Source organism: Hippocampus guttulatus, chromosome 2, assembly GCF_054856545.1.
Source record: "Hippocampus guttulatus isolate MCC_2025c chromosome 2, RoL_Hgut_1.0, whole genome shotgun sequence".
Lineage (NCBI taxonomy): Eukaryota > Metazoa > Chordata > Actinopteri > Syngnathiformes > Syngnathidae > Hippocampus > Hippocampus guttulatus.
Window position 1 is genome coordinate 10,926,298 of NC_141262.1, and position 54,755 is coordinate 10,981,052.

Below are 54,755 nucleotides of genomic sequence, written 5' to 3' on the forward strand. Positions count from 1 at the left end.
ACTCAACCGGTTAGCATGCAGCGCTTCACCAGTTGTACTAGTAGCACTCTTGCCTCACTATATGTACAATTACAGTTTATGTATTATACCGTTTGTACAGTTGTGTTAAACACTTGGGGAGCTACCATGACAAAGTAATTCATGGTGTAGCAACAAACATGCTTCCCCCCACCACCCCAAATTAGCATCATTTTTTTCGGTCCAGAAAGTTTTTACCAAAAGCCATTGACATATCTACAATCTGTCTATACTTGCATGGGGTGGTGGATTCGGGATAGTATTGTCAGTACCATTTGAAGTCAGTCACACTACAATTCTTGTTTATCTGCATCTGACCTGCAGACTAATGCAACAAGGATGCAAGTCCAGTGCCGTGAAAAAATATTTGCCCCCTATCTGTGTTCTTTGCATATTTATCACACAAAGATTTCAGTTCATCATACCAATTTGAATACCACACAGAGATGACAAGAACAGAGAAACAATAATTCACAGCACTGTATCTTACACTTGTACCTATATAGTGACACAGTGCAATCTGAATGGTTGACAAAATTAAACACAGCAACCAGGCATAAGCAAATGTTGTCTAAGAAATGATCTTTATTTATCAAAACATCAGAATAACCAGTTACATACTTTATTGAAAAAGAAAAAGCAACTTGTCAGAGCCAAGGCAGGTATGAATGTTATGTAATAATTTTACATGGATAGGCAACATAACAAATATACTGTCTGTGGAGAACTGGGTGAAATTTGGGAGGGGGAAGAGTGGTCTCTATTAAACAACGCTGTAAAACAAATTGCATATGGATCTCACCCACCCACTGCAAAAAGAGTGGATGAATCAGACAGACAGAATAGGAGGGAATACACAACAGAAAACTGGATGACAAAGAAAATATGCATCGCATCCACCTAAATTAAAATGCAACTCAGACTGTACAGACTTGAGTCTCTTCTAAGCAAATACACTTTGCATATTTATTTATTTGTTTGGAGGTAAACCACCAAACATGTGCGAGTGACTCCAGGTCAAATACAAAAATTCAGTCAATGAATTATGAAATTGAATCTTGAATCGCAGAGTTTAGAATAAATGATTAAGTCTTAGTGGTTTAACGACGCAAATGCTAGTTTCACGTACCACAATTATTCAGCCAAATTTGGGATTAAAAACAGACAGGTACTTGGATTTTCTTCCATTTCAGGAGAAACAAAAACTGCTGGTAATGCACAACAAACTCAAGAAAAAATGTGAAAAGGAAAACAAGATATCTAAACTGACTCAAGAACAAATGAACAAATGTATTGTCCTGGGTCAGGCCTGACAAAAACACGCTTGGGGAAACAAAACAAAAAAAAAAGGTCCATCAGCATTTTCCCCCTTCCAAATGCACAATCAGATACGCACACCATTTGGTGTATTCTGAATAAACACACACCTGCTCTCGTCTACACACATTCCCATCGCAACGAGAGAAAGTCATTCTAGACAAAACGACTCCGGTTCAAACAACAGCGGCGACTCATCAGGTTCGACGGCCACGCCCCGATCTCCAAGCGATCCCCGTGAAGGAACCATTTAAATAAACCAGCCAAAATGTACGCAGTTAGTTATCTAATTTTCTCTTTATATGTACAGTATATAACCTACACTGAAGTCTACACACAAGCCCCTTGTGTTAGGATGCAGGCATTGGCAGCAAAATAACTGACGACAACATTGATAATAGCAAACATACAAAAGCAGGACAACACAGGAATCAAATGATTGTCAACAAAGATGATTGCCTTTAGAAATTCATAACTTAACACAAACGAGAATTCTGTTGCTACGGTAAATTGATAATCATAAAAAGAGGGGTGTAGGGGGCAGGTTTGTATGTATTGAAGCTGCAACATGTTTGCCTGCAACACAAAACATGTTCTTTGGATGCCAAACAGTCGTCTCGCGATCCCATTGGTCCGGCAGGAGAAGGGGGAGGAGACAACAGAAAATAACCTCCCACCCTCCCTTCTCAGTAGCAGTGGTCAGGCAGGGATGGCCCAGTCTGGGTGATGCACACGATCAGTTTTTCTGCATGAACAACAACAATTAGAACTTAAATTAAATTGTAAAACGGTTTGAGGGAACTTTTATGGTTCTTAGCCTAAAAACTGAAATAGCTAGACCTTTTCCATCATTCACTGAAAAACTCCCCTATTCTCTGAACATAGTCATGACATGATTACATAGAATGTACGATGTAAACAGTTTTTGTTTCAGTTCAATGGACATTGTGCTGCACTCTGTGGTGTGTGCACCTTGGCCACCTGGGATACAATACAGATATACTGCACATGGATCTGGTCTCAGCTTCCCAGTAAAGCCTCAAATTTCAAAGCCTCAATTTTGAAGAATTTCTCACTGTCTGCCCAACTGTTGCTAGTTATGTAACGAGTTGAGTTCATTATCAGCCTAGCATGTTGGTATCTAAAGGTCTCACTGCACTGGCAACTGGAATACATTTGAGCGTTTTTACCGCCTTTGCAATCAAAATCAGCAAAGGCCCGTTTTGTCGGATGCCACTCAAAGCATATCCTGAGCATTTATCTAGTGTAATTTTATTTGTCCCTATCGCGTGTGGTTGGCACTCACATTTTAAAAAATTAAAAATAAATTCAGTTCGTCTGTATCCCTCTTCTCTGACAGATTTTTCTCTGTCCGCATAATTGCTGAAAGGGACCTGTGAGATTGTCTGTGTTGGTACGAAGTTACCTTACTGACTATTAGTTTTAGTCATTTAATTACTGTACTAAAAAAAACCCCACAATGTCAAAAGCTTTTTCAATTGATAATCAAATTGCATTCAACACAAAAAAAATTGCTGATCAAGTTAATGTAGAAGGAAAGACAACACAGAGGAATGCACTCGTGTCTGTCTCTGATTCAATGTTGGAGTTCAGACAATAAAAACAAGTATTTTGTGCTCTAGTGTTCATGCATATTAGCGATTCATTGTTTTTGTGATTTTTTTCCTCCCCAAAACTATCCCCCGTTGTTCACTGAGAGGTTCTGTCAAATACATCTAAAAGTACTGCTTGTGCCAAGAAGCTATATCAGAGGGGAGGAGCTTATACAAAAGTTATGCTTTCTTGTGTCATCTATAGGCCATTAAACACCTTTTGGGGATGTCACTTTCTCAACCGTTATCCCCCACAAGCAATTACAAAACAGACCCCCCTATTGCGACAGCACCACACAAATCAACAGGTAGTGTGTTAAATCGGAATGATTGGCCCAGGTCACAAGTGTAAACAGAATACCATGGTGTGGGGCCATTGGATAGACCTCAAGCAGGCTTCTGTTATGCCAATAAATAGTTAGCTGTGAGGGGTTTGACGTCAGAAGAAGACAAAGAAACACTGATCGGAGGTGCATGCAGGATGAGAAGTCAGTAAGACATACCATGCTGTTACATGCAGAGGGAGGTAGGGGGGAGGGCTAACCATCATAGGAGTCCAACAGAGGCAGGGAGCCCTTTCTTCCCCCATATACCCCTCTCTGAGAGACAACCAGTGAGAAAGAGAGAGGAGGAGAGAAGAGAGATCAGAGAGAGAAGGGGTGGAGCTAGTGTTAGAAATTGTTAATTGTGAGGTTTAAAAAGTGAAAAGTCAGGCAAAGCCAAGGTTTCATGTTGTTGACTGAGCAGTCCAACAAGCAGATGGCTGGTGTTTCAAAAAAAGTACCGGTAAAGTGTCGGTGGTGTCGTCGAGGGTGTGTCTCCTCTCCCTCTGGTCCAGTGTCGAGTAAGCCTCTGAGAAACACGACAAGCGTGACATTTTACTTCATATGAATCGAACATGCATCTTGGAATGAAAAGAAGAAGAAGAACACCGACCGGAGCCGAGGTCATTTAGTGGGATCATGTTTCGCTTTTCCCCTGGGGGCGTAGAAAACAACGTGAGCTCAATTGATGATTCTCTGAGCAGTTACACACAGCGCTCAAGACAAATAAACACCTCTGTCCAGCAGTGGTGTGGTAGTGTCCCCATATGTGCCATTGGATCGAGTGCTCGGGCCGTTGGCGAGGGCGGGGTTTAGGTTGACCTGGAAGTCACTTTTCTTCCAGCCATCTTTCTCAAGAGGCCGACGCAGATCCTTGTGGGCCCACACGAGCTGCAGCACCTGGCCTGCCCCTCGAACCTCACGGTCAGACCGCTTGCTGTATACAGAGAGAGAGAGAGAGAGAGAGAGCATTAAATATGTATTTAAAAAAAAGTCACATCTAGGCTAAGAAATAGTCCATTTAAGAACAGGCCAGATTCCACCTGTGAAAGCTATTTTTCTTGGGTTGATGCCCCCTCTAACATGCATGGGGCTGTCATGAGATCAATACAGACCTGATAGACTTAAACAAGAAGCAGCCACATTCGCCAACTAAGCTCCAGTAACACAACTGCTTCCACAGAATTAATCCAGATAAAGATGGTGGCAGTCAAGGAAGACGGCACGCTGTGACCGAAATCAACATTGCATCTCAGCTTCTGCAAATCTCTTTTCTGTCTCTGCCAATATGAACCGCATCATGACTTTAAGACCAAGGCACAGGCCAGAAACTTTCACACGATTTTTGGCTTATCGTTAAAACCTTAGCAATTATATCTTGATGTGGTTCATACTGTTGTCACCAACATCCCCAGCCGGGAGTGGCTTGTGATAAAAACAAGTTTTATACCCCCGTCATGAATCTGAAAGGTGTCCGTGCTTCTTGCTTACCCATCTTTGTTAATGAGAACAAGCCTCTCTATGCCTTGCGAGGCTCGAAGGGTCTTAGCTGCCTCCAAACTGTTGCCGAGCACCTCTGTGAGTGTGCTCAGCACAGACACCACCGTCTCCTCCGACAGGGCGCGCCCCGACTGGTTCTGGCCACCAGGTAGGTTGGCCACAAGGTGGGGCACTGCATGTAAACCTGCAGAGGAAACACAAATCAGCTTCTTAAACACAAGCATGGCAAATTGGAACAGATATTGAAGACATCGATTTCTGGAACATCCAGCGATCGTACCAAGAAGTTCGCAGTTCCTGTTGTCGATGGCGAGGTTCCTCAAAGCTCCAGACATGGCCCGCACAACACGGTCGTTGCCGTGAGCCAGCAGCTCAGCCATCATGGGAAGACCCTTCTCCAGACGCACAGTGGCCCGGATGTAACGGCCGTACTGATGTGGAAACCAAAAAAAAAAAAAAAAAAGTTAAGACTGTATTTACTTCAGCGATTAAACCGAAGATGGAAATTCACAAGGAACAAGTAAATTTGTTTTTCGGAATACTTACAGTCCACCGCCCTGCACACAGGTTCTGGATGGCCCCGGCAGCGGCTTCCAGCACCGAAGGGTTCTTGCTCTCTCTGAGCAACGACGTGTAAATTCGAACCACCTCAGGCTGAAACAACAGCTCGTAACCTGACACACACGTGCACACACATTTTTTCCAGTTAACTTCATGTGTGTCATGTTGCTAAAACACATTTACTGACTGTCTTGACAGTCAGTAAATACTGATTTCTATACAGTCGGACAATCATTATTAACCAGAGGTATGCATACGACAAGGTTTTAAAAGCGGGGCTTGTGCTTAGATAGCGCTTTTCTAACAAGACTCCGTTGTACCAACAAACACACACCTTTGGCAGGTATTGTTCTCTTTGGAATGTCAACTTGATCTGCACTTCCATCATCTCCATCTTTCTTTCCTGTAGTCACACAAAAAAAAAAAAAACAAAAGGGGAAGACATGACTGATTAAAACATTTGTTTCTCACCTAACAACAACAAAAAAGCTGTGCATTTATGTTCCCAGTGGCGTGAAAGCGATCATGCAAATCATGCAACCAGCGAGGAAAGCCCAGTGAGTATGCTGTGGGGTTTGTGAAGAACTCATTTTCAGGCCGTGCATGTGCGTGAGTGTGTGGGGGGGGGGGGGGGGGGGTTGTATCGGATATGTGGCTACGGGCCAGTGGAGGCAAGTTTACCATAATTCAAATCAATGGTGGGAAATGTCAGCCCTGGCCGAAAAATGTTTAATAGCTGTATTAATGTGTTGACATTATCTGCCGGTGCTACTTGAGTACATTATTTACATGCAATTTGGGAATCTGTGCATGTTTTTTCTAATGCGTAGTGTGTAAACACAGCCAGATCAAATACGTGACCCGTACAAATGTAAATACACAAAAATAAATTGGACATGGGGATTAATGGAATGGTGCATCTGAACCTGAAGTGTCACGCCAGCCTTCTATCGCCAACGAACCACATTCTGTTAGTTACGCTCATATCATCATAGCACCAAGGGAAATCTTACCTTTGGAAAACCACTCATCTATCAGGACAGGGATAAAGCAAGGAGGGAGCAGAGACAGAGGGAGGGATGGAGAGGAAGGGGAGAAAGAAGAAAGCAGAGTGAAAAACTGCAACAGTGTAACCGCCACCAACAAGCCGAAGACGGCTCTAAACCCGGGCCATCAGGTGATTTGATACCGACCTTTCCCCTTTCGGGAGCCAAAGCAGCCCCCCTTGTTCGAGCCAGGTGCAGGGCCATGGTTGATGGGCGTGGTTTCTGCATAGCGTTCACAGCTGGGCACCTCGCGATGGACCTGATAGGACAGATTCCTTAGGAGGCACATGCAGTTCTCTACTAACTGCAGGACGGACAGAAATATATGAAGAGAAAGGTTTAGTTTTACGAGGCAATTAAACGGAACCACCGTATTTCTGAACTTCCTAATGACCTTATTGTCCACATCTTTGCGGTTGATCTGTGACTGCACGACATACATCAGCGAATCCACCAATCCTGTGCACTCCCTTAGCTTCCGTCGTGCCTCGCTGCGCTCCGAACTCACATTTCTGTTGCACATAGGAGATATTTGAACATGTGATTAGGGTTTGTCTAAATATGTCCCTCGGCTGCGTTCCTCCTCCGGCGCTCTCATACCGCAGGCAGCCAGCGGTGTTGGTCAAGGCGGTCTCCCACTCCAGATGTCGTGGTTTGCAGCTTTCCTCTCCGCCGTTGCACCCTCGCTCCCAACCCGAGTGGGGCACTATCACCTCGTCTGCCAGAGCGTGCAGGGCGTGGTCCACGATCTCCATCTTCACAGAGTCGTGGGATGAGAGGTTCCACAGTGTGCCTGGCATGACAGAAACATTCCATTACTGTCCATGCAACTGGGTAGCACTCTCCCAAACAGATCATTTCAACAAAATTGTTATCCAATATCAACTACTACTGTAATGGGGCTGTATTTTGAAATAAATTTCACCAAACTGATTTACGTTTTTCGGTGAAACCAAACCCTTCTGGGAGCCTGCAAAGCACGCAAGTGTCACGATGCTCGTTTTCGAAGGATCAGCGACTACAATTCTGGGGGATCTAGCGGGAGCATTGCATATTGCCTTTGAGTTTGCAATGAAGTGGCACCCGTACTTCTCTTTCAATGAAATCTGTGAGTCATTTACGTGGAGAGCAGGCTACTGTATGAAAATTCTAAACAGGGAAAATATGCATTATTTTTTGTCAGTAAAGCCTATATATCCTACAGTCGTCTCTGTTTTGGGGTTACAAAAATGCAAAAACGTTTCACTTTATAAAGATGATTATAAATCCATTTTATGTACCATTTGCCCTCGTTTGGATTACAAATGAGCTGGAGAATATCACAGTTTACTTTGGTCAAGTGTTGGGTACACCTTGGACTGGTTGCCAACCCACTGCAGGTTACAACTGGACAAGGCACTGCACATATGGACAATTGAGACTTCAGTTCACGGAGAAGCCGTAGAAATCCACCCAAGTAAGGGGAGAAGAAACTACACAGAAAGCCTGGAGCCTGGTTTCTAACCCCCAACCTCAGAGCTGTGAGATGTTAACTAATCTTCTGACTTTATTGTTCTCATCATCATCATTATTGTGATTATTATTTGATGACAGCCACGCCATAACTGTAAATATTTGCCAACAGCTGGCCCAATAAACAGATGTACAGTATTTAATTTTACTACTCCTTATGTTTGGCATGTTTATTCGTCACTATCAATTGAGTTTATTTACATATGTTAACTGGGAAAAAAAAAAAACAAAGGTTAAGAACCTGTGATGGTGTCAGTTAGGTCCTGATCGTGAGTCTTCCTCAGTAATCGGATCAGCGCTGGCACGCCATCACAGTTCTTGATTGCGATCTTATTGTCTGGGTCACGTCCATATGAAATATTCTTCAGCGCTCCACAGGCCGAGTGGTGCACATCTTTGCTGGGGTGGTCCAGCATTGACACTAAGGCCGGGATACCCTTCAGACGTCGCACCTCCGACTTAACCTGAAAAAAGACAAATAAATTGAGCAAAACAACACGGGAGAATTTAGGGTAAAATGGTTTGAACTTATGGCAGATTCCATTTTACCTTGTCATTTTTGAATGTGAGATGCTGGAGGAAGGCCGCTGCATTGGTTTTGACAGGATCCAGGCGGTAGTTCAGCATGGCAATCACCTCTGGCAGCTCTGGTTGTCTCCATGAGGAGGGAGGGCCTTTCCTCAGTGTGCTGTCTAAAGAAGCCATGCTTCCTCGCTCCAGACTCATGGGAACACCCCAGGCATATGAATCAACTCCTCCCATATCACCATCCAGAGTATCTTCACAACTCCTGTATGGTGCACAATGAGTTAAATGCTGTACTGTACTGTCTGCAAATTTGGCTTGTACACTCTGCGCTGCTTCACCTGAGTCTTCGTCTATCCATACCACCAGGGCCAGGGCCTAGCCGTGGCATGGTGCCGTAACCTGCGGGGTGCATGGGCGGAGGCCCCATGCCGTACTCGTCATAGCCCACACTCCGCTGGTCATCTTCCAAACCATAGTGTCCGTGGCCGTATCGCATGTCTATTGCTGAGCCCATGGCCCTCATTCCCCTGCCCACCTGGGGCTGTGCTGCATAGGGGTCCATCTGCTGGCGGCTTGGGGCCCGATAACCAGAATCCAAAGTTCTGTAGCCATCAACCGGCCTGCGGAAAGAGGGGAGCAAAAAATGTCTGTGGTAAGCACGTAAAAACGGTGGTACCCTGACTAGCAAGTGGCCCAACTTACAAGTTTTGGAATATGACAAATCGTTTAGGCATATTTGTATTTTTTTTGCTTTGTGTTGCAAAACAAAATTTGATGTAGAAATGAGCTTTCATATGTGGCTGTTCCAGTGGCGAAACACAAAAAAGTAGAGCCACAATCATCCATGCACTCTGTCCATTTCTTTCTTTTATTTGAACTGGTGGGAACATTAAATCTATGCTAAATGTCAAGATTACCCTTAATTATTGGGGGGAGGGGGGGGCATGTATTGTGATGTCTTCAAGTGTGTGTGTGTGTGTGTGTGAGTGGGGGGGGGGGGGAATTATGGCTTTTGCCCACATTTCGCAAGTGCCAAATTGAATCTTGCTTCGTCTGAATCTTGCATTACTGTGCGTCACTGTGACCCAATTGTGACACACATTGGCAGAAAAGCAGAACAATGGCACCACCACACAAAATATAATTTGAATGAACTCAACTTGTTATTAAGGGTGGACACGGGGGTCTGGTACCTGTAGCGGTCATCCATGTGCGAGCCTCTGCTCAAACTTGTGTATGCCTCTGAGGGCGGTCCTCCCCTGTAGTCATCATAAACTCCCACGGGTCCGTAGTGGTAGTTTCTGGGCACCGTGGCAGTTGGGTAGTCTCCTCCGACCTGTCTGTACAGACGGTCCAGTGTGGCACTGTAGCCGCTCATACCAGACACAGACATGCCGCCATTGATTGACATGGAGTCATTCGGCAGGACTGTGCGCGAGATGGGTTTCTTCATCTGTGACAGGGATTGGAGAGAATTTGCTTTCAAGATTCTTTCAGACTCGTGAAAGCTTTTACTTATCCACATGGGGCAATGTATGATGCCAAACGACTACATTTATCCGCATTGCATTAATTCTATTCATTTGGCACATATTACCCACCCCGTTGTCGAGCCGTCGTGTGGTTCCTTCTTCCGAAAAGACAGAGTGCGCCTCATGAGCGTCGTCCTCTGGTGTGTAGCTCTCATCGAGAGCGCCGTGCACTGGGTCCACCATTCTGTACTGTAAGAAAAGCAACCATTAATTAGAACCACTAAATACTCACTCAATATGTACACACACACATTCAAAAACTAACAACAGGTACCTGTGAGCCGTTTATGTAGGAGTCTGTTAATTTCAGTCGTTCGATGTCCACATCCCCGAAACACCCGTTCTGGAATGTAACAGAAATAATTTCAAATTGTGCACAACTAACAATTCTGCTGAGGCAGCAACAAGTGTGAGGTTGAGACATTTTTCTCCAGTCAAGTCTCTTAAGAAACCCACAACAACAATAAGGTCCTTCAGCCATGCCTGTGTCTGTATGGTCTTTGAAACACTGCAAGAAATACACGAGGACATTTTGGAGTGAAGCCATTCATCCTTACACCCTACTTCCTCCTCCAATCCGTTACATAATTGATGCCTGTCATCCTGTATATACCACAGAGTGGACTAGCCTTGAGTAACACTCGGCTTCATGCGACACAATAGCCTCAATTACGGTATCAGCAGTTGCGTCAAGATGAATTACTTGGGGATGAATACCGCTGGTATTCTGTGGCAATTCCTACACTTTGGAATATTTCAAAACATCGTCTGTGCAAATAGTAGTACTTTAAGTAATGGCATTGTTTTTCTTTTCTTTAAAAATGGGAAGTGGAGTTTCATGAGAAGGGCCAATTTCCTCTAAATCCAGCCCTTCCCATAATATCATCTGCTGTGACCTGAATTTAAAGCAATGTTCAGAGAACAGGCATGAGAGACAGTTGTCCCGGTCTCATTGGAAATTAAATCCACTCAACATAAAGCTAAACCGCTTGGCACTGGCTTGCTCTTTATCTTTGAGGCCTCCAACTAATCAAAAGTGTCCAAGGATTCACACAGTCAAAACAATCTTATAAATGCCAGTGAGTCCAAATGAAGAATAATATTTACAGATGGAATTTGAACTTTTCATCTCTGCTGCCGCAGATGCCTGAACTGTCTCTCTGAACACAGCACAACGTGACCTTAAAGTACAATGACACAAGATCACCATAACAAAGTTCAGGGCTTGTTGATAATACTAGTCAACAGCAAATTTGAAATCGGAGATGGGTTTGTGTGCCCCTAAATATATATTTTGACAGCAATTTAAAATGCGGCTTCACTTGTTTTCTAGCATAGCAGCTTTTTGAGACATTTTCTTTTTTTGTTGTTGTTTTCAAGTTTGACATATAAAAGCCTCCGCAATACAGATTTTACCATGTGTTGTAATTTACAGCTATGATTCCACAAGAAATTCCACCTGCTGCTGAACCTGACCCTTTATTCATAATTACTTAATATATATTATTTTATTAGTATTAGTAATATGATGAAAACCTGATGTGCTAGAGAAAAAAAGTGCAGATTTAGAATTACCCCAAAAAAATATATATATATTTTGAGAAAACTTCACTTGCATCTCTGACTTAAAATAAATCAATAAATAAAAATGTTGACCAGGGTAATCTTTCAGCATAGGAGCATCTGTACAACAGCAGTTAGGAGTTAGGCATGTAATCGGGACTGACCATCAGAAAAAAAACCAACCCTCAAAATAGCATTTTTCTTGGATTAGTCTTAAAGACTGTAGTGTTTGACTTACTATATACCTCATGACAAATCGTACTTTGCTACCTTGATTAGCAACAGAGTTCAGAAATGACTACCAAATCGTAAAACACTTAAAATCCAAATCCATTTATTTTCCCGAAAGGACCCACATCAATGGATGGCCAACATAGATCTCACATGTAATGAAAGATTCCTACGCACAACACAGAAAGGCAGACTTAAAAGGTGAAGAATTTCAGGTCTGTGTGCATGCGACAGATGACAGATGGCCGCATTCCATAACATGCTGGAACAGGAAGAAGTACCGGTAAATGACTGAGATTCCGTATAAGGGGTTGACAAAAGAGTTGCTTGTGGTGAGTGATGGTAAAGGCATAATGCAAGAGTGCGACAATGATGATGATGATGATGATGATGATGACGATAACCTCAGACATGTTAACATTAGATGCGCCATTTTTTGGGGGGGATGAATGGGTCTTGGACATTGCGTTGTAAATGCAGACCGATGTGATGAGACAATCACACAAAGTATCGCACCGGTGGAAAGATCAGAGAAGGTTTACTGGATGACTGAGATCAGTAGGAAAAACGGATGCATTAATTATGATGATCAACAGGCGATGATACAGATATTTAATTGAGGATTTTAGCGTGGTAACATGAAGGCAAAAGGCTGCGGACTAGAATTTTTGGTGTAGTCATTTTTACCTGTGTGTGAGGGAGCGGGCGACCCAGCGCCGAAGGGCTGGTGGCAGAGAGGCCCACTCTCCTCCTCTCCTCTTCCAACGCCCTGGTCAGCTGTTCAAACTGCACCTCCTGCTCCCTGACCGACTCCAGCAGAGCTGCTGCGCTCTCACACTGCTCCATACACACTACACCACCCCGAGGGGAGAGAGGGGGCATTACACGTTATACATAAAATCTGAGGGATCTGGGTACTAACTATGACCTAAAAGGGCGATTTTTCTGAGCGTAGGGACATACAGTACTATTTATAAAAAATATATAAAAAAATTAAATCACACAAGAAATGGATAAACAAAAACCATAATAGAAGTTAGAGCTGATTTGTCTTTATGATCATCACCCCCCCCCCCCCTCCCTCTTCCACACAATACGTGGAATGGGGTGATGGTTTCTGACAACACCATACAATACTGTCTGGGGAAAACATGTTAGTGTTTTGACTGCAAATATTCTTGCATCGTTGAAAAACAAATGCACTTCTGATATTTATTTCCACTTATCAGTGATTTAGTAGACGAAAATACTAAATTACAACTCAAAAATCGATTTCCACATAATCAGCTTTAAATTGTTTATCAACGAAACCAAGCTAAGGGAGGCGTTTTTACATGAGAAAAAAATGAAATGTCAGGAAAAGTGGATACATAAGGAAATTCTTTCTGCCACTATTTGCTGGCATAGATAGATGAACAATGACATGAGGGCTGCATTCATCAAATATTTCTAGAATCACTTATTCCACCTATTATCCCATTTATGAATTGGATAAAAAATGATTTTGCATTATTAAAGAAAATGTGCACACAAGGTATTGTTTCACATTTGGGGTCGCCATCCTCATGTCAAACACATTCATATCTGTATATTTTTATATATATTTTATATTTTGAGTGTGTGTGGCTTGAAACGGTGGGGGCGGGCCCGTAATGAGTGACGTGCAAGTCAACAAATGAGAGTTTATAGTTCATGCTAGCAGTTGGCCTGTAATTGGCTAACCGTTAGCTTCGCTGCATGTTGAGTGACTGAGCCTCAGTTATGGCCGCAGCAGCACAACTATGAATGTGAGCAAGCCATTGCTGTGAGGTCCCGATTTCTGTAGATATCATTAGTATCATCACCATCATCATCATCATCATCACGATTTGTAAAGACCACCTTTTTCAGGATTTATAGCTGCTTGCAGGGCCAGCATTTGTTACCTTTTGTTCAGGAAAGCAGTTGCAAGTACGCCAGTTGCTGCACCAATCCTGACCTCTTGCAGGGTTTTTACAGTGCACTCTAACTTACGGTGGTATGCATATCGTATAAATAATCTAAAATTATTTGACATGGATAGTTTGTGTTGCCGATTGTAGACATACTGTTGTGGTATGTTACTTCTGCTTTTGAGTACAGACTGCACTTTTTTAAAATAACCCCAAACTTTGTCTCTTACAGAGTCTTTCCTCCTGTCTTGCCACCATTGCACCGATTCATTTGTACATGGCCTGGTCCCTGAAGCTAATTTAATTCTGTTAAGGGTTTGAGGTTTTTCATGAATCTAACTGAAGTTAATCGATTCCTCGTTTCAGCACTAATTGAGACACTTGGAATAAATAAATAATTGTCAGACCAACCCACTGAAATTCGTTTCCCACAGCTTCCTTCATGCTTTCTCTGGGACACTAGAATGACTAAACGTACACCTTCACGGTGATGCTTTTTGTAGAAAGGCCTGTTTGCAATGTTTTATACACGAGTGACCTGAGAGGGTCAGCAAACATAGAAATACAGTACACACCTTCACCTGTGGGCATGATTTGACAGATCACACCAAGGCCAGAGGTGAAGCTCTAGGTGTTCATTGGTAGAAGCCGAGTCAAGGCTCAAGCCCAGAAACAGAGGGCTGCTCGCAGAGACAGAAAACAAAGAGGGAAGTGTTTCAGTGAAGGACGGCTCCGTCAAAAAATGGCAACATAGTGAGAATGCCAGACTATGTGTCAGCGTGGATGTGTTTGCTCGCAAGCAGAGCGACCTCGTGTTAAACGCCCATCCACCAAGCTCCGCTGTTATCTCGGTTGAGCCCTAACAGAGACGAACACTTTGTTATACGAGCCCAACAGGTGGCACCTCAGACTCTCTTATCAGGTAGCGGATACACCCTCAGGTGCCTGGTCAACTGGCCCCTGCAAGGTGAATAAACAACCACTGCTTAGCAAACACCTGCGTGACCGGTTGTTCAAGGTATAAAGAGTAGGAGGGGGGGTGTCGGTTCACTCTTTTCAATAGGTCTGTGTGTTGCCAAAGTGCAGACACAGATGGGGACTGTAAATGCAAAGCCATGTGGAAATCAAACGGAGAATTCCATTTCAGGCAGCAGGCGTCAATGCACAGGAAAAATGGAGTGTTCAAATATGATATGACAACTTATTCAGAAGAGATGATGAATGAAGTTACCGTTACTGACGCATTACAACAACGTTTTATCTTTGAAGATGAAGCAAGCCGATTGTCGGTTCCTGTATGTCTGTCCGACGAATGACTCAGCACATCAACACACGTACAGCCATGCATGGGGGCTGTGCTCGGTGCATGGAAAGCGAGGAAGGCAGGACGGTCTGATGAGAAAACAAGGAGTGGCTGGGAAGTATTTCACAACTCTGTGAGGAAATTTGTCAGAACCAAAACCGCTATTTGCGTCTTAAGGTATAGTCACTTGAAAGTCCCACAGTTATGACCTCCTACCTGTTGTGGGAGGGAGTGAGGGGGGGGAGGGGACTATCCATTGCCACACATGGCCATATATGGTCAAAACCAGGCCTGGGTTGTTTTATACCCTGCAGACAGACAGCGCTGCAAACAAATCAAACGAGAAGCAAGAAAGGATGTGGAAAAAGACATGAGACTGAGCAAGAGCAAACAAGAGGTGGAGGGGCAAGATAAGTAAAGTTGAAGTGAATTAAAGATAAAAGCTAATCTTGCATTCCTAACATTGTCTTCTGTCAATTCAGCACAGCGGCCCACCCACTCGTCAACAGGCAAATGACCTTGGTGTGACCAGTGTTCATCGCACTCCACTAACTGCTAGTTTACTGGCACCGTCCAAACACACACACACGCAGGCTCCTTGCATATCTCAACTCGAGACAGGGTGAATAATCATCATCATTAGCATGTTACACACTATCTCCTTCAGTAATGAGCATAGCCGTCACTCATCCAAGATGAATTATAAACTGTGATATTTCTTGACAAGCGCAGTCCGAGTTGTTATTTTGTGTCAAAAGAGGGAACTTGCAGCTGTCCGTTTTGGGGGTGGGAGCCCTGGCAGAACAATGACAACATTGTGAGAGCAAGGACGGCAAGAGCGATGACCCAGAGCTGCATCCATCCTCATCTGTAACGGAGTCTTGTCCTCCACTCGCCTCTCCCGTTCGCAGCTGTTTTTTTTTTTTTGGCCTTGGCTAGTGTGACTGAATAACAAAAACAATTGCCTCTGTCCCATAGCCACCCCCCTGCCTTTCCCCTTCAACCTACTTCCTGACAAACAGGATGTTATGGATCTGACATCAGAGGTGAGTGCAAGAGATGCGAGAGCTACTGTGGTGAGCCACGGATCACTCTTCCGTTTCTGGGGATGTCCAATCACTTTTTTTTTTATTGCACTTTCAACTCTGCCACCATGTCAAACGGTGATCGGAATAGCTCAAGTGACTGATTCTATCATCATCCACCATCAGCTTAGTTCCATACTCTTTGACATGTTTAGATGTACAAGGAGTGTGTCACCTGACCGGCCAGACATTTCCCTCCGATTCTGGAAATGGCAACAGACTGGCAAGTCGAAAATCCACTGTAAATTGACCGACTGGATGAGATGCCCAAACATTTAGTGGACTGCAGGCCTTACACTTCAATGCTGAGAGGAGTGAAGGTGACTCACTGACTAATCGGTTAAATCCCTAATGAATACACAAAACGTGAAGAATACTGGGAAAAAAAATGCTGGATGAAGCTGCATGAAGTCTCATATTGTAGTAAGCATCCAGATCTATGCCTGGGTTGCATTAAGTTCGATTTATTTATTTATTACTCTGTTTAAAAACGTTTCCCCTGTCATCGCAGCAAACCGTCACAAAAATACAGAAAAAAACCTAAACATTTGTGTAAATAACCATTTTGAGTCTCACTTTTTATGTCAACTATTTATAGAGCACTTTAAAACACACACACACACACACACACCAGTCCAAAGCAAATTAGTAAACTGAAGTCTTTGTGGAGATTTGCTGACATCTCCCATGACATTAGCAGCCCCACCCCAAGATATACGCTACATTTCGTAAAGGGTGTGGAAGAAAAAAAAACAACACGTCCTTCAACATAAAAATGGGTGAATGAAAAAGAAGTGGTGAAAACATCAAGGGGAGGGTTTCTTGAAAAAGTTGAGCACACGCACATGCATCTCGAAGATCTCATGACATCACGAGTCAGTTTCACCTGATTCTGAACCATCAGTCAGCATGACTCACTTGGCCCTCCCAGACATCTGCAACCATTCGGCCACAGGCAACAATTTTGCATTCGTCGACTTCATGAAACCCCGCAGCAAACGCATTGTCAAAACGAAAATACGCCTCCTCTCATTAGCCTGCTGATGATTTTTGTCAGTGTAATGTCACTGGCACGAGCTGGAGACGAGCGTGGCTCGTAATGAGATTGAAGCTTTAGCCCACTAATCCACTTAGGTCCTCACAAACATCCATATTCACAGACATGCACAGACATGAGGCCCCTTCGGATTAACCTGCACACCTCAAGAGGCCACACAACAACAGGCATCAACAATCACAACAAGTTCATTGAAGTTTAAGCTAATCAAATCATAAAAATAGCAATTAAAAGGTCCCTGCTGGTCATTTCATTACATTGTTGGCTCCATAACACACGGATCTCCATTTTTAATACAAACTATAACTTAAATTGAGCATCTTGATTTAGCAGCTGATCAGCAGTTAACTTCTGCCGCTTCCAACAGCAATCCAGACCCTTCTCTGGATCATCCTGGGACATTTACTACCCGTCTTTCTCTGCCGTCAACCCGATGAGTTGCCTTGACTGTCCTGCCTGTTGGACATCTACTCGAAACCTCCCTCATGCTGCAATTCACTGTCAAATCTGTCGGCTAATTGCCAGAGACTAAGATGGCACTCATAACACACATTTGAATTACAAACGAGTGTCTCTTAAGCATCCTTGGGTCGTTTAAATGGTGCTACTGAAGCTACCCTACTTTCAAACAGCCAGTTCACAAACATTACCTACAGCTACAAAGAACATTAGTTTATATTGTGTTTGAGATACCAGTGGTCCAGGCAACAAGTCTTGTGCTCTCGCTGTTTGTTATTTATGTCTGTCATTTCTTTGTGAGCAAAGACAAGTTCCTCTTCGCCGTGTCCTCACACAAGGCATAGCTGGAAGCCATTTTGAGTGTTTAAAGGTTAAGGCTGAGGATAACACTTTTGAGACCTTTTCCGCGATTTATAGCTTGTTTCATCTGGTCAGCATACAATTTGTACCACGTGTCAGTTAGCAGCAGGGCAGAAAGTGCTGACATAAAAGACAAACTAACTGTAAAATGATAATAGAAAAAAGGCAAAACAATTAGGACAATTCCAGACACGAAGAGCCTTCTGGAGAACAAGTAGGGCAACAACTGCACATAAATCGAAGCAATAACGCTAATTATTATTAATGTGTATCCTAACAAATGCTTGCTTACAAAAATAGCTGATTGTGTTGCGCAATGAAATCAAATTTGCGCAGGACCCATCAACAGGTTAACAAACTAACAGACCTCTATGCTAAGCAGCAAGAGGACAATCAGCCAAAATCAGTCAATGCGTTACCTATAAAATGGACCCTCTGTGATTTTCTTTCCACTCGTAAAGACGCCTAATTGTTATTCTTTTCAGCGTAACAAACTATTTGCTTAACAACCCACCTATTCTCCATTGTCATCTTATTTTTATGCTATTTCTGTAACATGTGTATGTACTGTAAATGCTTGTATATGAGAAGTTAGCATAGGCAACCAGGGTTGACGCCGCATAAAGCAGGGTGGTAAATTTTGATGATGCAGAGGTCCACATCGCAACTGGCAGTGGTGGATGTTCTGGTCCTGATCGTGGCCGACAGCGACTAAAGAGGAGTTGAAGAGCTCATTCTGGTTTTTGTTTTTAGAAAATTCCACAAAACAGTGGCCAGTTGCTTTATTTCTATGTTTAGCCATATAAAAAGGGTATTATATTATTATGAATATATTCCCATAATTTATTAGAGAATGGACAATTCCAAAATCAATTAAAAACACCACCGGTCATCCTTCACAAAAACAACAATTCGTATCTGTATCTTTTTCATTTTATTAAGCTACCATTTTGCAGCTACAGACTTACGTCAGCAATACTCCTCATTGCGCGATGACGTAAGTACATTAAGTGGAGTCAGTCATTTCAAACACTGTCCTTTCATATTGAAAAGGCGCACATTTCCTCCCTCCTTGACCAGATGATGTTATCCAATGAAGGCAAATGAAAAGTGGCAAAAAGGTTAGGAGACCGGAATTTTCGAAGGTGCCCTCGGTATCGGCGGATACTCAAATTTAAGTGACTCAGACTCATACTCGGGTGCAAAAAAAAAAGATCTGAACACCCCTACCCATATTTTCAACATAGTTTTTGATTTATTATTTCGTCAATAACTAAAACTAAGTAAGATGACTAATAGGAGACTTACAATCGACAGTTAGCCCTCCCCATCCATGCACGTGTCGCGACCATAAGCAAGACCCACCCAACAGGTTGACAAACTAACAGCCCGAAGTTGTAAAAGGTCCACCACCACCGAAATAACAACACGTACCAGTTTGCCAATTCTGGGATTAAGGGAAAAGATGGGAAAATTCTGGGCATCCAGAACCTTGCTTTTACCTACGTTGTCGGGGACATCCGATATCTTGTTCACAACGCCGAGATGTGCAAGCGAAACAAACACAGGAGATAAGATTTCTAGGCGTGCACGCACACACACAACTGTGAAAGGGAAGAGGACCCAGTTCATCTGTTAAACCAATGGTCATGTGAGCTAACATTCCTCATTTCAAAGAGTATCCGGAATCATCGCCGTCCAACCGTTTAGCAGTTGCCCACCGAGAGACGATGCTTCCCGTTACACATAGCGGCGTAGAAAATAAACAGACTGGGAACAGTTGAACAATTATCAAAGAAAATGGCTCGGCGAATAAAAGGAGCGCCTGAGATACACGATGTTGTTCCATGCAAACGCTACCGCGATGAGAAATGACATGGTTAGACATCAAATCAGGCCCACTCGGCTCGTAGTGACCGTGTGACCTGGTTCGGCTGTCGAGCTACGTTAGCATCACAATAACACACCGCCGAGACTCCAGCTAGTGTTAGGCTAGCAGCCGCTTGTCTTTTAACGGTCGCCTCTCTCGCTTGCCGTTGTGTTTACACGCGCGATCGTCGCTTAATATAAGGTGGCGTGCGACCTTTATTCGGTTTCAGTGTGTAGCGTGTCCGAAAACAAAAGGAAAAGAAAAGAAAGACTTAGGAAGCTTGCGCGAGTCCTGTCGGTGGTCTCCAGATGGACGTGACCACTCCTTTTAGAAACGCTGCAGTGCCCCCACTATTTTCGCGACAAAAACGCCATATCATATAATTTCAATAGCCTTATTACGTGCGCTTACCTTATCTTCACAACGCCCTTGGGACCCCTCCGGACTATTCCGTTTCGCGTGTGTTTTGTCTCCTCTCCTTCCCTGGTTTCTGGGTCAAGCTTGTTAACAGCCAGGCTACATCAAAGAGTTTTCTATCAAAGAGGGGGCGGGGGCAATGAAGTGCTTTTACCGTAATACTGAAAAACACAGCGCATGAAAAAAAAATTGTCGTTGCGGGCTGCTGGTTAATAAAGGCAAGCCGTTAAGCGTCGAGGCCATACCCATCCATCCATTATCTGAACTGCTGGAGCCTATCCCAGCTGTCGTCGGGTCGGAGGCTGGTTATACCCTGAACTGGTCGCCAGCCAATCGCAGGGGACACATAGACAAAACAACTAGTGGTGTGTCCTCTGTGTTGAGTCTAGCTCAAATTTCGATTCTGTACCCGAGTAAAGATGTCAGTGCACAGCTGACTCCATTATTGAGGTGAAAACGTATCTGGGAGAACCGAATACTCACCGGCATGATGACCCCCTGCAATATTGAGGCGAGAAACAAGACCTTTACATCAACATGTTTAAACTTGCACTGAAGTATTAGTGCGTCCCTGATTCATCTGTTTCATGTTTTCAAAGGAGGGGCAGATTCTCCTTCCAAAAGAAAAAAAAACAGTTGAAAAAACTCTATTTTTCAATGAAAATACAATACAATACAATACAATACATGCTGATTTATATAGCGCTTTCACAACAGCGGCAGCTGTAACAAAGCGCTTAACAAAGCAGTTAACATAAAGTAAAATAATAAACACAACGCAACATAAAACACGGACAGTCGTGCAGTCCTAACCACTTTTCCGTCACACGCTTTGTTGTTTGAAGCAGTTTGAGATGAAAGAGGAGAGAATCAAAGTGTCCTTTAACCAGTGGATCAGAGACGTCATGCTCAAAATGTGCACACGGCGGCTACAAGCTAAGTTTCAAAGTCAACAAGAAGCTGTAGCATCCATTGACGAAAAAAGAGATTGATTAGGATAAAACATTTTGTGTTTTTTTTTAAATCCACAAAATTACAGACTCAATTACTACATTTTCCTTCACCCTTTCCACGTCAATTTCATGTCATATGTCCACTTGGTAGTAGTGTCAGAGGGGATTGAACCACATTTGAAGCCTCGACACATGAGTCAAATCAATTAATAATAATACATTTCATTTCTAAGCACATTTCAAAACACTCAAGGACACCTTACAATCAAAACAAGAACAATAAAACCACAGATAAAATTATAAATAATAAAAGGAGAGAGGAATTTAAACTGAGTATGCGTTTTGAGATGTGATTTGAATGTGGGAAGAGAATCAATATGTCGCATGGAAATATATTGCATGGAAAGCCTCAATGCTTCAAGGAGCTTCATCTCACCATCACTACAAACAACCATTCACACTCACAATCACGCCTAAGGACAATTTAAAGTGTCCACTTAACCTGCCATGCATCTTTTTAGAATGTGTGAGAAAACCGGAGTACCTGGAGTAAACCCACGCAGGGGAGAACAAGAGAATTCCACACGCTGGAATCAAACCCACGACCTCTGATCCATGAGGCATACGTGCTGACCAGTTGACCACCTTTGCTAAACTATTACGCTATTTGGCTTTACTAGTAAGGCAATTCAGCACACAAGTTGGACTAAATGTATTTGTTCTACTAATCGGTTGCTGCACTTTGAGCAGTTGTTCGATAATCTGCTTGTGCTGAATTATGAAAGAAAAAAATTGCTAGTTTTCATTGTACCAGGACCTGCAAATAAAAATGCTCTAACAGCTTGCCATAAAGCCCTTTGCGTTTATTCGATATCCTTACTATCAATCTTAAGGTCTATGTACATTTGTCCTGTTGAGTAATATCATTTTGAAACACTAGTAGGACCACCACAGTACATGGTACTATAGTGAGGCAAAACTGTGTTGATAAAACTACAAAAAAGGGTCCCAACTATGTGCCATTTGGGCATTTATGATAGCCATCTTAAACTCACTGTACTAGTACTCTTGGTTCGCAATATTAAGACATATTTATAGAACAAGTACATGTTACCAATGAGGCAAACCGGTGCACTTGTTGACTTGTATGCATAATATTGACAATACTGTATTCTAATCTCGCGGTTTAGGAGTTCTGGCTGTGCACAGATCTTAACTAGTGCATAGTTTTGCCTCACTGAGGAACGCGTAGATTTGTCATTGCAGTGTGTCAAAGTTACCTGTGTGTAGAAATGTTTCACGGTAATGGAAGGCAGTAATGAAAAAAACGGAGGAACAAGTCTACCAGTGTGGTGAATTGTCTTAGTCAGCACAAATACTCGTATAACCACAAAGCAAGGATGTGGGGAAACTCAAAATGTCTTGCCGTAGAAGCAACACGTACATTCCAGCAGTTTTTTGTTATTCGGGTCACGAATGAGTAATTTGGGATTTAAAAGCTATTACATCAGAAAAAAGACGGGCCACCTCCCGTCTCTCCTCCTACTTCTCGTCCACATGAACTCACACTGATGTCATTTCAATGATTGCCCAAGAACAATAGCCCGGGAGGAAGCGCGCTGCTTGTGGAAATACACGCACGACATTCCACAGCCACACGAAAAAAAACAAAAAACAAAAAACAAAAACCTTCCACTTCAGTATGATCAAAAGAAATAATCTGCTGCTGCTAATTAATTCAAAGGAAATGTAATTTGAGTTACATGGGTTGTATCGGGAATTAAACTGGGGTTTTGGGGGGGGGGGGGGGGTTTCAAGATAATCGAAGGACAACCTCCCCCCTTCACCCAACCTCCTACAAAAACAAAAAACCTCACGGGGCGGAAAGAGGAACAAAAAGCAAAACAATTCCCTGTTTCAGAAAGTACTATATGACACTGCATCAGTGTGGACAAACGTTTCGGGTCAAGGGAAACATTTGACTTTCAAAACGGACTGATGCGCCAGGTACTAGCTAGACCCCTCAAAACAATTAAAATACTTGTAGTCTATGTTAAATAAGTAAATATATTGTATTTTATGTATTAAAATACACTATTTTGAGAAACCAAAACATTTTTAAATTAATCAAATTATAATTAAACAATTTGGCCCCAAAAATGTTGGACATGTAGAATTGTCTATTTCATGAATAGTTTTAAGTTTCCCAAAAATAAAAACACTAAGTAATTAAGGAATCTGAGGGATAAAAATCAGTTCTATAACTGTAGTGTCACAAATATTAGAGGATTCAATGGAAAAGCTTAGGGGACCACAACTGGAAAAAAATGGAGCAGCCTGTATGATGTTCCCTGGCCAGATGTTGCCAATCGCTGCTGTATATTGTTGTGCAAACATGAGCAACGGTATCTGTATAAGGCTGCAATCTAATGAAAGTAGTAATGTCCATTATCCAAAGTAAAAATCAAAAACAAAAACAAGTGTTGTTGAAAAAGAAACATGTTTATTGATGTTTAGCCAACAAAGCTATTAAGTTATTATCCAGTAGGAACTACAGGAAAGAACAGTACAAAAGTACAAAAAGTAAGGACAAGTTCAGCAACAACAACAATAGAGGTAGGTTAAAACACATAAATTACCCCATAAGCAAACCGCCAAATGCTACTTGTCACCTGTCTGTAGCTAGATGTGTAGTGCGAACAGGTCAAATATAAATTAGACTTTCTTGCTTAAAATTATAAGTCGACATGATTGATACATTTTAAAACCGCAAAACCTGACTGATCAGCTATTGCAGGAGCTGCAAAGTGGAAGGGAGTAAATGTTTCATCCAAATGTGGAATTTTGTCTGAATTTGATGGAACAATTATGTAAAGTACTTTGTACAACTAAGCAACAAAGCACCACAATCTAACACATTGCAGAGGTAACAATGAAGTTAGGGTGTTTCTGAATATCGTGTGCTGTTGTGCACAATGTTGTAGGGGATGTGTCGTGCAAACAGGTCAAATATAAATGAAACTTTCTTGCTTCTGTACAAGATTCACCCATCATTGGGGTAAGGTAAGTACAGTAGCATCATAAAGTACAGATAAAGTAAATGTAATCATAAGTGATATTATTGGCTGGCTTTAGGTCATTTTCAGCATTAATCATATATTTCTGTCGTACAACAGGATGATGGCTTATTTGCTACTGCTGGCGTTATTATCGTGTAATGTTTGGCCTCTTTTCTAATCCCCATCTAACCAAAAGAGAAGCATATCAAACAAAGGTTAAACTACAAGTTATGTTCGCGAAACACGCAAGGAAGATCACAGTGTCATATCAAAGTACCTTCCCACAAAAAAGTATTTGCCCCCTTTGAAAATGATTGCTTTGCCAGCAAGGAGCTTTTTGACCACCTCGTTTTTTTCAGCCCCAGAGATAGGAGAGTCCACCTCAGAGTCTCCAGGTTCTGTTTCCTCAATGGAAAGTGTGTTGGTGGAATTGAGAAGGTCTTCGAAGTGTTATCCCCACCAACCCAAGTTGAGGGCAGCGGCGCCCCATCTCCACTATACACAGTGTTAATAGTGCACTGTTCCCCCCTCCTTAGGCACCGGATGTTGGGACCAGAATTTCCTCAAAACCGACCGGAAGTTGTTTTCCTGGCATCTCCAAACTCTTCCCACGCCCGGGTTTTTGCTTAAGCGACCGCTGAAGCTGTATTCCGCTTGGCCGGCCGGTACCTGTCAGCTGCCTCCGGAGTCCCGCACGCCAAAAAGGCAAGTATTCTCAAAATGAGAACATTTCTAACACATGATTGGTAAGCCAAACCAAAACAAACAGTCATTAGGTTTAGGCACAAACTTTTTCATATACAGCCAGAGGGGTTTGTATTTTTCTTCCTCAATTATGAATAAAATCATTTAGAAACTAAATGTTTGATTTACTTGGGTTGTCTTTGAGGGAATCAGGAAGAGGGCAAACACTCTTTCATGGCACTGTAAATGATCCTTTTCCACGAATCGCGGTCAGAGTGGTCCGTTAGTGTTGTGCGTCATCATGTGCCTCCGTAGGTTGCTGGGGTTGTTAAAGCTGGCCGTGCACTGGGAGCAGGAGTACGGCTTCTCCCCGGAGTGCGTCCTCAGGTGAATTTTCAGGCTGCCGTTCTGCGTGAAGCGCTTCCCGCAAAGTGAGCAAGCGTACGGCTTCTCTCCAGTATGTATGCGCATGTGGATGCCCAGCGTGGTCTTGTTGGCAAATGACTTGCCGCACATTGCGCAGGATATGTGCAGCTCCCCTGTATGAGTGGCCTTGTGTGCCATCAAGTCCTCGCGACTGGGGAAGGGCATGCCACAAAAGTTGCAATCTAAAGATTTGTTAACTGTGTGAGATGGAAAGACGGCATTCAACTGCTGGGGGAACTGGTCAATGTGACTGGGATGTCCTGCGGTACTGTCGGCTGTTCTTAATATGGTTGTCTGAGATGAGGGAAGTCTGTCCAGCTGGCTAGTTTTCAGCGGGGCTCGATCACGGGCACTGGGAAAGACATTTAGGAAACCGTCTTGGGTGATTGTGAGGTCCTGAGAGTTAAAAACCTGCTGATCGGTTGGAGCAAAGAGCGTTTCAATCTCGTCTTGGAGAGGCCCTTGTCCTCGTCCGTGAACGCTGGTGATTCTCAGTTCCTCGTTACTTCCTGTCAGAGAAGAAGATCCCACAGGCTCTAGGTTCTGTGGCCCCGTGGCAACCTCACTCTGTACAGAGGGATTTAGGAAGGTGTCGTGACCTGAAAATACAAAATATGATGTCACTGAACAAGTGCAAACCTCCACCATCGGCAAAAAGGAGAGCCATTCGTTGGCTACTGTACAGTGTCCCCGCTGTCGAGGGGAGAAATGTTAACCCCTTAGCAGACAAGAGAGGATAATCGCTTCGAAAAAAAGGTAGTAAGCTCTGACTGACAAGAGAAGATCAACAGAAACATGCCAGGCAGCATATTGTACATGTTTTTACAATACAATACATACAATACATGCTGATTTATATAGCGCTTTCACAACAGCGGCAGCTGTAACAAAGCACTTAACAAAACAGTTAACATAAAGTAAAATAATAAACACAACACAACATAAAACACGGACAGTCATGCAGTCCTAACCACTTTTCCGTCACACGCTTTGTTGTTTGAAGCAGTTTGAGATGAAAGAGGAGAGAGTTAAAGTGTCCTTTAACCAGTGGATCAGAGACGTCATGCTCAAAATGTGCACACGTCGGCTACAAGCTAAGTTTCAAAGTCAACAAGAAGCTGTAGCATCCATTGACGAAAAAAGAGATTGGTTCACTTCTCCTGTCCCATGGAAATCCATTTCAATTCCAAGCGGCGACTCTCGGTTCCAAATACGCATCGGCGCTCTGCGCCAACGCCCGTCTCCCCTCATCCTCAACTTCAGCAGCCATCCATCCAGCCGCACCAACGCCGACTGTCCAACAGCGTCGACATAGCCACTGAACAAAACGGGGTTGTGAAAAATGCTGCCCATTACAGGCGCAAAAAACACAAGCGCCCCAGGTCTGTCCAGCACCGACAGTCAATGGCGCCGACATTCCTCCCAATCAAAATCTGTGCTGGTACAGGTGTGCTGCCGAGAAGGCGCAACCACCAAGCACAGATACATCTCCTTTGACGAATGTCGTGGCCAAAAAACGCTGAAAACAGTCCATATCAGGTCCACACGATGAAACAATAAACAACATGTGACAAAACAAAAGACAAAAACAACAAAAAAGAACAAAAAAGCAAGGCTCTTGAAGAGCACGTGCCGAAGGCTGCCTACTCGGGCGCCATCTTGGAAAAAAAAATAGCATCAATCAATACATTTTAGACACTTGTGTATGTCTGAGTGCCTCAGCAATGCATGTGTAGCAGGTTAGTGTATATGCTGTGTCCATGCAGAACTTGTGTTTACATTTATTTGGTTTGTCTTTGTCCAGAGACATCAGTAGATGTAAAGAGGACCCGCCAATGCAGCCAGACCTAAAACAGTTTCCCAGGACCCTGATGGGGGACAGGAGAAGGAGCTTCAAGGCAGGCTGGTACCATATACAACCCTGGCTTGAATATTCTCAACAGATGGACTCTGCCTATTGTTACGCTTGCAGACATTTTAGCCCTCCTCATACAGTTTTTTTTCCTCATCACTGAAATGTCATGACTACAATGCTTTGAAAGTTTGATGAAATAAAAAGTCAAATAAGATTTAGAATCTGTCTTTTTAGCCCTGGGTTGAATGTGCCCCTCCATCAAAACCCCTGGCCCCAGCCCGGCCTCCTCAGTGAAATTGATCTAGAACCGCCACTGCTGCTTGCGGCAAGATACTGCTTTTTTTTTTCACTCTAACCGCAATGTATTTTCATTGAAAACCACGTTTATGTTCTGCTACTAATGCACAAATGCAGCCCATCTTGCACAGCTGAGAGGACGCTCCCATTTGGTTCCAAAGCATTCCATGCTCACTTGCCAAGTGGACTGACTGAGTGGGACTTCTTTGAACCGTCACTACTGATTAGTACACGTGAATAGTGGCTGAAATTGCATTTACCCACGGATGTGCATGATTTTGCCCGACTTGAAATGCATTGCAGCTAGGCAATATGACATGTGGCAAACTATATCCTTATATGCGATGTCTTTTTTTCAAAATACAGTATACACAGTGGAACTGCAAAGGACAAAAATCTGTTTCGTGAAACAACTAAAAAAAAAATCCTCATTTCGCATTCCACTCTGTAGTAATGCCAAATAAAATTCAAGATACCCGACCTAACAGAGGAACATTGTGTTTGCTGAGCAATACTGTCACCTAGTGGTGGAGGTATTGCTGGAAGAGTTGTGTCGTGTATATGTGTAACAATGGTATACATCATGTGTGTGGTTGATATTTATTTAATAAATTGTTTTGTTCACATTGCACTGAGCGCACTGACCCTTTCCTTAAAACGTGCACCAACACGAAATATATAATAGTAACACACACTCAACACCGAAAAAAAGCGTATCTTTTTTCCTTCCCCTACTGCTCTCGTTGTCGAACCAGGAGCAGTCCGCGGTCTATTAGTTGACCAAGCTCAACTGGTTTGGCACTCCTGGAATAATACATGTGCATGGTCACATTGGCTGCACTGGAAATTTGGTGTTCAGTTTTGCCATGACTTGTACGCCAAGCCCTGGGAGCATATTATTTATTTCTATGATTTATACATTGCTCCAAACCTTGATATAATTGAAAATGAATGCTCTTTTTCTCTTTTTGTGTTTTATATTGAGTTTGTTAGTGAAAAACTCTTTTTAAACAATGTGCTCAGTAGGGCTGGGTTCATCACAATGTTTGTATTTCATATTAGTCTATTGATTATTGTTTTTTTTTTTTACCTGAATAAAATAAGAAAAAAAACAATTGCCGGCAAATTGATTAAAAATAAAATTAAAAACATTGACAGTGATTAAAGACAAACATTAAATAAAATCAAGAGGTAAAATACAGTTGAAAATAACTATTGTGCACCTAATTTCCTCTCATGTGCTTGTAATTGTGAAGTCTAACGTCATACTGTAGCCTTTGCCTACAACAGGCAGAGTAAGAGGGTTTGGTTCCTTCTTTTGAACCGACAATATATTGAGTGCAATTTCTATTGATAATGACCAGGCCTCGATAGCGATACAGGTAGACATTGATACTGAATCGTTGCCCAGTCATAACATTGAATAACATCTCTAAAACAAACGCAAAATGTTCGCCATGAGGCAATTAAGATATTAGATCAGTGTTTCTTAACCTTTTGAGAGGTATCGAACCTAACCTGTTAATATACACATTCACCGAACCCTTCATGAGTAAAAAAAAAACAACATAATTTTTTAAAATAAATTCAAGATATTTAAAAAAACTGCATTTATTAAAAACAGAAAAAAGTAAATAAAATTTCAAGAGATAAGTATACTTTTTTTTTCTTTTTCGACTACTATCATGACAGTCACACGTTGACTACTGAGCGAACTAAATTTCTCGCAGTACTGATTGGACAAGCAATGTCATGTGATCATCTGCAGCCAGTGATAGCCAAGCGGGCGTCATAACTAATTAACACGTTGAGTTGCATGTGTCTTACCCTCCATGGCAGAGGCTCCGTCAAACCCCTGAGACCGACTCACCAAACCCTTGGGGTTCGATCGAAGCCAGGTTAAGAACCACTGTATTAGAATAAGAGTCAACTGTAAGAGCAAGCATCCTATGAAAAGTGAGCTGTAATAGCAGCAACCCGTAGAGACACCTGCATTTCTGCTTTCTGATTAATGTGTGCCCATTACACCTATAGAGCAAAAATTGAAACGAGAGTTGACGTGAACATTCGGACTTGAACAGGAGGTACCACATCTTCCTCTCTTCTGGTAAAAGTGCTGGAAATTCATAGACAAGCTAACCTAAGATATGTACTTCATTAAGTGCTGTGCCCCAATCATATGATCCCACCTCCCCACATTTGACTCACTTTCACTTGGCTCACATCCTCCAGTATCCTCTTCATCTTTGATCAGGATGACATCAGGGATCTCTTCAACTGCATGCTAACATGAAAGCAAGTACATGTTAAAAAACAACACATCACATTTGTTGCTGCAGGACCGGTCAAGAAAATCGACCTCTTTTGTATCAGGAGGGGATGTCTTGACTGACAGGTGCAAAGAGATGGGAGAGGTTTCTTGTGTTGCTGGAGGCTTCAAGACAACTAGAAATGCAAAACAAAATTGTGCATGAGAAAATGAAGTGATCAAATTTGAATACTGTATAGACCAGGGGTGTCAAACTCATTTCACATTGTGGGCCGCTTACGGCCTCAGGAGATGTCAAGTGGGCCGGACCATTAAAATTATACCACACTCTGCTAAAAATAACCAAAATATCATGTCTTTCCTTTGTTTTTGGTATAGTGAAGCACAAGAACATTCATAAAATGTTGAAATTTAATGAACATATATTTTACAAAACATTTCATGAAACACCTTAGATTTCCTTAAACAATTGTACAATTTACTTTGATCATTCACATATATGCTTTGCAACTGATCCCACTGATTGTATAAAGGCAAAAAATTAACTGCATTGGTATTGAAAAATATAGTAATGCATTTTAAGATCAAACGACATTTATCAAGAAAGGCATTTTTTTAACCATTTACACATTCATTCATCTTCCGAACCGCTTCATCCTCACTAGGGTCGCGGGGGTGCTGGAGCCTATCCCAGCTGTCTTCGGGCAGTAGGCGGGGGACACCCCGAATTGGTAGCCAGCCAATCGCAGGGCACACAGAGACGAACAACCATGCACACCCTCACTCACACCTCGGGACAATTTTAGAGCGATCAATCAGCCTGCCATGCATGTTTTTGGAATGTGGGAGGAAACCGGAGTACCCGGAGAAAACCCACGCAGGCCCGGGGAGAACATGCAAACTCCACACAGGGAGGCCGGAGCTGGAATTGAACCCGGTACCTCTGCACTGTGAAGTCGACGTGCTAACCACTGGACTACCGGGCCGCCCTCCATTTACACATGTGCATCTAAAATCTAAATTTAATCCATCCATTTTCTGATCCGCTTTATCCTCACAAGGGTCACAGTGGGTAGTGGAGCCCATCCCAGCCGACTTCGGGCAGTAGGCGGGGGACACCCTGAACCGGTTGCCAGCCAATTGCAGCGACAAAGAAACGAACAACCATCCGCGCTCACACTCACACCCAGGGACAATTTAGAGTGTTCAATCAGCCTGCCATGCATGTTTTTGGAATGTGGGAGGAAACTGGAGTACCCAGAAAAACCCCACGCAGGCACGGGGAGAACATGCAAACTCCATACAGGGAGGCCGGAGCTGGGATTGAACCTTGTACTTCTGAACTGTGAAGTTGACGCGCTCAACACTGGACCACCGGGCTGCCCTAAATTGAGTTCCTGCCTACATTTTACAGACTAAGGAGAAAACAGTGTGCGGATAATCCATGAATTGCATCTTATTCAAAATAATCATTTTGTGTCTTTTATGCATTTTTATTTATTTGATTTATCCTGCGGGCCAGATCGAACCTCATCGGTGGCCGGTTCCGGCCCGCGGGCCATATGTTTGACACACCTTGTATAGACTGTGTTGAAAGCAGACATTTTCCAGTTTCCAGTTAATGCTTTAGTAGTGATTTTGCAGGGGTCATTCCCAAGACCCTTTTTTTTTTAAACCAGGATATACAGTATGCGTTTGGAAAATTTGGTGAGTTTTGGGGTATGTTTATGTCCCCTTTGCAAGAATAATAAACTGCTATTCAAAGAAGGTCTTTGCACCACCTGGTGCTTGGACCCCAATGATAATATCATGATCACAGCATATGCATAAACTATATCATCTATTGTGTCTAACTACTTGTTCATTAGAATTGTATATTAAATATACCGGTATTACTTGTGAGTTTAGTGAAACAATTCATGTGTCTTCTGTGTTTCCGGTGATTGTGTGTACTCAAGTCAGTGAGTCAAATCATCCAAGTAAGCCAACTTCAGTCAGTGACCAAATTATATGAGTTTGCGTTGTTTTCGGTGAGTCCGCTAACTTAAGCCAGTGAAGCACATCATCTGAGTCTGCTAACGCACCCAGTGTGCCGTTAGTCAGGCAAAGGACTCACAGGACTGGGGAAATCAATAATAACCTGGTTGATTCTGAAACTGAACAGTTACGGCCGTTCCATTGCAAACACCTACAGGCACTATGAAACCAGTCCAATAAAAAATATACATCAAAACAAATCTATCGATTATTACATCGATTGATCAACTAATCTGATAAAATTTTATCTCGCATTTAAGTGGATTACAAAACATCCCCCCCAATACAGTTTATTTAGTGATAAAAAAAACATATCTGTTGTTAACAATGTAGTTATATTAACAACATGTGCAATATCTTCATTCTCGACTCCTAATTTGCTGTCTTCAATGCATGGCACCTATTATAAAGATGACATACAGCAATAAAAGTCATTGACTTATTTACTGTATTGTACAACTTCGCATTTGAAGATTAAATTACTTTACTAAAAGGTCAATTTAATGTTAATTGTAGTTTTCAAATAATAATGACTTTTGTTATGCTGACGTTTAGAACTACTTAACTAATAATTTGGAAATAATGACCACTCATTGTTGTATGTGGTATGTTTCTGTGAAGCAAACGTTTTAATGATGAAGTTACGAAAAAGTTTGAAACTCAAATGCTCCAAAATCCCCCCCCCTCCCATTTCCCATTGACTGCATTAAGACATTGGCCAAGCTGTGTTAAACAGTCACAACTTTCTGAATATTTGTCACAGGGAAATAATACCGACATTACTGGACTTGTCTGTAAAAGAACGGTCCAGTAATACCGGTTTTACGCAAATCGATTAATCTTTGTCATTCAACGCAAATAGCCACATTGTATGACTACAGTACAACTTTTTATGTGGCTTGGTTACCTGGTGTTTTGCTCCGGACTTTAGTCACATTAGCACGGAAGATGGAGAAACGGCTGGCCGGCCGATTGCTCCTGGTCTGCAGGCGGAGGGAGAAGATCTCGCTCTTCATCGCTTTCATCCTCATCCTCAGGCTCTCGTTGTCCCTCAAACTCTGGCTCAGGTGCAGCCGTAGGGACGCTGAGCTCTCCGAGAATAGCTGTCTTATTTCCAGCACCGCCGCTTTCACCAGCACGTCCATGATGGATAAAAGCTGTGACTCGAGATTCAAATTGTCCGTTGTCATATTTGTTGACATTAGTCAGGGCGCTGCCGGTAGAAAATCCGTCGGAGATGTGAAACGTTACGCTACAGCGGATAGATTAGCTTTGGCCTGCCAAGAGCGATACCACAATGGCACTTCCGTCATGTGACGCTGGTAATTACCGTAATGCTACGACCACGGCCGCCACCCCTTCTTCCTCGTCTCCTTCTTCTTGACCTACAACTAGATTGCTTCGCTTCAAGTCTTTCTTTTCTTAATTACAAGGTGGAACAAACGTCCAGTATTTGAAATAACATGTTTAAGGAAGGAAAGAAACCCTCACAATGGCCTTGAAACACAACCTGGCTGTCTAAAATTGTTACCCTGTTTTAAAACCGTGATTTGAAACCCAGCTACAAACCCTAACTCAGGATGATACACAATGAAAGCAGAAGCCAGGCAGAAAACCTTGTTTTGAAACGCTAACCATATTTTGCAACCTTACTTTGAAACCCTAAAACTCTTTTGAGAATTGTACACACACGCACACGCACGCATACGCACATTAATAGCTTTTGTGTTGTAGGGTCCTGTCAAAGGTGCTATATAAATCAAAGTAATTTGTACTCGTCCCCTGTTTACTTATATGTGCTGCATTAAACTCTCGAGTCATATTCTATCTTTCCCACCCATGTATCAACCACACTACAAACTGTTCAAATCTTCAATATATCATTCATCACACAACTGTGACTTTAATCATCTCTCATTGTCCATCACAGTGTTATTCATCCATTCTGGAACTCTTAAATGGGCCTTTAAATCATGAAATCAATTAAAACTATTAATTGTTTCATTTATTTTCTTAGAATACACAATCATTAGAATTTAAAGGCAGATGTCTTCTTCATTTGCACAGGAACAAAACATCAGCTTATACAAAAATAACCATGAGATAGCTTATATAAGTGAGAGTGTCAACCGACAACGAACTAAGACGTTTTTCAATACCCTTGAGCAAAAAATATTTGAGGGGGTCATTTCTTTCCTAGGACTCTGTCTTCACAAACACTCCTCCATCTCCCTCCGTCTCACAGCTCTTTGGTGCTTTTTCTTCCTTTCTACTTGTTTCTGAGCTTTCTCTGCCTTCCCCCTCCTGGCCACTCATCAATGTCCCATTCTCAGCATGATCGGCTTCATTCTTGTCCACTGACATCTGTTTGGAAGCATCCTCTCCCTTCTCATCCTTCTCTTCATCTACTTTGACTATCTCCTCCTTCTCTTTCTCCTCTTTCTCTTTTTCCTCTTTGTCCTTCTTCTCTTTCTCCAGTTTGGAGAGGCTGTGACACAGGGATTGGACGTAGGTGAACACACACATAGGGTCCGGGTTGTTGCCCATCATGAGCATGTCAGACACTTCCAGCAGTGGCCAGCAGTCGGCCAGTGACCTGGGGGAGAAAGTGCATGAGCCACACACCGAGAGAGAAAGAACAACGGCATGAGAGAATTCAATCATGGATGGATAATGAGGGCAGATGGACATAGAAATAGATAGATAGATAGATAGATAGATAGATAGATAGATAGATAGATAGATAGATAGATAGATAGATAGATAGATAGATAGATAGATAGATAGATAGATAGATAGATAGATAGATAGATAGATAGATACATACTCTGCAGTCTGGAAGGCCAGAGTGAAATTCTTTTCCCTTTCAGTGGGTTTCAAAGCATTATAGTCGAAAGCGTCAGGGAAGTAGCGGTGGATCAACGCACAGAAAGCCATCCCATCACACCAAGATGAGGAGAAATTCTCTATGTTTACGCCCTGAAAGACAAAGGGAAGGCTTTATGTCTTCAGTTGAATTAATAATAAAAGATGCTCAATGGGGCGGCACAGTGGGCACCTGGCTAGCAAGTTTGCCTCACAGTGCAGCATACCCGCGACCCTCGTGACGATATACAGATTAGAAAAGGGATGGATGATGGATGGATAATGCTGAATCATCGTTGGACAGTATACCTGATAGTGTTGAGTTTTGCTGCGGCACCACTGCAAAATTCTCTGTTTGATGGAAGACCCTGTAGCTGAAGCTGTGGATGACTTCTGAATTTTGAAGTTGCGTGGTATTGGTGTCCTAGACAAGCCATAAACAGATGTGTGCTGAAGCATATCAAACATAGTAAAGTATCTCTTGTTGGTGGATGGATGGATCGATAGACAGATGGATTGATGATGGATGGATGGATGGAAATTTTGATGTGTGTATTTCTTATGTTTGGTGACTTACTCAGGTGCGCCCTGTTGGAACTTAGCGATGATGTCACTCTTTTTGGATGCTCGGCCAGAGCGAGCTGAGGGTCTCGGACGAGACAGTACTTGAGGTGTGGCTTTTGGGTTCCTTTTGGCCTTCCCTTGTTTTTCAGCCTCTTTCAGTCTTTCTTTGTCTTTTGCTTGATCTTCTTTGACTTGTTTTTTCTCCTCTTCCACCTTTTCTGGCTTTTGAACAACACTCTTGTCTTCAGTTACATTTTCTTCAACTTTCTCTTTGCTCTTGACCTTCTTCTCACCAAAATCTCTATTTTTGACCTCCTTCCGATCATCCCCATTCTCTTTCTCCCCAGTGTCCTTCCTGTCTTCTTGTTCAGTGCCTTCAGTGACACCTTCAACCGACTTTGAAGCAGCTGTCCGGAGTGGGTGTGTGTCTGCAGCCTCCTCACCCTCCACTTGTGGTGTGGGGTCCTCCTTCACCTCTGCTTTGAGCCCCTGACCTTCCACCGCGGACTCTTCTGGAGTCCTGCCTTTTGGGCCGGTGTTCTGCACAAGCTCTGGTTCATCTGTCTGCATGGCAATCAACACACAACTCACTCAGGGACTTAATCCACAGAATCATTGCACATTCAACTGATGAGGTTGTGAGCGGTCATGGCCTGCAAGGCTGTCTCTGTTGGCCTAAACACTTTCAAAGGCACTAAATTGCATTTGCAAGCTCAATCCAAACTCTGTACAGTGCTGTAATTTATTTAAAAAAATACATTAAAAACATAAATAACACATAGATGCTCCCCATAGATTTGATGATGAAACACAGAAGACAATCATCACAAACAAGCTGCGGTAACATTTGCAATTTTTCCTAGAGGACAAAGAATATATGCATGCGGGTAGTTTTCTTTTGTCTCTCTGCATGTGTGCCAGTGTTTATTTTCAAATATAATGAGTGTAAAAGTTTTGAAGTACTGTGCCATTGATGCTAGTCTGGAGTGTTGCATTGTGTGTCAGCATTTAGCCAGCAAACTTCGACGAGGCAAAGTAATGTGGTGTGGTTATATACACGACTTGTAATTCTCTTTGTTTTCTGCTCATTTTTAGAGTAAACTTCAACTGGAAATGGCAATAAACAATTTGAAGCAAGCACCTGACCACTTTTTTTTAATGAAGAATTGTTCACTATGTATCAGCTTGCTGCTACTCTGAGATTTGCCACTGCCATCTAGCATATGGATCTCAAATCTTTGGACTTAAGTGAAAAACAAGCAAAATCGGCCATCATTTGGGACACACACATTTGTTCCATCTATTATATTGTTTTGTATGACATTACTGTATTCCTTTTTTTTTTGTAAAATCAGATTTCAACCTAGATGAATGGTGAAATCAAACTAATCTGCCCAGGGCCTTCACAGTCACTAGTGCTGTCAATTCTGCAGCATTAAACTACATTAGCAGATCAACAGATTAGTATTAATTCTGAACTACTCCAGATGATGTACATGGCAAAACTGTGTCCCCTCATTTTGTGTATATGGTTTCTATGACAGCGAGGTGATAGTGATGATATTAAGAGGTGGATTAAGTCATATAAATCATTGATATCATATAGCTGTGTTGTAAAATATGTGCCTTGGGTCATTAAAGGTTAGGAAACCCGCCAGTGGTGGATCATCATTTGTTGCCTTGCTAATGTGAGGAGGAGGAGGTTGGAGGAGGAGAGATATTTATGTTGACACTCCAAGATTATAGTTTGAAGTAAGAGCAGCTAATATTAGTCAGCGCCCTCCTCTGGAGATCTGACAGTCCTCAGCAAGTAGTCATGCAACGCGAGATGGGAAACACCACTTTGGGATTTGTGGAGCTTCTCGATTTAGACATTTTACATCGTAACCGTCAGCATCTACTCTCAAGGGGCGTGTTAACAACAGATATCTGATTTATCTTCTTTATTTTTGTCACGCTAAAAAAAAAAAAGGTACATTTGGGGGATGGATTATTTTTATTTGCGTTTGAGACTGAAAATAAATAAATAATGTCCATGCAAGCTTTTTTTGTTGGACAGCAGTGATATTATAATCATATGTGGATTGTCTTTCTTTAACGGTGGCAAACGTTGAAAATCATCAATTGCTATTTCTTCTTTTGTTGCTTTCATGATAGATTATTGCTAATATTTGAACTGGATTGCCCATACTGGCATTTCTTTTTCTCTAAGATCTGATACGATGCAATATGAGGATGTTAATTATACTGTTTGCAGTTTTTTAAAAATATCTGACCTTGACAATTTTTACTGTACAGACATATTCCACAGCTCAACTTCTTTTTTTCTTTTTTTTTCTTTTTTAACCTTTCAAATAACACTTTCCATTTTGTTGGGTTCATATTATTTCATAAGTTTAATTCCACGATATGAGTGGTCGGTCATAGATTACTGCCTAAAATTGCATTTACACTTTCGAATGCAGCTATTGCTGTTCTATTCTGATCCCTCGCCGGGTAAAGAGCAGAGATTCACAGACTTTTTACACGAAGTGCCACTTAATAAATTATCTGTCTGCCTGAGTACCACAATCAACATACAAAAATAGTTGCACAGTAGGCCTAAGTGTTTGACACCCCTAAAATGTATTTTTAATATTATTGTAAACAACATAACATTTTGCGCATTTAAACATTAACACTGAGCTTAAATTTGGGATTTTTTGGGACAAACAGTTCTTAAATATTACATGCAAATATGATTTGAAAAGTAAATACAAATAAATTCACGTATCACTAGTGGGAGTACCACACTGACAATCATCAGTATTAAGTAATAGTAGTATTAGTTTATGTCAATACAAAAAATCCAGAACAAGAACAAACATCAAGCAAAGGTGTGTATCAGTAATAGGTGTCAACCTGTGGAATAAGCTTGAAACGGACCTGAAAATGAGCAAATCGTTGGAGGAGTTCAAAAACAAATTCAAAAGATTAGTACAAAAAAACTACATGAATCAGAATTAAAAAGATAAATTTGATATATTTATAAAATATAGTAAGACAACCGTTTGTTCTTGTTTTGGATTTGATCAACTTATCAATTGTATTCAAGAAATGATAATTATAATGAATATCAGAAAATTGAAATACAAAAGGAGAAAGAATAACTATATATATACAAACCAAAAGGTGTATAAATAGAATAGTATAGTATACATAAGGGTAAAAGCATTTGATGATATGTAGATTTTTCTTTTCTTCTTTGTTTTGAAAAATGATCAAATCAAATTGATACAAAATAAGGGGTAGGACTAGATAAGTTACTTACTTCTTCCTACTCCCTTGAGCATACAACTGTGATGATGTGTGTTTTCTTCTTTTATCTACTTTCTAATTTTCCTTACATAATTTTTGTTTGACTTTTGTCAACCTGTTATTGTGTATACTATATATGCTCAATAAACAATAAAACAATAAACAATGTAGTGATGTCATGTTAGTGAAACATACTGTGGTTGGAGCATTGTAATGTAGCATCCTAGATCATCGTTTCTTGATACATGATGAATCTTTACACACTTTGAGACCATAGCAAAAAGTGATTGGCATAATTACCGTACATCATCCAGTAGCAAATGTTTGTGTTAGCGTCATGCAGTCCTGTCGGTAAGGACGAAGACGACTAGGCATTTTCAAAGAACATTTGTCATTTACTGATGATACAGAAACACATCAACCTGCTTCTTGTCGCTTGAGTTAGTCTGACTTGTCCCCTCTGAAGACTCAGGTGTCTCCTGGTTCACTGCGTCTCCATCCATTCCAGCAGAAGTTAAATTAGTTGAGATTTCTCAACAAGCCTGTTCAATGCAGCTCTGCGCTCTCTGTTGTCGCTCTGCTCCATTCACCCGACACCCTCTTCCTTCGCTTTCCCGAGGATGCCTTTGCTTCTTTATCTGACCTTTCTAACAACACATGTCCCAAAAATAGCATCTCAGTGACATAGGCGAAGTCCAACGTGGCCGGACAGCTGCATCTGTTGTGGAAACCGTGGCAGTACACACATGCACAAAACACACAGACATGCACATAATCCACTATTTCCCTTTTGACTATAGGGAAGCAAGTATGAATTTGGTAGCCAAAAATAAATATCCAACCTGAAATATCTAGCCCCCCCCCCCCCCTCCCCGGATTTCAGCCTCTACATGTTGCCATATCAATCTAATCTGTCCAGGTCCTTCAAAATCAGTAGTGCTGGCCAATGAAACTTAAACTAGTCTAATGTATGTTAGCAATAAGGCTGTTTCTTTAACCGGATGTCAAATTTGTCCTCGCGGGGCCAGAACACTGACCTGAGATGATGTCAGCATTTTTCCATCCACTGATTGATTGGTCAGAGCAAGCCAAATTCAACTCGCAAAAGACATGCATGCATGAATGAATACATTCAATAATCAGCATCTCTCTTAAATGTGATATTTTACTCGATGTAAAAAATGTTCTTAGATTAATATTGATTCTGAAGTGCTCCAGGGACGTGGCACAGTTATGTGCTTTTACGGAAAATTGCATGTTTGCATATTATTTTTGTATTCAATAAATATGATGTAATACAGCAGTGGTGGTATTAAGATATTTATTAATTTGTTATGAATAAAACAAACAACGGGTTTTTCCCAAATATTTAACCCTTTAGGGACAGTGGTTACTTCAGTGGACAGTTTATCATGTTATCAGGCTAAATGAAAGGGTTAACTTTCCGGGCAACGATAAAGACAAGTCACAACTGTTCTACTGAAATAAAAGACAACTGCTCACCCTTTTAAGACGCCTGATGACACGTATTTGAGAGGAAACAAAACTGGGGCATTGTGGTTGTTTTCATTAGTATTTATCGTTTAATATTCTATAAGCATAAAGAAACGCCATGAAGACAGTAGCTGTTTGGAATAAATTGGTAAAATTTCGTGGAACAATTCTATTACGGTTTTGTTTTTCAGAATTCAGTTAAATGTTCCTGATAATCCACTTAGAGTTTTTCCACAATTGTTTACTTTTGTTGTAATTGCCAGTTTAGGGCATTGTCCTAGAATAGGGACTGCACGCTCTGATTTACACAGCGAATTGATCGAAAGAGACCCGCTGCACTGCCTCGACCAATGAAGGGCAAAGCCTAGACATGACCACATGGAGGTGCTATTACACACAACAAATGGTTGCGCCGCAGCACCATCCTACGATACTTTACAAATTGAATGGTACTCATGGGGGACCCATTTGGTCACTGATCACGCCCTAATCCTTTCATTCCATCGAGCTGCTTATGAGCAAAGACAGTGGAACTGAAAATGAGAGCGAGTGGTGTCTAGACAACATTGGGGGAAATGGTTTTAGAGAACCAACCATTCAAATTTGTCACAGTTTTCACTTTAGAGAAAGCTCATAATAATAATAATGACAATGTGAAGTAATTATTAAGCTATTGTTTGTTAACGGAGGTATACATTTCCCGAAAATCTCTCTCTCTCTCTCTCTGTCTCTGTCTCTCTCTCTCTCTCTCTCTCTCTCTCTCTCTCTCTCTCTCTCTCTCTCTATATATATATATATATAGAGAGAGAGAGCCCTTCCTGTGTAGAGTTTGCATGTTCTCCCTTGGCCTGCGTGGGTTTTCTCCGGGCACTCCTGTTTCCTCCCACATTCCAAAAACATGCATGGCAGGTTAATGGAACACTCTAATTGTCCCTATGTGTGAGTGTGAGCGTGGATGGTTGTTCGTCTCTGCGTGCCCTGCGATTGGCTGGCAACCGGTTCAGGGTGTCCCCCGCCTACTGCCAGAAGACAGCTGGGATAGGCTCCAGCACCCCCCGCAACCCTTGTGAGGATAAAGCGGATTAGAAAGTGGATGGATGAATATATCTATAAATGTGTGTGCGTGTGTGTGTGTGTGTGTGTGTGTGTGTGTGTGTGTGTGTGTGTGTGTGTGTGTGTGTGTGTGTGTGATATTGTTAATTCTCAATATGTCAATCACAGCATTAAAATGAAAAGCGCTGCCAAAAACATGGCAACAACAGCAGGTCTCTCGAGTGGCATGCATGCATTTGTGTTTTGGCAAGGGTGTAAGCACATAATAAATTTGCACCGGGACCTTCACCATGATGCTATGCCTCTGAGTCTATCACCCGTTAATAATTTTTCGATGTGCAACATTCCATATGAGTGTTCTATAAACATTCCTTCCAACATTTTAGTTAGAGAGACATTCCCTCAAAATGCTTGTTTTTATTGGAAAACTTGTACATGTTATGTTGTATTGTGCGATAAACAACATAAATACAGTGTTTTAGATCAACTCTCAGTCCTTTGTACACAACATTTATTTGAAAGCGGAAGCAATGATTGAGAAAGACAATCTCGTGTTCATCTCTATTTTGGCTCTTTTTTTCCATCAAATCTTGAGTTCAATGACATAAGATCATAAGTTGCCACAAAAATTTGCTGATGTTGGCACTCTTCTTGTTCTGGGGTTCCTGAATTTCAGAATCGTGCGTGCCAACCCTAACTAAATGTCACTTGGTATGCTCACTGATAATCATCTGTTAAAACGTGATTTGAGAAATTCACCTGTTTCATTCTCATTGTTTATGTAGAATACCATTGTAGATGCTTGCAGACAAACCAACTAGTACAGGACTCATTCTTAGGCCAGAATATCTTGTCCTCATAAAGTGAAAACAAACATGTCTTCTGAATTTGACACATCACAGGTACGAGCACCGTTTAAAATGATGCCAAATTTGTATACAAGTACAAAAAGCAAGACTTTAAAACGATTAAAAAAATCAAACCGCTCACTGTGCTTTCAATTGCTGTAGGAAAGCCTGGTGACTAAAAGCAGGCTTAATTTTGTTTTTATTTTTTTGTCAGTGATCTGTTGTTATTGTTTGCAGTCAGACTCCTGCATGATGATGTTCGAATAAATAAATAGGACTGGCGTAGTTCTTATGGCTAGGTTTGAGGGGATTTATTTTATCAACTTATACAGGACCTGATACGGAAAAAAAGGTTCAAAAACAAAATGCTCGTAAGGGAAGCTCACTCTCTCTTTATGTCATTTAAATCGATGACAAATCCACAAAACACAAATTTATCAAGTTTCACAGTTCTGAGCTGTAGCCGTTAAATTGAGTTCTTGGAAGAATGCTTTCCTGTCTGTTTCCAATCAGCTTTTGACTTTTTTTTTTCTGTTCGTACAGTCACATGACCTTTAGACTGACGGAACAAGTGTTGCAGCAATTCCAGCACTTTCATCATAGCTGTCGGAAAGCCTTTTTGGGTTGTTTTTTTGCAACTAACTAAGGTGGAGAGGGTCCTTCTTTGCACAAGACGGATTAAGAAAGAAGAAGAGCGAAAGCCAAATGGCAAGAGGAAGGAGGAGCTGTACCATTTAAAAGGAAGAGAAAGATTCAGAACAGATGGCAATGTGAACTGTGAGATCCACCACAGCGGGAAGGAGGGCATCAAAGGTCTGTGCTCTTTTTCTACTTAACTGCACATTTTATGATAAGATAAGAAAACCTTTGTCTCACAATGGTTATTTTTGTCAAAATGAAGAAATTATGTTCAGAGGACAATGAACCCAAGAAGTTATATTTCTTTGTGAGTGTTGTGCCTCTCGCTTCATGTCTACTGGGAATGGCTACAGCTTACCCGAATCCTTTTTTGTCATTATATGGTCAAGATACAGTGAAATTGGGGTGCAACTCCACGTTTGTGTTTCAAGAATGACAAATCTCAAATAAATAATATTAGTAACCACGCAAAACAAATTGCAGTGCAATGGCTGTAAACCACAAATGTTGAAGGTACGGTAGCGCTGGAGTCGGAGATGCTGACTCTTCAAAGGATAGTACAGCGGAACCTTTTTTTTATTTTTTTTATTTTTTGATCAACGCAGTCCAAAAAGTCCGAAGTCAAAAGGAGAATTGTCCAAAGGAAATAATATAAATCCAATGTTATCCATTCCAGACAACCGAAAATACCAACAAAAACACATTTCATCGAGAATAACGATAATTCAACATCCAGAATATGTTACAAAATAAATATTAACGACGAGTGAAATGGATGAATGACACCTTTATAGAAAATACTTGATGTGGTCTTGAAAACTTTCTCTCCAAGTGTCAGATCTGCAAACTTACTTGTCTACCATGGTGCCGCAATATGCAAAGAGTGTTGGTGTGAGTGTGAGGTCAGTGCAGTGATGGGTGGCCGAGTTTATTTATTCAGGTCTTGATGGACCGAGAGCTCCTGCCACAAACTAGGTGGGTGTTGTAACTTGTGACTGCCTCTGTTCTTCCGATGCAACTGGACGTTTCAATGTCCTTCACGGAGGGTTGGGGGCAGCTGATGATCCTCTGCACTGTCTCGATCACTCTTTAGAGCCCCTTCTGTTCTGCCACAGTGTAGTGGGATGGGGGAAAAAAAAAAGAAAAGTAATCAGAAAACAAACTCAAAGTGCATATAACTAAAATGTTTTTGCCTCTAATCTTTGGTTATTTTTGGCCGGTGTCTGCAGGTGTGAACACAGATTCCACTGGTGTGCGTATGAGTGCCAGAAGCAGGGACCATGCCGGACTGTCAGAATCGTTTGGGGATGCGACGAGCCCTCACCTTCATCACGGGCCTGGTGGAGTGTCTTTGTTTTGCAGGCATCTTATTTGGGTGGGCCTCACTTGTTTTCGTCCTCAAGAAGGAGGGTTACTTCAACTATCTGTGTGTCAACAGCACAGGAATCAATGGCTCACAGGTTTTAGGTCAGCTTACGATTCTCATACTTTTGTTCTTGAATAAAAGGTGTAACATTGGCTTTTTCCTTGCCTCTTTCAGATTGCAGTGGACAAGATGAGCAGCTCTCCCTGGTCTTCACCATTGCATCCTTCATGAATAATTTTCTGACAGTAGCAAGTGGTTTCATTTTCGACTTCTTTGGCACAACAGTGGCCCGGCTCTTGGGAATGTGAGTGCATCTTGACACAACTTGTTCAGTGCCTTGATGAAGTTTACTCAGTTTGGGTGAAACGTCAATAAATGCAGTTGAAGTCATACTAAGGGTTGCTCATTACGAATATCAGCATGGTTTCCAAGAGGAGTGACTGAAAGGAAGGTGGCATCCAATAGACTTTTACATTTGGTAGGGATGGTTTGAAATTATTGATCAGTAATGCACATGACCTATACAGTGGATAAAGAAAATACTCACCTGCAATGACGAGGGGTATGTCTTGGACATACATTTTGGAAGCTCAAACATATGAAGATTTGTAGGCATAAGAAAAATGCTTTATGAATTAACATCCATTTTTCAGCAGGGCCTGGATTCATAGAGTCAGTGGACAGGCCCACAGCTTTTGAGATCGCTGACAAGGGCTTGATTTTTCATCGCATTTAAGGCTTGTTTCATGCACTTGTTTTTTTTTCATAATGACTCTCTCGCTCTCTTTCTATCTATCTATCTATCTATCTATCTATCTATCTATCTATCTATCTATCTATCTATCTATCTATCTATCTATCTATCTATCTATCTATCTATCTATCTATCTATCTATCTATCTATCTATCTATCTATCTATCTATCTATCTATCTATCTATCATTCTAAGAATAAATACACTGAAAGGAGGAGTTATAGGAGAGAAAAATGCATGTTTGGCTGACAGTGCGCAGTAACTATTTTGTAATGTCAACAGAGCTGTAGCTCCAGAATAATCCAAACCAACAACAAAAATATACTGACACATGGAACGTCCATGTGTTTCCACTAAAACAGGGTGGAGGGAAAATACAGGGCCGAGGAATGCTCATAGCTTTTCCCAGCTCTACACTTCACAGCTTGATGAGTTGAAGGGATCTACTGTTTTGTGGGTTGGGAAAAGAAATAAATGGAAAAACAGGGGGAGTCGCGTCACGAGCCTGGAAATTAAATCCACAAGTGTTTGTACAACAAAATCTTTTGAGAAAAATTGAGATAGTCTGCATAAAAGGGTTATACACTTACAGTATGTGTTCTGCCTTTTTTTCAAATTGGAGCTGAAAGTACACTAAAGTCACATTTATGTTTTCTTTAGAAGCAATTGTGGTGGTGTATTGTAGAGGAGGGGGAGCTGTCAATTTGCTTTTGGCCCTCCTTGGACACGGGTTCTTTTATCGCTCTATAAGGTGGAAGAAGACTCAACACCACGTCGTCTTTTCTTCAGTTTATCACAACGCAACACGATTCGATTCGGGCTCCTGTGAGTCTCGGATTTCATCAGGAAGCCCCGAACAACTCCAGTCACACGTATATATAGGCATAGTACGTTAATTATGTTAATTAGGGGCGGGCAGTCCTTCCCCTTATGTAAAAATCAGAAACAAAGAAAGGTCAATGCAGTTCGATCTTGGCATTTTGACAAAGTACAGACCACATCTGCTGTGCACAAATTGTGAGATTGGAGTTCCTTTCTCAGGGAACTTCCGAAGGTCACTTTGAAGTTGGAGACGCTTCTTGGGGCTGACGCATTCCTTCCAGGTAGACAGCATGACAGGTCCTTTGTGTCACTCTGCGTGGTCCCATTCATCTCAGCTGGTGCCACTTCCGCTTTAGGACCCCCAGATACACATGCTCAGGATACGTCTGTTGTTTCCCGGGGTGTTCACCCTGGAGTCTCGTCCGCTCCTGAAAATAGGAGACGAGAACAATCAATGAGTCCTTGTCTGGGACTAAAGGTTAATGAGGAACCATTTGTTGAAGAGCGCCCGGGTCCATGGATTGCCATGGAGCGGGGAACTCCCGGTCACATTCCATCTTAAAAGGTGTGAAACCTGTGGCGGAATTAACGGTGGTCCTCATGGTTAGCAGCGCAAGTGGTAGCGCCCCATCCCAATCCAATTTCTCTGAGGTCATCACCATCGGAGTTTTTGATATAAGCCTCTGATTCGTTGGTTCGAGTTTACCTTGAATTGCAGATGAAAAACCCATGCCTCCCAAATTGGAGTCTTCAATTTAGTTGCCGACAGGACTGGACGTCCATCAATTTCATGCCGATACAAACCAGTCTCATCCTTGGCCACCCGGTTAGTTCTTCTTCTACGGGATGCCCTTTCTTGATCTGAAATAAGGTTGTTAGTTTGGAAAACATACATTTTCCAATTCTTGATTCCACTACCATCACTGACTAACTCAAGTCATCTTCTGCTGTCTCTTTAGTCATCTTGTCTGCTTTGTCATTTCCTACACAGGAAGTTCCTCTAATATGTGCCCTGCACTTAATAACTACCGGTACTTCTTTTGGTTTCAGCAGAGCCTCTCTAAGTTTTTTTTTCTTTCACGCTGTTTAATCGATGTTCCTGCTGCTGTTTTTGTAAACATTTGCCTCATGCTGCCGCGTATCTGATGCATGCTGAATGTTTTTGTTTAATTGGGTCCAGTTGCATGTTGGCATATGTCAAAATTCGTCAAAATTAGTCTTTTACTTCCCTGTTGTTCACGTTCCTGTCATTCACGTTCACCTTTCTTATCATGGCCGAATGCTGAAATAGTCATTGTTCAAATACCTTTGCATAATCGATGTGTGAATTATTCTGTCAATTTCTCTCAGTGTAGACTGTATTAGTTCGAACATGTGTACATATTTTGTGGAAATCCACAAATCCAAAGTCTTTATTATGGTGTTAGGTTTTAGGAACATTCATTGATCGTACATGTAATGTGTTTATTTCAGAGGTTTCCACACTGTTGGTACCTTGATGGTGGCCTTCTCAAATTCAGGTAAAACAAAACAAAACAAAACAAAACACTTTTTTGTCTGAATCCTGAAAGCAAGTTAGGATGCTCATTTATTTGCCTTTTTTCCCATCAGCTCTGTCCGTCCTGCTTTTCCCAGCCCTCTCATTCATTGCTGTGGGCGGCATTATGTTGCTCATCACCAACATGCAGGTAGGTCCGAAACATTTTTGTCAAGCAAGTCTTATCCTGGAGCGGTTGTTTAAAGCACCAGGAAAATATTTGACATGAAAAAAATCTCACGGCACACTACCAAACTATGAAGTCACATAAAGCATCGTAAATACCTAAAATAATGTTAAATGATTGTTCAGTTTACTCACAAATTTACTCACTACATTTGACCCATCACATTATTCGACACAGCAAACCCATACCGTTAGGAGCGGGGGAATGGGGAGGTGGAGCCAAACCTTGCACGGGCACACACAAGTCCATGTGCACGTGTACATGTGTGCACATTCAAAGAGCTCAAATTACTTCTAAATGAACTCCTAAAAAGCTTCTTGTCGTCATCTTGGTTCATTGGTGGATTACAGATATTTGGTGCATACCGCCACCTACTGTACAGGAAGCAAAAAGCATTTCCATAAATAGCCAATAGTAGCAAGCCTGCTTGTTTTCAGCCCCGCGGACAAATACACGAGATAGTCAGGGCGTGTTTCTGTCAGGCGTCAGCAAAATGGGCATCCGTCAGTGACGGACTGAGAGGTCCGGCGGTACTTGACCCGGTTCGTAACGAATACACTGATGGGCCTAAACCCACTTTTGTCAGTGCTTTGACCGTCATTTCTTTCAATAAGTTTGAATTTACCATCATTTGTCAATCATCACCAAAATGGGCGTCGGTCAGTGACAGACTGACAGACTTTCCATCAATAGTGACGGAATTGCCACCTCTGCAAAAATGTGTGTATAGCCTCAGTGTGCTACCACGTCAGTCTATTCTGGGTCAGAATCAGGAGTGCTGGCCACTGTAACTAAACCTGTATGAGCAATTGGGTTGGTTCTTTCAATGATCAGATTTCCGATTCCTCCTCACTGGGCCAGACCACTGGCCCTCAATGATGTCAGCATTTTCCATCTTCTGACTGGTTGGTCAGAGCAATATATTTAGATATATATATATATATATATAAATATATATATGAATATATTTACATTCAATATATTTTGAATATATTTAAATATATTCAAACATATTTGCAAATATGTTTGAAAGTACTCGCAAGTAGATTTGAACGTATTTGTTAGCAAAAAATTCCACATTGGCAGTTCCACGCTTCCGTACAAAACAGAATTCACTGTACATTTCTCTGCATCTAAAGCCCCTTCAACCAATGCGTGGCCGTATGTGCAAGGGGTAACTAAGGTCAACTATTATGTTGTGCCTGCCCTCATGATGACAACAAGTTTGAAAAATACGGCATCAATGTGAACAACCTTTTCTAGTGAACATCGTATAAAGGAGAGATAAAGTACAAACCAAAAACAACCCACTACCAGCAGCACAGAACACAGCAATATAATACATTTATTTCAACTTCTCCCCTTGAAGGTGGGAAACCTTTTTGGCACCCGTCGTTCCACCATCATTACTCTCTACAACGGGGCCTTTGACTCTTCCTCAGCACTCTTCATTATCATCAAGGTGAGAGATTTCCCATCATTACCCAAATCATGCGATTTATCTAACCTCATATATAATACACTGATATTGATCTTGCCTTTTTCTGACACAGTTGCTATATGAGTCTGGCATCTCCCTCCGTGCCTGTTTCCTGTTCCTGTCCATCTGCAGTGTCATTCATGTGCTCAGGACTTTCTTCCTTTTTCCCAGAACCATCATTCCATACCCACTGCCTGATGACTACACATATGGGTACGAACAGGAAGGACTTGTCACGTTATTCTTTATGTATATGCAAAATGGCCATTTACTCTGAGCAAGTGTAAATCTCGTATATTCATGGATGGGAAGCATGACATGTAAACAAGTACTAATAGAAATCTAACTCGCGCTGTACTTTGATCTTAGGCTGTCCTGCAACAAGCAAAAAAGGGTCAAGCAGTCTATGAATGTGAGCTCACAGAAGACCACAGAGACAGAACCATTTTCCAACAAGGCACCTGCGAAACAAGGTCAGTGTGCAATTGCAAGTTTCCAATCTTTTCGAACTCAGGTTTCATACAGACACATGTAGAGCTCAAATTTAACTTCAGCATCCCATTGAAAATGTTTGAGATACAGAAAAGCATCAGCCACTGAACACAGGTTTTTCACATTTCCTGAGGTTGTCTTTTAAACATCTTGTAAGGGTCATATTTCGGTTGGTTCAGTAGGGAATTAGAAAAAATCACAACTCAAGTCATTCTATTCTATATTCTATTCCATTACACACTATTATAATGATGGTGACTACCTATTTAATAAGTGATGCGTGTGAAACATGATGGCATGTCAAATTGCTTGTTGGCCAGTGAGATAGTTCTAGCTAATTTTAAATTCATCATTTTAACCACAATGGCTCTATCTAGCAGTGAAAATATTCCTCTCAAGAAATAAAGCAACAGGTCATTATAAATGTATTAGTGATAATGAAAACTAAGATTTGCGAATGGTCTGCTTGCTTTGGTGTTCATCCTTAGGAATGTTTTTAATCAATCCATAAATCCCAGCTGCCATGTTTGGTAAGCGGGATGAAATAAATGTGTGTTTATGTATGTTTCACTGAAGAATTGTTAAATACAATAATTACTTGGTGAAAGATCCATCCTGAAGAAAATATCAGCAAATCTGTTGAGAGGCTTTGTGACGCAGCTTTGATCAATTGTCCCGTTTAAGTCTGGTGGTAAACCTTTTTCTGAACTAATGATTTTCAAATCTCTGCAATTTCTTGTCTCACCCAGAGAAAACTTTACGTGAGTGTGTTCTATCCAGATTATTCATCTGGCACGTAATTTGGTTGTCGGTGATCCAACTGCGACATTATCTGTTCATTGGCACCCTTAACCCCATGCTGCAGAAGCTAACTCATGGGCAGCCTTCACTTGGTAAGATCAGACTTCATCATGTGGCTTTCAAATACTACAGTGGCATGCAATTCAAATATACACAAACAAGCCTCCTTGGTAGGTAATCAAAACATGCACTCATTCCCTGATGACCCTGATATTAAAAAAGACATGGCAGGGCACAGAGAAACCATGTGAGGAAAAAAGTACTATTTAGTCGTTTACTTCTAATTAATGGTCCCAGAAAGACACATGACACAAATTGGCACTGTGAATTTGACAGTAATCCTCATTTAAATGTATACGCTAAACCTTTGTCAATGTGTTGGCAGTCAGTCAGTACATCAACGCCTTTGCCTTTACCCAACTGTGCGGGGTGTTGTGCGCACCTTGGAATGGCCTCATCATGGACAGAAACAAGCGCAAACCTCTGCCTGAAGGTAATGAACAACAAGCACGTTCAACTTTATAATCACCAAGAAAAAAATTAAAAATTAACTAGTGGAAATATTGGGAGCCACCAGACTGAGTGGGACGTTCATCAGGGTACAAAGAAGAACCCACTGAATAAATACAGTCAGGCCAAGCTTCAACCAAGCAAATAGATAATAGGAATCCATTCACATATTTCCAACAAATGAAAACGCTGGATGAATCACTACAGGATACATAGTCTAAAAAGCCACCAACAAACAGTACAGTATTAATGTTACAGTTGATGTATCGTCTAACTATCATGCTATCACGTACTGGGGGCAATGTTGTCAGAGAGCGGCAGCGTCGTAATGTCAGACACGTGCGTCCAATTGGAGAGGGCCTGACTGTGATGTAGAATGATGTTGGTGGAGTAACAATTGGGTGGAGACATTGAACATCAGGGCGTGACGCCAACAAATTTGTCAGGGTGACCATTGTCCCACCGACGTAATGCATATTTTGGCCTCCGCACTCCGGGGGCTGTACTATGCTCTAGTGCCTCTTGAACGGCCAACTCGGCTGATTCCTGCTTATAGATGGACGGGGGTTGGAGGGAGCACCTGCCCCATATACACTCAACGATTGCCAAACGGCTGCATCTGTGTCAGAATTACAATACAATGACGGCCAAACGTCGACATTAAATCAGATGATGACAAAAAGGATCAGCACCAGTAGAATTTTTTTTCTTCACCTGTGAGGAGCATTTCCACATGCTGCTAGTAATTGCGGTTGAAGCGCAGAGTCACAGTCATAGTCATTATTTTGGAGGGGGTTATTTGATTGAGGGGGTACTGCGTGTTGCTTGACGACCTGAACAAGCTTTCCGTTCTGAGCACGGTAGTCTAATTTAATTGCTTTTACTGGATTTATTGCAAAGTGAATGTAAAGCACACACTCCTTCAAAGTGGCGTGTAGTTGAGCTGTGCACATCTCACTGGCGTTAACTTCCGAGTCCAAAGTGTGCCATATTTTCAAAATGGATCTCTATGGAATTCTCTAGTCTCATGAAAATTCCTTGACCAGGAAATTAGGGGTATCCTCAGACTTCACTGAATCACGCCTTTATGATGGTTGCACACATATTTCCAGGTTACGAATGGTGCGTGTGTAAGAAGCCTAGACGGTAGAGTCGCCACATATTAAAAGCGCATAAAAAATGCACGTACGAAATTGATTTGAAAGTGCCAACGGGAGAATATCCTCCAAATTGAGCAAATTCTGAGTTTTCTTGAGCAGCATTGAAAGATAAGCCTTCCAGAGGTGCGGTCTAACCAGCGGTGAAATCTCAGTTTTTACGTTCTGGTAGGAGGCTACATCGGGGCTTCCAAATACGGTAACTGGTCATTTCCCATTGCCGCAGGACTCTTTCACACTGAGCAAATGTGTGCACGAAATAGGTCCATACATGTTGTTGATCATTTACTTTGTGGTTTCCACCCGCATACATGAAATATCTGATGTTCTTGTGACACTGCTCTCAATCTTTATACGGCACCCAGTGAACCTTCTCCGGTATTTTGTTGTAACTTACGCCCAAAGATTGTTGCACGTATTACTCCATTTTCCTTTTGCCCATTAAATGAAAGCACCAAGCTTGCAACATTTAGGCGGTCTTTAAAAATTAAGATATTCAGCCTAATCCTTTTGCATTCCTTATCAACTGGTACACGATGGAAACTACCAATTTTCACAACAAAATGACCTTTCTTGCAATCGTTTCGAATAAGGTGGATTGTATGGGCAGAAATTACATGCTGGTGTTAAAGCCTGTCATTAAAGGAGCTGCTGTGACTCTATAGTGAAATGGAGAAGGTGGGAATTCAAAGGCCGCAAACTACATTTAACAGACAGCTTGTCAATGAAAACTGAAATGTAAATTACTTTGTTGTTGGTTTTTTGTATGTGTGTGTGTAGGTATGAGTGAACAAGAGGCAGACCTGAATTCCTCAGTTCTTTCTCTCTTCCTGACATCATTGATGGGGTTGGTGTTTTCAATTTGTGCCGCTGCGCCACTCTTACCACTTCAGTATTTTACCTTCATCATCCAAGTGCTCAATCGCTCGTTCCTGTACGGTGGCAATGCAGCATTCCTCAGTGTGGCGTGAGTAAAACTGCACACAAAAGTTTTGCAATATCTCCCTTAATACTGTACCTTCAACAAGCAGGAAAAGTCTTGCCGTGAGAGGTATTGTTTTGATTGCTGTTTGTTTATGTGTTCAGCAAGCTTGATACTTGACATCATTTGTTTCTCTTTTTTGTCATTGAGTCAGAGAGGCTCGATTTCCCTGACCCAAGAATGCTAACACAATCTCTTATTATTCATTCGACATGAGGAAGAAAGTAGTCTAATAACTAACATACCGACAGACATACAGACAGCAGGAATTTCTATTCTATATTGTTTTGATTTTTACACCTCAGGCCACTAGCAAAGGTGAAGCTTTTTCCCACATGAGCACTTTGAAACAGCAATTACTTAGGAGATTGTCCGACTGCCCCCCAAACATCGTTAGTTTGTTCAAAATGCTGACGCTCCGCTCATAACTGAATCACGTAAGAGGGAGCACATTACTCCAATTCTGGCCTTCATCCACTGGCTGTCTGTGCGCTTTTGAGGTAATTTTAAGAATCTGCAACTTGTTTTCAAATCTCTGAAAGGTTTCACCATTTACGCTCTGAACTCGCTGAGCTGCTTCATCCATACACTCCGGCCTGGGGCATCAGGTGCTGCTATTTTTGTCTGACTGCACACCTTTGATCACATTGTACGGTGCTCAGCACAATGTGGTCCAATCCAAAACCATCAAAAATATGGCTTTCCACGCTTATTGTTCACTGCTCTTAGAGTAATGTATTTGCTCTGTGTGGACCGTAATTGTAGCTTCTTAGTGGTGTTTATAATTCTAATTTTATGTATATATACTGTATATATATATATATATATATATATAGAGAGAGAGAGAGAGAGAGAGAGAGAGAGAGAGAGAGAGAGAGAAAGAGAGAGAGAGAGAGAGAGAGAGAGAGAGAGAGAGAGAGAGAGAGATCATGTGTGTTATATATAATTTATTACAATTTTTGTGTTGTGATTTTTTTTTCTTTTTGTGTGCAACCAGTTTCCCATCATGCCACTTTGGAAAGCTGTACGGCCTCATCATGGCAATTTCAGCAGTCTTCTCTTTACTACAGTATGTCTGCCTTGCTTTGGTAAAGTCTGTCCTGCATGGAGATCCTTTATATGTGAGTATGCAGTCACACAAATCTTGAATAAATTCCTGAACAAATTCCTTCAGGCACTCACTTTTATTCTCATGTGTCTGTAGGTGAACATCGCTGTGACCCTGGTGATTCTGCTCGCCTTTGTCCACCCGTTGTCTGTCTTTTTGCACTGCAGAAATCTTGCATCGCAGCGAGTCAAGAGTCAGCTTCAATAGCAGTAAAGGCTGACTTGTGACAATTTCTCAATTCCCACAATGACGCTGACACAGTGACTGTAACATCAATACTGTTCTGTTGGTGCTTTGATTTTTAAATGATTCACACAGTTTTGATTGCGTGTTTCGGATTACTATGTTATGTTTTGTGTGCCGTCAGCAAACCCAAAACCGCTGCGTGTACTCACCGTTTTGTTTTATTTTGGACAACCTTATGCTAACTTTGTCTCTCCACTTTTTTTTTACTGTAGAAAATATAGAAGCGTATTCAGAATTCTTGACATATTTGGTAATGTTATGAATTTGGCAAAAGTGTAACTTAGGCTTCTGTTTTAAAATGAAGCAAAGTTTCAGACTCAACAGAGCAGTTCACGACTCAGCTATTCCACCTACTGCACACTGTAGTCGTCGACAAAGTTAACAGACCTCATTTTGTAAATATAAAAACGAGACAAGCATGCGGAGTTTTAACTTTCTCAAAAAGTTTCAAATGATGAAGAATGAACATTAATTGTGCTGCATTTAAAAATATATGAAGTGAAATATCTAAAATGTGTCCTTGTTTGTGTGCTGTGAACATGATTGAACTTTGGACAACACAGTCAAATTACTCTTCTAATGCACTCGCACTAGCACTAGTTCCCTCTACAGCAGTGGTTCTTAACCTGGGTTCGATCGAACGGGTTCGATCAAACCCTAGGGGTTCGGTGAATCAGTCTCAGGGGTTCAACAGAGCCTCTGTCATGGAGGTTAAGACACACCCAACTCAACATGTCAGTTAGTTAA

The 54,755-nt window shown here is 41.7% G+C and overlaps 4 protein-coding genes across 10 annotated transcripts; 1 reads left to right on the forward strand and 3 right to left on the reverse strand.

Annotated features, from left to right (window-relative positions):
• Positions 1 to 583: 583 nt before the first annotated feature.
• On the reverse strand, positions 584 to 20,335 carry LOC147208493 (catenin delta-1-like). Of its 6 annotated transcripts, none has more exons than XM_086136227.1 (22): positions 20,221 to 20,335; positions 14,251 to 14,355; positions 12,432 to 12,595; positions 10,225 to 10,293; positions 10,020 to 10,139; positions 9,612 to 9,871; positions 8,757 to 9,038; positions 8,440 to 8,680; positions 8,132 to 8,354; positions 6,979 to 7,171; positions 6,773 to 6,890; positions 6,526 to 6,682; positions 6,346 to 6,363; positions 5,667 to 5,735; positions 5,318 to 5,445; positions 5,052 to 5,202; positions 4,763 to 4,955; positions 4,006 to 4,208; positions 3,885 to 3,926; positions 3,733 to 3,800; positions 3,493 to 3,547; positions 584 to 2,080 (listed from the first exon to the last, which is right to left on the reverse strand). In XM_086136227.1, the coding sequence occupies exons 2-22, from the start codon at positions 14,264 to 14,266 to the stop codon at positions 2,022 to 2,024; spliced, it is 2,829 nt and encodes a 942-aa protein (XP_085992353.1). In that variant the 5' UTR covers positions 14,267 to 14,355; positions 20,221 to 20,335; the 3' UTR covers positions 584 to 2,021. The 6 variants fall into 6 exon arrangements, with proteins under 6 accessions (XP_085992353.1, XP_085992378.1, XP_085992370.1 ...); XM_086136252.1 differs by having other exon boundaries at positions 3,452 to 3,547; XM_086136244.1 differs by lacking the exon at positions 14,251 to 14,355.
• A 3,336-nt stretch (positions 20,336 to 23,671) lies between these two features.
• LOC147208494 (uncharacterized) lies at positions 23,672 to 33,087 on the reverse strand. Its single transcript, XM_086136279.1, has 4 exons — positions 32,714 to 33,087; positions 29,860 to 29,945; positions 29,709 to 29,784; positions 23,672 to 25,947 (listed from the first exon to the last, which is right to left on the reverse strand). The coding sequence occupies exons 1-4, from the start codon at positions 33,006 to 33,008 to the stop codon at positions 25,193 to 25,195; spliced, it is 1,212 nt and encodes a 403-aa protein (XP_085992405.1). The 5' UTR covers positions 33,009 to 33,087; the 3' UTR covers positions 23,672 to 25,192.
• Positions 33,088 to 33,725: 638 nt separating this feature from the next.
• Positions 33,726 to 39,144, reverse strand: smtnl1 (smoothelin-like 1). The gene is made up of 5 exons (XM_086105965.1): positions 38,955 to 39,144; positions 35,249 to 35,799; positions 34,981 to 35,095; positions 34,634 to 34,785; positions 33,726 to 34,402 (listed from the first exon to the last, which is right to left on the reverse strand). The coding sequence occupies exons 1-5, from the start codon at positions 39,033 to 39,035 to the stop codon at positions 34,003 to 34,005; spliced, it is 1,299 nt and encodes a 432-aa protein (XP_085962091.1). The 5' UTR covers positions 39,036 to 39,144; the 3' UTR covers positions 33,726 to 34,002.
• Positions 39,145 to 42,555: 3,411 nt separating this feature from the next.
• On the forward strand, positions 42,556 to 54,515 carry slc43a3b (solute carrier family 43 member 3b). Of its 2 annotated transcripts, XM_086136291.1 has the most exons (13): positions 42,557 to 42,740; positions 43,796 to 44,033; positions 44,107 to 44,236; positions 46,982 to 47,028; positions 47,120 to 47,196; positions 48,602 to 48,694; positions 48,786 to 48,925; positions 49,082 to 49,185; positions 49,954 to 50,097; positions 50,391 to 50,498; positions 52,453 to 52,639; positions 53,652 to 53,775; positions 53,859 to 54,515. In XM_086136291.1, the coding sequence occupies exons 2-13, from the start codon at positions 43,847 to 43,849 to the stop codon at positions 53,967 to 53,969; spliced, it is 1,452 nt and encodes a 483-aa protein (XP_085992417.1). In that variant the 5' UTR covers positions 42,557 to 42,740; positions 43,796 to 43,846; the 3' UTR covers positions 53,970 to 54,515. The 2 variants fall into 2 exon arrangements, with proteins under 2 accessions (XP_085992427.1, XP_085992417.1); XM_086136301.1 differs by lacking the exons at positions 49,954 to 50,097; positions 50,391 to 50,498 and having other exon boundaries at positions 42,556 to 42,740.
• The last annotated feature ends 240 nt before the right edge of the window (positions 54,516 to 54,755 follow it).

Bases quoted from the DNA above. Each gene is read 5' to 3' on its own strand.
- LOC147208493 (XM_086136227.1), bottom strand. The intron at 3,927-4,005 runs GTGTTTATTTGT...CTACGCCCCCAG, and splicing joins CACACCACTGCTGGACAGAG to GGGAAAAGCGAAACATGATC. The intron at 2,081-3,492 runs GTTAGCCCTCCC...TTGTTCATGCAG, and splicing joins TCTGTTGGACTCCTATGATG to AAAAACTGATCGTGTGCATC.
- LOC147208494 (XM_086136279.1), bottom strand. From the start codon at position 33,008: ATGTCAACAAATATGACAACGGACAATTTGAATCTCGAGTCACAGCTT. The intron at 29,946-32,713 runs GTAACCAAGCCA...TTGCATTTCTAG, and splicing joins AGTCCGGAGCAAAACACCAG to TTGTCTTGAAGCCTCCAGCA. The intron at 25,948-29,708 runs GTGAGTCAAATG...TTGTATTTTCAG, and splicing joins AGGATGTGAGCCAAGTGAAA to GTCACGACACCTTCCTAAAT.
- smtnl1 (XM_086105965.1), bottom strand. From the start codon at position 39,035: ATGGATGGAGACGCAGTGAACCAGGAGACACCTGAGTCTTCAGAGGGG. The intron at 35,800-38,954 runs GTTGATGTGTTT...ATTGCCATGCAG, and splicing joins ACTCAAGCGACAAGAAGCAG to ACAGATGAACCAGAGCTTGT. The intron at 34,786-34,980 runs GTATACTGTCCA...TTTGTCTTTCAG, and splicing joins GCAAAACTCAACACTATCAG to GGCGTAAACATAGAGAATTT.
- slc43a3b (XM_086136291.1), top strand. From the start codon at position 43,847: ATGCCGGACTGTCAGAATCGTTTGGGGATGCGACGAGCCCTCACCTTC. The intron at 50,098-50,390 runs GTAAGATCAGAC...ATGTGTTGGCAG, and splicing joins TCATGGGCAGCCTTCACTTG to TCAGTCAGTACATCAACGCC. The intron at 52,640-53,651 runs GTGAGTAAAACT...GTGTGCAACCAG, and splicing joins GCAGCATTCCTCAGTGTGGC to TTTCCCATCATGCCACTTTG.